Below are 71,437 nucleotides of genomic sequence, written 5' to 3' on the forward strand. Positions count from 1 at the left end.
GTATACTGTTGATAGTGTTTGATTTTTTTTTTTTTTTTTTTTTTTTTTTACCATATGAATGTATTAACTATTAAAAATAGCTGGGTTGGCCGGGCGCGGTGGCTCAAGCCTGTAATCCCAGCACTTTGGGAGGCCGAGACGGGCGGATCACAAGCTCAGGAGATCGAGACCATCCTGGCTAACACGGTGAAACCCCGTCTCTACTAAAAAAATACAAAAAAAAAACTAGCCGGGCGAGGTGGCGGGCGCCTGTAGTCCCAGCTACTCGGGAGGCTGAGGCAGGAGAATGGCGTAAACCCAGGAGGCGGAGCTTGCAGTGAGCTGAGATCCGGCCACTGCACTCCAGCCTGGGCGACAGAGCGAGACTCCGTCTCAAAAAAAAAAAAAAAAAATAGCTGGGTGCGGTGGCTCATGCCTGTAATTCCAGCACTTAGGGAGGCTGAGGTGGCGGATCACTTGAGGCCAGGAATTTGAGACCAGCGTGGTCAACATGGCAAAACCCTGACTCTACTAAAAATACAAAAATTAGATAGGTGTGGTGACGCATGCCTGTAATCCCAGCTACTATAACCTCTGCCTCCCGGGTTCAAGTGACTCTCCTGCTTCAGCCTCCCGAATAGCTGGGATTACAGGTGCCGGGCACTAAGCCTGGCTAATTTTTGTATTTTTAGTAGAGATGAGGTCTTGTCATGTTGGTCAGGTTCGTCTCGAACTCCTGACCTCAGGTGATCCGCCCAACTTGGGCTCCCAAAGTACTGGGTTTACAGGTATAAGCCACTGCCCCTGACCTTAGACTTTCTTGAAGCTTAGTCTCTGGATGTGTTTTGAGTTTCCCAATCAGATACATGCCTAAGGGGCTCGATCTGGAACTAAGCTAAAGTAGGGAATAAAAGGAAGTCGCATGGGGGGATTCAGTAAGTCACAGCTCTGGTACCAACAGCTCTGGCAGTGGCTTCCTGTTCCCCAGCTCCTGGGGTACTGTGTTCCTGGAGCCAACAGTTGGAACAATGGCTTCCTAATGTCCCAGTTTTCCGATGTGGCACAGGCAACAGTTTTCTTGGTAAGAATTTATGTCTATCTTAAACCAACCTTCATTCAATAATCCCAACTAAGTATAGATTGTTAAAATGTGTAAGCCTTGTTTGCAGTAGGCTTTATGAGATACACTGGCACTAATCCAAAATTAATGTCCCTTACAGGGGTGGTCTTGACGGTTATGGGTGTGGGGACACGACATGTATGCTGGGTCCATAGCACTCTAACCCTCTTTCCTTCCTTTAGGAAATTTCATCAGGTGATGAGTCAGAGATGCAGGGCCTACCATCCCCTACAGAAGCTGAAAGTGCTAGGTACTCTTTTTCCACCTGCCTTGCAGCTAGAGCACTGGCATGTGGACTGGGCTCTGCCAGTCAGCCACATCTGCCTCGAAGCTTGCTAGAAAAGTTGGTTTCAGGAGGATCACTTCCTGGAAAAGCAGTGACTGCGGAGTAGTGATCAGTCCAGTATCTGATGGTCATGGGATCATTGGCACAAGCAGCATATCTGGAGCTCTTCAATCATGGCAGTAGTGCCTTGTCATCAGACCAGTTCTGCAATTTGGTTTTGACTCTTTCTCATTATGTAGCTCAGAATGTGGTTCTTTAGCCCACCCGTTTATTTTATAGGCTACATAATATCCCCTCTTGTTGTTTTTTTGAGATAGGGTCTTGCTCTGTTGTTAGGATTATACTACATACAACTTAAAGCACATTCACATCGAAAATTACCTCTAGTTACTGCATCCAGCTCTGAGTACAGAATCTCTAGGGGATGCCCAATATTTCCAATCGCTCCAGATCTTAAAACCCATGGCTAAAATTATATATTTACTAGCAACATATTCTTAGTCCATTTTGTGTTGCTGTAACAGAACACCACTGACTGGGTAGTTTCAAAGAAAAGAAATATATTTTTCACAGTTCTGGAGGCAGATGAGTCCAATATCTAGGTGCTGGTGTCTGTTGAAGGCCTTCTTGCTGAGTTGTTCATGGTGGAATGTGGAAGGGCAAGAGAGTATGGGACAGTAAGAAATTGAATTCAAAACCTCAAGTCTTTTCATGAACCCAGTCACTGAGCCACTGATGAGGACTCAGCAACTTTCACTTTGAGCCCCCTTGCTTCCTGATGCTCCATACCCTACCTTTGCCCACTTCCCCCCACTTCTTCCACTGCTACCTCTGTAGGCAGTTTCTGCTGAGGAAAACTAATTGTATAGTATGTTTACTATTCAGAACCGCTACTCTTTTAACCTCTTTGCTAGATGCAACTAAGGGCGATAACCTGCTTCCTGCTGGCACCGAGGATTATATCCATATAAGAATTTAACAAAGAAATGGCAGGAAGACCCTTACTACTGTCCAAGGAATTGCTGATGACTACCATAAAAAAAAAAAAACTGTGTTAGCCAGGATGGTCTCGATCTCCTGACCTCGTGATCCGCCCGTCTCGGCCTCCCAAAGTGCTGGGATTACAGGCTTGAGCCACCGCGCCCGGCCGCAATGAGTAGAATTTCCCTTCTGTCTTTGTCACAAGTTTAAAAACCCCACAGTGTGTATGAAGTAACTATTTGGGGTCTGCTCTTAGCTTGGACTAGTGTAACTCCTTCATGTAATAAACTGAAAAGAGCCACACAGACAAAAAAGAAAAGTCCTTTCACACCTGTAATCCCAGCACTTTGGGAGGCCGAGGCAGGTGGATCATTTGAGGTCAGGAGTTCAAGACCAACCTGGCTAACATGGTGAAACTCCGTCTCCACTAAAAATACAAAAATTAGCCGGGTGTGGCAGCACACGCCTGTAATCCCAGGTACTCGGGAGGCTAAGGCAGGAGAATTACTTGAATCCGGGAGGTGTTTGCAGTGAGCCAAGATCACACCACTGCACTCCAGCCTGGGCAACAAAGTGAGTCTCCATCTCAAAAAAAAAGTGATTATGTGAATCTGAAACTGCTGATGGTCACAGATCCACCTTCATGATGAAGTCAGATTTATCCTCCAAAGCAATTTCACTAGGTATAAATAAGCTTTTCTAACAGCTTGTTGACATATAATTCACATACTAGGAAGAAAGGCCAATCAAATTCTTTTTTATATAACACATAGGATTCATCCTTTTGCCATATAAGGTAATATTCACAGGTTTCAAGGATAGGAAGTAGATCTCTTTGGGGCCCATTATTTAGCCTACCACTTAGGATGATAATGGAACATACCCCATCGGGCTATTGTGAGCATTAGATGAATTAACACATGTAAAACTTGTATATAGGCCGGGTGCGGTGGCTCACGCCAGTAATCCCAGCACTTTGGGAGGCCAAGGCAGGCTTCTCACAAGGTCAGATGTTCAAGACCAGACTGACCAATATGGTGAAACCCCGTCTCTACTAAAAATATAAAAATTAGCCGGGCATGGCAGCATGCGTCTGTAATCCCAACTACTTGGGAGGCTGAGGCAGGAGAATTGCTTGAACCCAGGAGGCGTAGGTTGCAGCGAGTCAAGATCATGCCACTCCACTCCAGCCTGGGCGACAGAGCAAGGCTCCGTCTCAAAAAAAAAAGAAAAAAAACAAAAAACCTTCTATATAGATAGCCCTCGATAAATATTGGCTATTGTTTTTATTATTCATTTCTATAATGCATCTTGTTTTTAGCCATCTCATGTCGGAGCACCCTTCTTTCTTTGGGGAAGGCCCTATTATACGGATCTCAACAGGATGTAGAAGCCCCGTTTGAATTACTCAAGTGTAATTACTAAAGTTGAAGAGAGAATGTATTTCCTTCTGTCCCCTCTCATGTAGGCCATGAGCCAATGAACAGGTGTTGGTCAATAAATTGCTCATGCCTGGGACACTGGAGTCTTATTGGACTCAGTGTGAGATTATTAAGGACTGTAACAATGATGTCAAGAGTTTGACAGCAACAAATGTCTACTGGAGGTGTCGTGATCATACTTTTCTTGTGGTGAGGTGTGATCAAGGAAGGCTATCTAGCTTCTTTTGGCCAGAAAAATTGCTTTCAATTCATTTCCCAAGGCTGCCTTTCCTGTTTTTCCCTTCCTTTCTGTGAGTTACATAATCTTCTTCTGATAAATTCCTTTCTACCTTAGTTATCCACTTTTGGCTTCTAATGCTGCAGCCAACAATCCTGGTTGGCATTCTATTGGGATTCTATTGGTCTGCTGTTTGTAGCCATTAATTAACTATTACTGTTTGACTTTTGGATGATGTGTCCTGAAAGTAAGACTTCGTGGACTTGATTAGAACAATTTCATGCCATTGAAAAATGCAAGAAAGAGTTAAATTATTATGTCACTTACAGTAAGAAACCAAAAATTCCGGTTTAGATTTTCCAGTTCAAAGCAAATTTTAAAATTGAGAACTATTGTGAAATGTGGCAGAAAGCCATTCTGCCTGTATCCAGCAACCTGGCACTGTAGAACACCAGATTCAGACATGTATTAATTTCAACAAACGGTGCAGGGACAACTGGATAGCCACACATAAAAGAATGAAGTTAGGGCCGGGCGCGGTGGCTCACGCCTGTAATCCCAGCACTTTGGGAGGCCGAGGCAGGTGGATAACGAGGTCAAGAGATCAAGACCATCCTGGCTAACACGGTGAAACCCCATCTCTACTAAAAAAATACAAAATAAAATTAGCCAGGTGTGGTGGCAGGTGCCTGTAGACCCAGCTACTTGGGAGGCTGAGGCAGGAGAATGGCGTGACCCTGGGAGGCGGAGCTTGCAGTAAGCCGAGATAGTGCCACTGCACTCCAGCCTGGGAGACAGAGTGAGACTCCGTCTCAAAAAAAAAAAAAAAGAAGAAGAAGAAGAAGAAGAAGGAAGTTGGACCTCCAGGCCAGACACAGTGTCTCATGCTTGTAATTCCAGCATCCTGGGAGGCCACGGTGGGTGGATCACCTAAGGTCAGAAGTTAGAGACCAACCTGGCCAACATGGCAAAACCCTGTCTCTACAAAAATACAAAAAAAAAAAAAAAAAAATTAGGCATGGTGGCATGGGCCTGTAGTCCCAGCTATTCGGGAGGCTGAGGCATGAGACTCTCTTGAACCTGGAAGGCCAAGGTTGCAATGAACCAAAATCGTGCCACTGCACTCCAGCCTGGGCGATAGAGTGAGACTTTGTCTATTCTACCTTACATCATACACGAAAATTAACTCAAAATGGATAACAGACCTGGATGTAAAACTAAAACTACAAAACTCCTAGAAGAAAACATAGGTAGCCTAGGCAACATAATGAGATCCCTTCTCTGCAAAAATTTAAAAGGAATCTGAGTGTGGTGGCCCACATCTGTAGTTCCAGCTACTTGGGAGGCTGAGGTGGGAGAATGACTTGAGGCCAGGAGGTTGAAGCTGCAGTGAGCCATGATCACAACACTGCACTTCAGCCTGTGTAACAGAGCAAGATTTTGTCTAAAAAAAAAGGGCGGTGGCAGGGCAGAAAAGAAAAAAAAAGAAAAAGTAAGTAAGTTGGGGTGTCTCACAATTAACAATTTTTTGCTATACATGATACCACAAGAAAGCAAAAAGAAGAAAACTCACCAAATGGGAGATAATAGTTGCAAAATCATATATCCAAGAATGGACTTGTTCAGAATACGGAAAGTACTTTTAAAACACAATGATAAAAAGACATATAGCTCAATTAAAAATTGGAGAAGGGCTTTGGGAGGCCAAGGTGGGAGGATTGCTTGAGTCCAGGAGTTTGAGACGAGCCTGGGCAACATAGCAAGACCTCATCTCTACAAAAAATTTAAAAATTAGCTAGACATGGTGACATGTGCCCCTAGCCTTAGCTAGTTGGGAAGCTGAAACAGGAGGATACCTTGAGCCCAGGAGTTCAAAGTTACTGCGGGCTATGATCACGCTGCTACACTGCAGCCTGGGTAACACAATGAGACTGTATCTCTAAAAAAAAAAAATGGCCGGGCAGGTGGCTCACGTCTATAATCCCAGCACTTTGGGAGGTTGAGGCAGGTGGATCATCTGATGTCAGGAGTTCAAGACCAACCTGGCCAAAAAGGAAAAACCCTGTCTCCACTAAAAATACAAAAAAATTAGCCGGGTGTGGTGGTGCATGCCGGTAATCCCAGCTACTTGGGAGGCTGAGGTGGGAGAATCGCTTGAACCCAGGAGGCAGAGGTTGCAGTGAGCCAAGTTTGGGCCATTGCACTCCATCCTGGGAAACAGAGCAAGAGGCCGTCTCAAAAAAAAAAAAAAAAGGCAAAGAATTTGAACAGACATTTGTACAAAGAAAATATGTCAATGGCCAATAAGCACATGAAAAGATGTTCAACATCATTCATCATTGGTTATTAGAGAAATGCAAATCAAAACCACAATGAGATGCCACTTCACACCACTGACTTCTGGGGAAGGAAGAGGGTATAGGACATTGAGTTCAACCAATGATTGATACCCAGCCAACAGCCAATGATTCAATCAATCATGCTTACATAATGAAGCCCCAGTAAAAACTCTGGACAGGCTGGGCATGGTGGCTCATGCCTGTAACTCCAGCACTTTGGGAGGCCGAGGGGGGCAGATCACGAGGTCAGGAGATTGAGACCATCCTGGCCAGCATGGTGAAACCCTGTCTCTACTAAAACAAAAAAATTAAAAAAAAAAAAATAGCCAGGTGTGGTGGCAAGCGCCTGTAGTCCCAGCTACTCGGAAAGCTGAGGCAGGGGAATCACTTGAACCCAGGAGGTGGAGGTTGCAGTGAGCCAAGATTGCACCACTGCACTGCAGCCTGGTGACAGAGCAAGACTGTCTCAAAAAAAACACAAAAAAACGAAAACACACACACACACAAAAAACTCTGGACAATAAACCATGGTGGAATTTCCTGGTTGGTAAACAGATCAATGTGTCACGAGGCTGATATTCCCTGATTCCACAGGGAGAAGGCATTCCTCGAAGTTCTGCTCTTGAAACTCTCCCAGATCTTACCTTGTCTCCTCATTTGGCTAGTCCTGACTTGTATTCTTTATAATAAAGCTGTGATTGTAAGTATATCACTTTCCTGAGTTCTGTGAGTCATTCTAGTGAATTATCAAACCTGAGTGGGTCTAAGAACCCCCAGATTTGTAGCCAGTTGGTCAGAAATGTGGGTGGCCTGGGGATGCCTGATGTGTGCCTGGCATTCAAAATGAGGGCAGTCTTACTGGGGACCCTGACCTACAATTTGTGGGTTCTGTGCTAACTTCAAGTGGTTAGTGATAGAATTCTACTGTAGTACACCAGTTGGTATAAGAATATTAACTTCTGTGGCAAAAGATGTAATTTAGTTAAGGATCTTGAGATGGAGAGTTCATCCTGAATTATCTGAGTGAGTCTTAAATACAATCAAAATTTGCTTATAAGGGAGGCAGAGGGAGATTTGATACAGACAGAGGAGGAAGAGGCAACGTGATCACAGAGGCACTGAGAAAGAGGCAACGTGACTACCATCTGTGGCTGAACAACTAAGTTGTGTGGAACTCAATGCTGGATCCTTGCCAATCAGGATAGAGTAACAGCTCTAGTGTCTGAATAGCAATTGCTATCATCATTCCCCACCCCCACCCATAGTTGCTTATCCATTACTCCCTGCCAAAACCACTCCTTCGGCATCCTGACACAGTTCATCTCTGTCCTTTCCTCTACTTTTTCCTCTTGCATCTACTGGTAGCTTCTCTCTCTATTCTCCTTGTAAATTCCTCTTGATCTCTTCTTTCATCTAGATGCAACTATCGCACAGCTTCTGCTTACTACCTTTTCTTTCTGTGTCTCTACTGCTATTTCATTCACAGTCAATACCTTAAAAATGTTTAGTTTGGTCAAGCACTTTCTTTTGTTTTTTGAGATGAGGTCTCACTCCGTCACCCAGGCTGGAGTGCAGAGTCGCAATCACAATTCACTGCAACCTCTGCCTCCTGGGCTCTTGGTGGAGCCATGTTGCCCAGGCTGGTCTTGAACTCCTGGGCCCAAGCGACCCGCCCACCTCAGCCTCCCAAAGTGCTGGGATTGTGGTCGTGAGCCACCACACCCAGCCTCTCAAGTACTTTCTGATATGGTGTCCTTGTTGGTTAGAGCACTCATTCTAGACCACCTTATGGTGTTTAGATTCCCTTTAATGAATTCAAAAGAGTTATGTAATAGTTACTTATTTTAAAATGTTGATGTTTACAATATGCTGGAAATTCCATCCTTTGTAATATTTAATCTTAAGGTTGAAAAATTTAAATGTCGGCCGGGCGCGGTGGCTCACACCTGTAATCGCAGCACTTTGGGAAGCCGAGGCGGGCGGATCACGCGGTCAGGAGATCGAGACCATCCTGGCTAACATGGTGAAACCCCGTCTCTACTGAAAATACAAAAAATTTAAAAATTAGCCAGGCGTGGTGGCAGGTACCTGTAGTCCCAGCTACTTGGGAGGCTGAGGCAGGAGAACGGCGTGAACCCGGGAGACAGAGCTTGCAGTGAGCCGAGATTGCCCCACTGCACTCCAGCCTGAGCGACAGAGTGAGACTCTGTCTCAAAAAAACAAAAAACAAACAAAAAAAAGAAAAAGAAAAATTTAAATGTCAACTTAAAAATATGCAAGGGAGTACACAATTTTTCAGAATTGTTTTAGGGGATATGCAACTAAAACAGTTGGCTCCTGGCCCAACCTCTTTCTTTGCTAGAGTGAAAAATGAGGAGCAGGCCAGGTGCAGTGGCGCACACCTGTAATCCCAGCACTTTTTGGGGCCGAGGCGGGTGGATCACTTGAGATCAGGAGTTCATGAAGAGCCTGGCCAACATGGCGAAACCCTGTCTCTACTAAAAATACAAAAACTGGTTGGGCACGGTGGCTCCCGCCTGTAATCCCAGGACTTTGAGAGGCCGAGGCGGGCAGATCATGAGGTCAGGAGATCGAGACCATCCTGGCTACTCGGTGAAACCTCGTCTCTACTAAAAAATACAAAAAATTAGCCGGGCGTGGTGGTGAGCACCTGTAGTCCCAGCTACTCAGGAGGCTGAGGCAGGAGAATAGCATGAACCTGGGAGGCGGAGCTTGCAGTGAGCCAAGATCGCGCCACTGTACTCCAGCCTGGGCGACAGAGCAAGACTCTGTCTCAAAAAAAATTAAAATAAAATAAAAAATAAATAAATAAAAATAAAAAAACAGATTAGCCAAGTGTGGTGGTGCATGCCTATAATCTCAGCTACTTGGGAGGCTGAGGCAGGAGAATTGCTTGAACCCCGTAGGTAGAGGTTGCAGTGAGCCAAGATTGTGCCACTCACTGCACTCCAGCCTGGGTGACAGAGCAAGACTCCGTCTCAAAAAAAAAAAAAAAATGAGGAGCAAATATTACAGCAAATAATGGGGACAGAAATACTTTGAGCTGCAAAGCAAAATAAAACTAGCCTGGGTGAGGTGGCTCACGCCTGTAATTCCAGCACTTTCGGAGGCTGAGGTGGGTGGGTCACCTGAGGTCAGGAGTTCAAGACCAGCTTGGCCAACATGGCAAAACCCCAACTCTACTAAAAATACAAAAATTAGCTGGGTGTGGTGGTACGTGCCTGTAATCCCAGCTACTTGGGAGGCTAAGGCAGGAGAATCGCTTGAACCTGGGAGGCAGAGGTTGCAGTGAGTCGAGATTGCACCATTGCACTCCAGTCTGGGTGACAGAGTGAGTGAGACTCCATCTCAAAAACAAAAAAAAAAGGTAAAGGAAAACTAACTGAATACAAGCACCAGCACTGGGGGAAACATTCTGACTTTATTCATAATAAGAGTTATGCTAAACATTTGAAATGCAGTATCTTGGTTAATTCTGACAACCTGTGATGCAGGTTCATTTTACAGGTGAGGAAACTGAGGCTTAGAGAGGTTGTGACTAGACTAGGGTTATACAATGTTGGCCATAACAGAGCTGGAATTTGAACCTGCATCTGCCTGATCCCATGTCTGTGTTTTAACTGTATCATTGTGCTGTTTGGCAGACAGAAGAGAGGCCTCCCTGTCTCTCATCTCTGGGACTGGCAGTGACCGCACCAGTGGCAGCCAGCAGCGGCAGCAGGCAGATCCACACCAGCAGAGAGCAGGCTGAGCAATAGCTCTGGAGTGATGGCAAGAAGACCCAAGGCACTGTGGTACCTGTTGTCAACACTCAGATTCTGTAACCTGTATCAGAGGAAGATGGAGTGACCTCTGGTGGCCTAAGAAAAGCCACCATGCCCGTACCATGTGGAGAGCTAGGAAGGGAGGTCTCTACTGTCTTGTCCTGTCTTAGTGGGTACAATCGTGGATTGTCAGGAAAAGGTGGCTGGCAGGGGGAACAGTTGCTACTACCTCATTGTTCTGCCTTTGCTCTGTGATCCTTTGACACTCATGGCATTCAGCTATACCTCTCTTTTCCTACCTTTAATTTGTCATCCTCTGCCAACTTTCTATTCACTCTTCCTCAAAAGTAACACAGTATATTGGCTAAGTTCATGGACTCCAAACTTGGACTTTTTTTTTTTTTTTTTTTTTTTTGAAACAGAGTCTCACTCTGTCACCTAACCTGGAGTGCAATAGCGCAATCTCGGCTCACTGCAACCTCCCTCCACCTCCCGGGTTCAAACGATTCTCCTGCTTCAGCCTCCCTAGTACCTGGGACTACAGGCACGCGCCACCACACCCGGTTAATTTTTTATTTTTAGTAGAGACGGGGTTTCACCATATTGGCCAAGCTGGTCTTGAACTCCTGACCTCCCGTGATCCGTCCACCTTGGCCTCCCAAAGTGCTGGGATTACAGGCGTGAGCCACCGTGCCCGGCCCAAACTTGGACTTTTTGAATCCTCACCCCATTCCTTACTACTGTATAGTCTTGGATGAATTACAGAAACTCCGTATTCCTTAGTTTCCTCTTTTAAATTCTACATGCAAATCTGCATGACTCCGATCCATTCTTTTTAATAGCTGCATAAAATATACCATAATTCATGAAATCACTACTTGAATAATGAATATTCTCTTTAATCTCAGTGTTTAGCTTCCGCGAACGATAGCTAATAAACATGCTTATAGATATATTCCAGTGCTTTTCTTTTATAGGATGCCTGCCCTGAAGTGGGATTCGTAGATGAAAGGATATATTTTTATTTTTACTAACTGATGCTGGAATGTACTCCCAAAAGGCTGTAACAGTTTACAGCAATATATAATAACATCTCTTTTTGTGCAATTTCACCAGCAATAAATGTTATCTGAACTTTTAAACTTTCACAGGCTGATAAGTAAAAGCGATGTTTCATTGTTACTTTAACTTGCATTTAGTCCCCTTCTTGTCAGTTTGTAGGCATTCCTTCTGTGATAAATGTTAACAGTCTGTTCTCTCTATTGCTATTTTTTTTTTTTTTTTTTTTTTTTTGAGATGGAGTCTCGCTCTGTCATCAGGCTGGAGTACAGTGGCGCGATCTTGGATCACTGCAACCTCTGCCTCCTGGGTTCAGGGGATTCTTGTTCCTCAGCCTCCTGAGTAGCTGGGATTACAGGCACCTGCCACTGCACCCAGCTAATTTTTGTATTTTTAGTGGAGATGAGGTTTCACCATGTTGGCCAGGATGGTCTCGATCTCCCGACCTCGTGATCCGCCTGCCTCAAGCCTCCCAAAGTGCTGGGATTACAAGCGTGAGCCACCGGGCCTGGCCTCTATTGCATTTTTCCTCGGATATGTTGTTTGTTTACAAACTTATTTAAAAGGTTTTATTTCATCAAGTACAGTTGGTGCTTAAAAAACAAGAACATTAGGAGTGCCAATCCCCCATGCAGTTGAAAATCCACATTTAACTTCTGACTGTCCAAAGCCTTAACTGCTATTAGCCTACAGTTGATGGAAGCCTTACCAATATCTTAAATGCTGATTAATACATATTAATACATATTTTGTATGTTATATGTATACTGCATTCTTTTTTTTCTTTTCTGAGATGGAGTTCCACTCTTGTTGCCCAGGCTAGAGTGCAATGGCGCAATCTCTGGCTCACTGCAACCTCCACCTCCGGGGTTCAAGCGATTCGCCTGCCGCAGCCTCCTGAGTAGCTGGGATTCCAGGTGTGCACCACTACGTCTGGCTAATTTTTGTATTTTTAATAGAGATGGGGTTTCACCATGTTGGTCAGGCTGGTCTCAAACTCCTGACCTTGTGATCCGCCCACCTTGGCCTCCCAAAGTGCTGGGATTACAGGCATGAGCCACCACGCCTGGCCTATCTACTGTATTCTTACAATAAAGTAAGCTAGAGAAAAGAAAATGTTATTAAGAAAATTATGGGCCAGGCTCAGTGGCTCAGGCCTATAATCCCAGCACTTTGGGAGGCCGAGGCAGGCGGATCACCTGAGGTCAGGAGTTTGAGACCAGCCTGACCAACATGCAGAAACCCTGTCTCTACTAAAAATACAAAAATTAGCCAGGCATGGTGGCACATGCCTGTAATCCCAGCCACTCAGTAGGCTGAGGCAGGAGAATCGCTGGAATCCAGGAAGCACGGGTTTTGGTGAGCTGAGATCATGCCATTGCACTCCAGCCTGGGCAACAAGAGCGAAACTCCATGAAAGAAAAAGAGAGAGAGAGGGAGGGAGGGAGGGAGAGAGGGAGAGAGGGAGAGAGGGAGGGAGGGAGGGAGGCAGGGAGGGAGGAAGGAAGGAAGGAAGGAAGGAAGGAAGGAAGGAAGGAAGGAAGGAGGGAGGGAGGGAGGGAGGGAGGGAGGGAGGAAGAAAAGAAAGAAGGAAAGTAAGAGAAAATTATGGACAGGAGCAGTGGTTCGCACTGCTTACAAGCCCAGCACTTTGGGAGGCCGAGGCAGGCGGATCGCCTGAGGTCGGGAGTTTGAGACCAGCCTGACCAACATGCAAAAACCCCATCTCTACTAAAAATACAAAATTAGCCAGGCGTGGTGGTGCATGCCTGTAATCCCAGCTGCTCAGGAGGCTGAGGCAGGAGAATCACTTGAACCTGGGAGGTGGAGGTTCTCGTGAGCCAAGATCGTGTCACTGCACTCTAACCTGGGCAACAAGAGCAAAACTCCATCTCAAAAAAAAAAAAAAAAAAAGAAAAGAAAGGAAAAGGAAATAATGAGGAAAAAATACATTTACTATACATTAAGTGGAAGTGGATCATCATAAAGATTTTCATCTTCATCATTTTCATGTTGACAGGCTGAACTGAAGAGAAAGAGGAGGAGTTGGTATTACTATTCAAGGGTGGCAGAGGGAGAAGAGATGGAGGAGGTAGAAGGGGAGGCAGGAGATGCAAGCGCACCCATTGTAACTTTCTGGAAATACATTTTAATATATGTCTGTCTTAGTTTTTTGCTTTTCATTTCTCTGACATTGTTTCTATATGATACCAACTTTTTTTCCACCATTTGCTTTCATTTCAGTGACCATATTATGGAAGAGTCCATGTCATAAAAGTTCTAGCTATTCAGGAGGCTGGGGCCAGAGAATCCCTTCAGGAGGCCAGGAGTTTGAGATTGCAGTGAGCTCTGATTGTGCCACTGCACTCCATGATAGAGTAAGGTCCTGTTTCTAAAAGTAAAAAAAAATACATACACACAGAAACAAACAAACCCAGAAGCCAAAGGCAGTCTCCCTTCTTCCAGACTGTCTAATGTCAACTTGTTTTCTGCTATTATTGCTTTTTTTTGTTTTTTGAGATGGAGATTCACTCTTATTGCCCAGGCTGGAGTACAATGGCATGATCTCAGCTCACTGCAACCTCCACCTTCTGGGTTCAAGTGATTCTCCTGCCTCAACCTCCCGAGTAGCTGGGATTACAGGCGCCCACCACCACGCCTGGCTAATTTTTGTATTTTTAGTAGAGATGGGTTTTCACCATGTTGGTCAGGCTGGTCTCGAATTCCTGACCTCAGGTGATCTGCCCTCCTCGGCCTCCCAAAGTGCTGGGATTACAGGTGTGAGTCACCATGCCCGGCCCTGGAATTACTTCTTCTATGTCTTCTTCTTTTTTTTTTTATTTTTATTTTGAGATGGAGTCTCGCTCTGTTGCTCAGGCTGGAGTGCAGTGGTGCGATCTCGGCTCACTGCAACCTCCGCTTCCCAGGTTTAAGTGATTCTCCTGCCTCAGCCTCCTGAGTAGCTGGGACTACAGGCACCCACCACCACACCCAGCTAATTTTTGGGTTTCTTTTGTTTGTTTGTTTGTTTTTTGGTAAAGCCGGGGTTTCACCATATTGACCAGGCTAGTCTCCAACTCCTGACCTTGTGATCCACCTGCCTCGGCCTCCCGAAGTGCTGGGGTTACAGGCATGAGCCACTGTGCCTGGCCTTCTTTGTCTTCTTTCTCATTATCTAGCACTGGTTCAGAAGCACTCATCTCCATCAATTCTCCTGTTAATTCCTCTGGTATGGTGTCTATTAGCTTTTGAATTTCTCCAAGATCTATATCTTGAAATCCTTTACCTTTCACCTTTTATTGCCATATGCACAATTTCTTTCATTATTTCCTTGATTGTTTCTGTTATAAATCCCGTAAAGTCAAGTAGAACATCTTGAGACAGTTCTTTTCCAGCAGGAATTTGTTGTTTCATGATGACTTCCATGTTTTATTCTGTAATAACGATGGTATCTTCAATGGTGGGATCCTTCCAGACTTTCATGATGTTCTCTCTAGCCGTGTTCTCTTCCACAGCATTGGCAATGCTTTCCATAGAGTACTACTCGTAATGAGCCCTCAGGGTCCTCATGACCCCCTGATCTAAAAGCTGAATTACAGACATTATGCTTTAGGGTAAGTAGACCGCCTGGACCCCTTTGATGTTGAACTCATGGGATTCTGGGTGGCCATGAGCATTGTCCAACATGAAAAGAATTTTAAAAGGCAGTCCCTTGCTGGTAAATTACTTCCTGACTTCAGGGACAAAGCATCAATGGAATCAATCTAGAAAAAGTGTTCTTGTATAACCAAAAGACCGGCAGCTGGTGTTTACTTTTTCCCTTCAAGGCATGGGGATTAGCAGCTTTATAGATAAGGGCGGTCCTGATTATAAACCCAGAAGTGTTTGCACAAAACAGTAGAGTTAGCCTATCTCTTCCTGCCTTAAATCAGACAGGCACAGTGGCTTACACCTGTAATCCCAACACTTTGGGAGGCCGAGGTGGAAGGATCGCTTGAGCCCAGGAGTTCAAGACCAGCCTAGGCAACACAGGGGGACTTTGTCTCTATACATTTTTATTTATTTATTTTTTTTTTTTTGAGACGGAGCCTTGCTCTGTCACCCAGGCTGGAGTGCAGTGGCATGATCTCGGCTCACTGCAAGCTCCGCCTCCCAGGTTCACGCCATTCTCCTGCCTCAGCCTCCCCAGCAGCTGGGACTACAGGTGCAGCCGCCATGCCAGGCTAATTTTTTTGTATTTTTTAGTAGAGATGGGGTTTCACCATGTTAGCCAGGATGGTCTCGATTTCCTGACCTCATGATCTGCCCGCCTCGGCCTCTCAAAGTGCTGGGATTACAGGCGTGAGCCACTGCTCCCGGCTGCCTCTATAAAATTTTTAAAATAAATTTTTTAAAAAAAGATATTTCACAAAAAGTATAAGGGGCTGTGCGTGGTGGCTCACACCTATAATCCCAGCACTTTGGGAGACCAAAGTGGGCAGATCACCTGAAGTCAGGAGTTTGAGACCAGCCTGGCTAGCACAGTGAAATGTAGTCTCTACTAACAATACAAAAATTAGCTGGGCGTGGTGTCACGTACCTGTAGTCCCAGCTACTGGGGAAGCTGAGGCAGGAGAATCACTTGAAGCTGGGGTCTGAGGTTGCAGTGAACTAGATCGCGCCACCGCACTCCAGCCTGGGCAACAGAGCGAGACTCTGTCTCAAAAAAAAAAAAAGGAAAAAAAGAAAACAAAACAAAACAAAAAGGAGGCCGGGCACGGTGGCTCACGACTGTAATCCCAGCACTTTGGGAAGCCAAGGCAGGCGGATCACGAGGTCAGGAGATCGACACCATCCTGGCTAACACGGTGAAACCCTGTCTCTACTAAAAATACAAAAAATTAGCCGGGCATGGTGGCGGGCACCTGTAGTCCCAGCTACCAGGAGGCTGAGGCAGGAGAATGGTGTGAACCTGGGAGGTGGAGCTTGCAATGAACCAAGACCGCACCACTGCACTCCAGCCTGGGTGACAGAGCGAGACTCTATCTAAAAAAAAAAAAGAAAGAAAAAGGAAAAGAAAGAAAAGTATAAGGTTTTGCCCTTGCTGGCAGAGTGGCAGCAATAGTTTCCCAAATTTCCTTTTCTTTTCTTTTTTTAACAATCATCCTCACACTGGATTCATTTATCTTGAGGTGGTTACCAACTACATCTGCAGGTGTGGTTGGTACATTGAGGTTGGTACTCAATCTGTGGTACCTATCAAGCAATTCAACTTTTTGTTGTAATGTCCTGACTTTTCTCTGCTTCCTGGGAGCACTTCCAGCATTACAAGTCACACTTAATGTGATTCTGATGGTGTTACTCGTTTATACTTTCATGTTAGCACCATGAAAAATACATGAGAACTACGTGTTCTCGTTCAGTTAAAAAAAAAAAAAAAAAAGGCCAGTGAGGTGGCTCACACCTGTAAGCCCAGCACTTTGGGAGACCAAGGCAGGTGAATCACCTGAGGTTGGGAGTTTGAGACCAGCCTGACCAACATGGAGAAACACCGTCTCTACTAAAAATACAAAATTAGCCAGGCATAGTGGTGCATGCCTGTAATCCTAGCTACTTGGGAGGCTGAGGCAGGAGAATTGCTTGAACCTGGGAGGCACAGGTTGCAGTAAGCTGAGATCGCGCCATTGCACTCCAGCCTGGGCAACAAGAGTGAAACTCCGTCTCAAAAAAATAAAATAAATAAGAATAAAAAATAAAAGTAAATTAAAAAGACATCCCTTTTTAAAAACTATTATTTTAATAGAGAGAGAAATGGGGTCTCACTATGTTGCCCATGCTGGCTCCAACTCCTGGCCTCAAGCAATCCTCCCACCTCAGCCTCCCAAAGTGCTGGGATTACAGGCGTGAGCCACCACAACAGAGATCACTTTTTACTGTGATATGCCATCTACTGAAGAGATGAACTGCTCATGCGGAGATGATTAGTACCACACAGCATTTTTTTTTCTTTTTTCTTTTTTCTTTTTTTTTTTTTTGAGATGGAGTCTCTCTCTGTCGCCCAGGCTGGAATGGAATGGCGTGATCTCGGCTCACTACAAGCTCTGCCTCCCGGGTTCACGCCATTCTCCTGCCTCAGTCTCCCGAGTAGCTGGGACTACAGGCATCTGCCACCACGCCCGGCTAATTTTTTTGTATTTTTAATAGAGACGGTGTTTCACTGATCACACAGCATTTTAAATAGACACTTGCAACACTTAAGCAAGGTGGCTATGAAATTATTACCATAGTACAGTATTACTACAGTTAATTTTATGAAGTTATGATTTAATGCTGCATCTTTACATTTTTTACATTTCTCTCCACTGTGAATGGCACCATGTATGGTCTGTGTTTGTGATATGTTAATGCTGGGAAGGGAAGAGCGTGGTCCCTTTAAATGATACAGAAATAAGGGAGGGCGTGGTCCCTGACTAGGGCTCCACTCCCACAGACCTAGGTGAGAGCAGGCACTCCTAGCTTTGCGCCCAAATATTGCATTTCCGAAGACCACCCTGGCCCGCCACACCCGCATCCTGTGCCTATAAAATCCGGAGACCCAAGCTGGGCGCAGTGGCTCATGCCTGTAATCCCAGCACTCTGGGAGGCCGAGGCGGGTGGATCACTAGAGGTCAGGAGTTCAAGACCAGCCTGGCTGTAATTTTTGCCCTGCTAAAATTACAAAAATTAGCTGGGCGTAGTGGCACTCGCCAGTAGTCCCAGCTACTCGGGAGGCTGAGGCAGGAGAATTGCTTGAACCCAAGAGGCAGAGGTTGCAGTGAACTGAGATCGCACCACTGCACTCCAGCCTGGGCAACAGAGCGAGATTCCATCTCAAAAAAAAAAAAAAAACCAAGACCCCCAGCAAGGCACAGAAGGTGCTGGACATTGAGAGGAGCACATCGGTGTAGGAATACACAGGCATCCAGACTTCGAGAGGAACGCACTGGCACTAACATGCCGGCAGGCCACTGACCGGTGGAACATTGTGGAGTTTGGCTGGGGCAGTCAGAGGAGAGCCCGGGACGAGTGGCCCCACTCCAGGGGAAACCCAATCACCCTTCTGGCTCCCACATCTGTTAAGAGCTAGTTCCACTCAGTAAAACCTTGCACTCGTTCTCTAAGCCCATGTGTGATCTGATTCCTTTGGTACACAAAGGCAACAAACTCTGGGATACAGAAAGCCCTCTGTCCTTGCAACCAAGTAGAGGGTCTAATTGAGCTGGTTAGCACAAGCCACCTATAGACTAAAAGACTAAAAGAGCACCCTGTAACACAAGCCCACTGGGGCTTCAGCTGTAAACATTCACCCCTAGACACCGCGGTGGGGTCGGAGCTCCGCAGCCTCCCCATCTGTATGCTCCCCTAGAGGTCTGAACAGCCGGGCATTGAAGAAGTGAGCCACACCCCCATCACACGCCCTATGAAACGGGACAAGGGAAGTTTCCCGATTAATTTGTATCTGTAAGTTTTGATACACTTTAACTTTTTATAATAGATTTTTGTATATTTTATGATAGTAAATGAAAACATAGGCTAGTTTTGACACATTTTATGCATTCATGACATACTCAACGTTTTCTTTTTTTTTTTTTGGTATTTCTAAACTTGTTCATCTGTAAGTTTTCTCAAATTGTCACAAATGTCTAAAAATTTTTCCAATATGTTTATTTTTTAAAAATCTCAAATAAGTTGATCCATGCAGTTGAAACCTGTGTTGCTCAAGAGTTAACTGAAGTTCTTTCTTTTCTTTTTTTTTTTTTTCTTGAGGCGGAGTCTCGCTCTGTTACCCAGGCTGGAGGGCAGTGTCATGATCTCAGCTCACCACAACCTCCACCTCCTGGGTTCAAGCCATTCTCGGTCCTCAGCCTCCCGAGTAGCTGGGAGTACAGGCACGCACCACCATTCCGGGCTAATCTTTGTAATTTTAGTAGAGACGGGGTTTCCTCATGTTGGCCAGGCTGGTCTCAAACTCCTGACCAAAGGTAATCTACTGACCTCAGCCTCCCAAAGTGCTGGGATTATAGGCTTGAGCCACCACTACTGGCCCTGAGGTTCTTTCTTTTATAACAGCTGGGTTTGCTGCTGCAGTTAGGAAGGTCTACTTCATACCTACATTGTACATGTGGTCTCTTCTATTTTATTCTAATATTTTTGTTCTTTAATTTTATGTTTTCATTTAAATGTAAACGTTTAAACCATCTTTTTTTATTGTTTTGAAACTGAGTCTCCCTCTGTTGCCCAGGCCGGAGTGCAATGGCATGATCTCACTCACTGCAACCTCCATCTCCCGGTTCAAGCCATTCTCGGTCCTCAGCCTCCCAAGTAGCTGGAACTATAGGTGTGCGCCACCATATCCAGCTAATTTTTGTATTTTTATTAGAGACGGGATTTCACCATGTTGGTCAGGCTGGTCTCGAGCTCCTGACCTCAGGTAATCTGCCCACCTTGGCCTCCCAAAGTGCTGGGATTACAAGCATTAGTCACCGCACCCGGCCTAAACCATCTTTTGAAATGGTATGACATAGGGGTCAAATTATCTTTCACAATTATTTTTCTTTCGTATGGAGAAACAGTTCAATATCATTTACTAAATGAACCACTTTTTCGCCTGGCTTATAACAAATAACACTATTGTCACATGCTGAACTTTCTTCCATACCAGGATCTAGTTCTAGATTTTCTTTTCTTTTCTTTTTTTTTTTGAGACAGGGTCTCATTCTGTTGCCCGGGCTGGAGTTCAGTGGCACGATCTCGGCTCACTGAAACCTCTGCCTCCCAGATTCAAGGGATTCTTCTGCCTCAGCCTCCCAAGTAGCTGGGACTACAGACATGCCACCACGCCCGGCTAATTTTTGTATTTTTTGGTAGAGACAGCGTTTCACCCTGTTGGCCAGGCTGGTCTCAAACTCCTGATCTCAAGTGATCTGCCTGCCTTAGCCTCCCAAAGTGCTGGGATTACAGGCATGAGCCACTGTGCCCAGCCTCTCGATTTTCTATTATTTTTCCAATATTCTATTCCTATGCCAATGTTATACTAATTTGATTAGAGTAGGTTTATGAATGTTCTGATATCTGGTTAAGCAAGTAGCTCCCCTTCACTGTACTCCATGTTCATACTTACCTAGTTTATTCTAGGATATAAATTCTTCCATATGAATTTAAGATTATTTTAACGATTTCTTAAAAACTGCCTGCCTGGCCAGGTGCCATGACTCACGCCTGTAATCCCAGCACTTTGGTAAGCCAAGGCATGTGAATCACTTGAGGTCAGGAGTTCAAGGTCAGGAGCTCGAGACTAGCCTGGCCAACATGGAGAAACCCCATCTCTACTAAAAATACAAAAATTAGCCTGCCATGGTGGTAGATGCCTGCAATCCCAGCTACTTGGGAGGCTGAGGCAGGAGAATTGCTTGAACAGAGGCAGAGGTTGCCGTGAGCTGAGATTGCAACACTGCACTCCAGCCTAGGTGACAAAGCAAGACTCCGTCTCAAACAAACAAACAAAAAACCTGCCTGCCGGAATTCTCATTGGAATTGCATTAAATATAAATATTTTTAAATACTTTTGTTGTTACAACATTAAGTTTTCTTATCTAAAAACAAATAACTTTCTACTTGTCTAGCTTTGAACTTTATGTTGTTCAGTAACATTTTTATTTTATTCTTCATATACATCCTGTGACTTTGTTCAGCTCATTTATAGGTATTTGAAAAAAACTGTTCACCAGGCATGGTGGCTAACACTTGTAATCCCAGGACTTTGGGGGCTGCTGAGGCAAGAGGATTGCTTGAGGTCAGGAGCTGGAGACCAGCCTGGGCAACATAGCCAGATCCTGTCTCTACAGTTTTATCTTTATTTATTTATTTATTTATCTTTTTTTTTTTTTTTTTTTTTTTTGCTCTGGCGCCCAGGCTGGAATGCAGTCGCGAGATCTCGGCTTGCTGCAATCTGCCTCTGGGGCTCAAGTGATCCTCCCACCTAAGCCTCCCAAGTAGCTAGCACTATAGGTGCATGCCACCACACCTGGCTTATTTTTGTATTTTTTATAGAGATGAAGTTTCACCATGTTGCCCAAGTTTTGCCATGTTGCCCAGGCCGGTCATGAACTCCTAGGCTCAAGTGATTTGCCCACCTTGGCCTCCCAAAGTGTTGGAATTACAGCAAACAAACAAACAAAAAAAAAATTGCTTTAATTAGCCAGTCATGGTGACACTCGCCTGTAGTCTCAGCTACTCAGGAGGCTGAAGTGGGAGGAAAACTTGAGCTCTGCAGTTTAAGGCTTCAGGGAGTCCAGATTGCACCACAGCACTTCAGCCTGGGTGAGAGAGGGAGGTCCTGTCTCTACCAAAAAAAAAATTTTTTTTTTGAGACTGAGTCTCACTCTAGGCTGGAGTGCAGTGGCACAATTTCAGCTCACTGCAACCTCCGCCTCCTGGGTTCAAGTGATTCTCCTGTCTCAGCCTCCTGAATAGCTGGGACTACCGGCACGCCCCACCACGCCCAGCTAATTTTTGTATTTTTAGTAGAGACAGGGTTTCACCATGTTGGCCAGGATGGTCTCGGTTTCTTGACCGCATGATCCACCCACCTCCGCCTCCCAAAGTGCTGGGATTACAGGCATGAGCCACTGTGCTTGGCCTACAAAAAAATTTTTAGGATAAAAAATGTAAAGATCTTTTTTTAGAGACAGAGTCTCACTGTGTTACCCAGGCTGGCCTTGAACTTCTATGCTCAAACAATCCTGCATCTGCTTCCTAAGTAGCTAGGACTACAGGAAGTCCCACCACACCGGGCCCTGGGTATTTTATATTATTGAGAATGATTTTTTTTTTTTTTTTTTAGAGACAGGTGTGTCTGGAATTGGTTCCTTCCAGTGGGTTCATGGTCTTGCTGACTTCAGGATTGAAGCCACAGATCTTCGCAGTGAGTGTTACAGCCCTTAAAGGTGGTGCGGACCCAAACAGTGAGCAGCGCAAGATTTACTGTGAAGAGTGAAAGAACAAAGCTTCCACAGCATGGAAGGAGACCCCAGTGGGTTGCCCCTGCTGGCTTGGGTGGCCAGCTTTTAGTCCCTTACTTAGCCCCACCCATATCCTGCTGATTGGTCCATTTTACAGAGCATTGATTGGTCTATTTTACAGAGTGCTGATTGGCCTGTTTTTACAGAGTGCTGATTGGTGCATTTACAAACCTTTAGCTAGACACAGAGCGCTGATTGGTGTGTTTACAATCCTCTAGCTAGACAGAAAAGTTCTCCAAGTCCCTACCCAACCCAGAAGCCCAGTTGGCTTCACCTCTCAATCCCCCACCTCTAAAGAGGACACCCCAGCTGCTGTTGGGAATTGGGTGATGACTGTTCTAGCTACTTCCTGCTGGATAAGGGTGAAGAAGGGGCCCTGCAGTTATAGTGTCCTCCAGAGGGGAACGCTTTAGGCCAAAGGGCCAGTGGGTCAGTCCAGGGGTCCTCGATAGAAGTTGTTTGTTGAGCTCATTTGAGGTTCTCTTTATAAGACCATCTGTAGCTTGATGGCCTCGATCCTAGAGGAAACAAATTTGACAAAGAGGTTAAAAATACAGGGCCCAAAGATGGGTAATAGCAAAATGGCTGTCATGGGACCTAGAAAGGGGAGTAGCCAGGTTGCCCAACTCCAGAGGTTGGTATAAGAGTTTGAAAGGGGTTGTCTGATTTCAGAAACCTTTTCCTGTAAATGCTGGGTGGCATCTAGTACTATCCCTGACTGGTTAGTGTAAAAGCAACACTCTTCCCCTAAGAAGGTGCAAAGTCATCCTTTCTCAGTAGTGAGGAGGTCTAGGCCTCGGCAGTTTTGGAGAGTCACTGCTGCCAAAGAGTCTATTTTGGATTGTAGTTACTATCCTTGCTGGATAGATTTTGTTATTTCTTGCAAACTGTCTGAGAAATCCTTTGAGAGTATGTGGTAGTAGGATAATGCATGTTACACTGTTAACTTTTAGCAAACTTTACTTTAGTTGAAAACCTTGTAAGTTTGGTTTTAATTTTTCTTTGCTAGTAATAAAAACCTCGTTCAGTCCATATTAACTTAGAGTTGGTATAGATGGCTCCTTCCTGATTCTGTAAGTACTTTAAGATTTGGCTGAGTGCAAACAACTCACACGTTTGAGCAGACCAATTATTAGGAAATTTTCCTAACTGCTTCTGTAAGAGTTCCCTTATGCTTACTGAATACCCATTGTGTCTTTTTTTTTTTTTTTTTTCCCTTAATCCCCTGGGAGGAACCATCTCTCCTCCTGTCCTGAAGGGAGTTCTTCCTAGATCTGGTCAGACCTTTGTATGGTAATTAATTAACATTTAGATCCCCCGTTAGGAAACCTGCTGGGTTAAGGATTTTTGATAGGAAGGCTATAGGTTGTCAGTGGCCTCAGTGCTTTCGGGTTATGCCCTTGTTTGCACTGACAACAAGGTGGTATTGGAGTATTACAGGGTCTCAGAGAAGACCTTCAATTATCAATTATAGGTTTTAAATTTAGCCTGGCTTTTAAAGGAATAGAGTACACAGTTTTTTCTTTACTACTTCCATCTCTCTTTCTTTCTCTTTGAATTCTTTGTCTCTCTCTTTCTGACTCCCTCTTTGTCTGTCTCTTCCTCTCTCTGTTTGACTCCCTCTTTGTCTCTGTCTCTTGGGGTCTCCCTATGTTGCCCAGGCTGGCGTCAAACTCCTGGGCTCAGGCCAGGAGTGGTGGCTCAAACCTGTAATCCCAGCACTTTGGGAGGCCGAGGTGGGCGGATCACGAGATCAGGAGATCGAGACCATCCTGGCTAACATGGTGAAACCCTGTCTCTACTAAAAACACAAAAAATTAGCCGGGCTTGGTGGTGGGCGCCTGTAGTCCCAGCTACTTGGGAGGCTGAGGCAGGAGAATGGTGTGAACCTGGGAGGCAGAGCTTGCAGTGAGCTGAGATCAGTGCCACTGCACTCTAGCCTGGGCCACAGAGCAAGACTCCATCTAAAAAAACAAAAACAAAACAAAACAAAAAACTCCTGGGCTCAAGTGATCCTCCTGCCTTGACCTCCCAAAAGTGCCGGGATTACAGGTATGAACCACTGCACCCCACTTCTCTTACTTTCTTTTTTTTGGGGGGGGGATAGAGTGTTGCCCAGGCTGGAGAGGAGCAGCTGGTGCCATCTTCGATCGCTGCAACCTCCACCTCCTGATTCAAGTGATTCTCCTGCCTCAGCCTCCTGAATAGATGGGACTACAGACACGCACCACTACACCTGGCTAATGTTTGAATTTTTAGTAGAGACAGGGTTTGGCCATATTGGACAGGCTGGTCTAAAACTCCTGACATCAGGTGATCTGCCCGCTTTGGTCTCCCAAAGTGCTGGGATTACAGGTGTCAGCCACCACACCTGCCCTTAATTTTTTAACATTAAATTTTTTTTTTCTTTTCATTATATTTTTTCATAACTGTGGTTCTCAAGTACATTAGAGGACTTGAATTTGCCTGTTCCCCTAAATAATAGGGTAAACGTGCTTTTGACATGTGATTAAACTGAACATTCTTAAGACTGGTACAGCTGGGTGCAGTGGCTCACATCTGGAATCTCAATGCTTTGGGAGGCTGAGGTGGGACAATCCCTTGAGGCCAGGAGTTTGAGACCAGCCTGGGAAATATAGCGAGACTGTCTCTATAAAAATACTTTTTTTTTTTTTTAATTAGCCAGGCTTAGCTCCTGTAGTCCCAGCTACTCATGAGGCCGAGGAGGGAGAATCACTTGAGCCCAGGAGTTAGAGGCTGCCATGAGCTACGATTCTACCATTGCAGTCCAGCCTGGCAATAGAGAAGACCCGATCCCTGAAAAAAACAGAAAAAGACAAAGAAGAGGAAAGGCTACTGAAGCCTTTTCAGCATCTATTGATACAATCTTAAGGTTTTTCTTCTTTAATTCACGGAATGTATTTATTCATTTATTTATTTTTGAGGCAGAGTTTCGTTCTTGTTGCCCAGACTGGAGTGCAATGGCACGATCTTGCCTGATTGCAACCTCCACCTCCCAGGTTCAAGCGATTCTCCTGCCTCAGCCTCCCAAGTAGCTGGGATTACAGGCACCCACCACCATGCCTGACTAATTTTTGTATTTTTAGTAGAGATGGGGTTTCACCATGTTGGACAGGCTGGTCTTGAACTCTTGACCTCAGGCGATCCACCCTCCTTGGCCTCCCAAAGTGCTGGGATTACAGCGCCCAGCCAATTCAAGGAATTTATGAATTATGTTGATATGCTTCTTGATAGTCTAGCCACCCTCATACATTTGGAATGAGCTAGTTTGGTCACCCTGTGGACTTGAATCTGCCTGGGCCCCTAAATGATATGGTAAGCTGGTGTGACTCTAAAACCAACCCAATAGTCCCATAGACAGTTGTTTTTGGATAAACATAGACATTAACCCTTCTGATCCTAAAGCTTGAAACTTACATTTGTTTTATCTGAGTTCCTTCCTCAAGAAAGGATCTCCAGGCCAGGCGCGGTGGCTCAAGCCTGTAATCCCAGCACTTTAGGAGGCCGAGATGGGCGGATCACAAGGTCAGGAGATCGAGACCATCCTGGCTAACACGGTGAAACCTTGTCTCTACTAAAAATACAAAAAAAAAAAAAGCAAAACTAGCCAGGCAAGGTGGCGGGCGCCTGTAGTCCCAGCTACTCAGGAGGCTGAGGCAGGAGAATGGCATAAACCCAGGAGGCGGAGCTTGCAGTGAGCTGAGATCCGGCCACTGTATGTACTCCAGCCTGGGCAGCAGAGTGAGACTCTGTCTCAAAAAAAAAAAAAAAAGAAAGAAAGAAAAGATCTCCAGTCCTCTCAAAATGTGTCAAAGAACTGAAACTCGCCAGATCATCTCGTCCAGACAATGAGACTCCAGGCCCCTCATTCATCATGATTGCTTCCTTATCCTTCTGAGCTTCTGCTTTCTCATACATAGTTACATTTCTTCCCCGTTATAAAAATCCCAGATTTTAGCTGGTCAGGGAGAAGGATTTGAGACCAAGCTGCTGTCTCCTTAGCTGCAGCACCCGATTAAAGCCTTCTTCTAGCAATACTCATAGCCTCCGTCATTGGCTTTCTGTGCTGCCAACAGTAGCACCTAGACCGAACTCCTGGTGTTTCGGGAACAACTCTTGTGTACTGGATTCCAATTGCTAATATTTTATTTGGAATGTTTGCCTCTGTTCATTAGTAAAGTTGGTCTATAGTTCTTTCTTGGTACTATATTTTTCAAGGTTTGGTTTTAAAATGATGTCAGCAGCATAAAATGAATTGGGGAGCGTCTCAATTTTCGATTGGATTAAATAACTGTAATAGGTCAAATAACTGTAGACCTGTGTGTTCTTTAAAGGTTAAAAGGTTGGAAAGCTATTAGGTTCTGTTCTTTTTGTTATCTAAAAGTGGATCTTTAATCACCTTTCAGATCTCTTTTGTGATGTGTTCATTCTCACATTGCTATAAAGAAATACCTGAGATCGGCTAATTTAAACAGAAAAGAGGTTTGGGCCGGGCGCAGTGGTTCACACCTGTAATCCCAGCACTTTGGGAGGCCGAGGTGGGTGGATCACCTGAGGTCAGGAGTTCAAGACCAGCCTGGCCAACATGGCGAAATCCCATCTCTACTAAAAATACAAAAATTAGCCAGGTGTGGTGGCATGCCCCGGTAGTCCCAGCTACTTGGGAGGCTGAGGCAGGAGGATCGCTTAAACCCGGGAGGTGGAGGTTGCAGTGAGCCGAGATCACGCCACTGCACTCCAGCCTGTGTGACAAAGCGGGACTCTGTTCCCTGCCTCTCCTCACCAAAAAAAAAAAAGAAAAGAAAAAAGAAAAGAGGTTTGGCTGGCCACGGTGGCTCATGCCTATAATCAGAACACTTTGGGAGGCCAAGGCAGGTGGATCATTTGAGGCCAGGAGTTCAAGACCAGCCAGGCTAACATGGTGAAACCCCATCTCTACTAAAAATAAAAAAGTTAGCCAGGCATAGTGGTGTGTGCCTATAATCTCAGTTACTTGGGAGGCTGAGGCACAAGAATAACTTGAGCCCAGGAAGCAGTGCTTGAAGTGAGCCAAGATCACATCACTGTACTCCAGATTGGGTGACAGAGTGAGACTGTCTCAAAAGAAGTAAAATAAAAAATGTGTTGCCATCAAGTTGTACACAGTATTCTCTTATAATTCTTTTTCATTTCTAATTTATTTATGATTGGCTCCTTTCTTATTCCCAAGCTTAAACACTTTTTTCCTGTCTCCTTAGTGAGATTTTTAAGGAGTTTATTATCCTTTTAAAAAAAACTAATTTTCGCCGGGCGCGGTGTCTCAAGCCTGTAATCTCAGCACTTTGGGAGGCTGAGACGGGCGGATCACGAGGTCAGGAGATCGAGACCATCCTGGCAAACACGGTGAAACCCCGTCTCTACTAAAAAAACACACAAAAAAACTAGCCGGGCGAGGCGACAGGCGCCTGTGGTCCCAGCTACTCAGGAGGCTGAGGCAGGAGAATGGCGCGAACCCGGGAGGTGGAGCTTGCAGTGAGCCGAGATCACGCCACTGTACTCCAGCCTGGGCGACAGAGGGAGACTCTGTCTCAAAAGAAAAAAAAAAAAACAACTAACGTTCAGATTTATTCATCCTTTTTACTATTTTTATGTCCTAGTTTACTAATTTCAGCTTTATCTCTTTTAGCTATCTTTTATTTTATTATTTTTTTAATTTCTTAAGATGAGTTTTAGGTCATGTATTTATATATTTTTTTTTCTTTTTTTTTTTTTTTGAGACACGGCCTCACTCTGTCACCCAGGCTGTAGTCCAGTCACGTGATCTCAGCTCACTGCAGCCTCTGCCTCCTGCAGGTGAATCTTCCCACCTCAGCTTTCCAAGTGGCTAAGACTACAGGTGTACGCCACCATGCCCAGCTAATTTTTGTAGTTTTTGTACAGATGGGGTCTCACCATGTCGCCCAGGCTGGTCTTGAATTTCTGAGCTCAAGTGATCTTCCTGCCTCAGCCTCCCAAAGTGCTAGGAATACTGGCGTGAGCCACCGTGCCTGGCCTAATGTTTCATTTTTAATAATAAAGGCATTAAAGCGACAACATTCTAATTGAATATAGTTTTTGTTTTGTCCTATAGGTTTCAATCTGAAGTGTTCTGTTTTTCATTGCTTTCTAGATAGTTTACAACTTCAGTTTTTATTTCATCTTTGATCTCAATGTTATCTAGGAGTATGTTTATTAATTTACAGGCATTCATAGGTTTTCTTGTCACCTTTTCACTACATTTTTCTAGTTTTATTAAATTATGATCAGAGCATGTGTTTTGTAAACTTGCTTTTTTTTTTTTTTTTTGAGATGGAATCTTGCTCTGTCACCCATGATGGGGTGCAATGGGGCAATCGTGGCTCATTGAAACCTCTGACTCCCAGGTCAAGCGATTCTCAAGGCTCAGTCTCCTGAGTAGTTGAAATTACACCCAGCTAATTTTTGTATTTTTAGTAAAGACAGAGTTTCTGCCATGTTGGCCAGGCTGGTCTTGAACTCCTGGCCTCAAGTGATCCGCCTGCCTTGGCATCCCAAAGTAATAGGATTACAGGTGTGAACCACAATGCCCTGCCTAAACTTGCCTTTTTTTTTTTTTTTTTTGAAACAGAGTCTCACTCTGTTGCCAGGCTGGAGTGCAGAGGCGCGATCTCAACTCACTGCAACTTCTGCCTACGGGTTCAAGCGATTCTCGTGCCTCAGCCTCCCGAGTAGCTGGGATTACAGGCATGTGCCAACACACCCAGCTAATTGTTTGTATTTTTAGTAGAGACGAGGTTTCACCATGTTGGCCAGGATGGTCTCGAACTCCTGACCTCGTGATCCACCTGCCTCGGCCTCCCAAAGTGCTGGGATTACAGGCGTGAGCCACCGCGCCTGGCCCTAAACTTGCTTTTTAAAACATGTGTTGACCAGGTAAGTGGCTAACACCTGTAATCCCAGTGCTTCGGGAGGCCAAGGCTGGTGGATCACTTGAGCCCAGGAGTTTGAGGTTACGGTGGGTGCCCAGATGTCTCTTCCATTTCAATTTTTTTTAACCTTTTTATTGTGTATCTCCAGATAGTCTATCAACATCCAATGAGAAATATATGTATTTCCATAGTCTATCAGTATACAATAGATATCCAATGGATTTTTGTTTGTTTGTTTGTTTGAGACAGAGTCTCGCTCTGTCACCCAGGCTGCAGTGCAGTGGTGCAATCTCAGCTCACTGCAACCTCTGCCTCCCGGGTTCAAGCGATTCTCCTGCCTCAGCCTCTGGAGTAGCTGGGATTACAGGCGCGCGCCACCACACCAGGCTAATTTTTGTATTTTTAGTAGAGATGGGGTTTCACCATGTTGGCCAGGCTGATCTCAAACTCCGACTTCAGGTGATCTGCCCACCTTGGCCTCCCAAACTGCTGGGATTACAGGCATGAGCCACTGAACTCGGCCTCCAATGGATATTAATGGACTATCTCAAATTTGTTATATATAACATATATTAATACATAAATATATAATTATATAAGCATAAAATATATAAATGAATATATAGACACATATATTGTATTATAGCTGTGTTCCTCTGTAATCATATGTATTTTATTTTATGCACTTAAAAACATTCAGATAAGGGGTGTACGACACACAAGGAAAAGCTAAGAACTCCTACCTTTAACAATCCCACCTGCCCCTACAACTTCAGTAACCATTTTTCCACCAATTACTCACCTGAATTGTTTTCTCCAATTCAGATCTTTCTTGAATTCTAGACCCACATATTTACATACAAATACCTCCACTGGACGCCCAAGTGAGGCTTTAAAGGAACCTCTAACACAACATGTCCAAAACAAAACTCATTTTTCTCCTCAGTCTGATCATTTTCCAATGAAAACTTTCTCAGAATATGGTGCTGGGAAAGCCAGTAGCCTAGTCCATCTCCCTCACCTTCATATCTAATCCTCACCAAGGTCTGTTGATTTAATCTCCTAAACTTTGTTCATTTCCGTCTACTTTCCTCGTAGTGTGGAGGTGGAGGTTACTGTGACCTTACTTGTTTTAGTGGAATGGGAAGGGCACAGGTCAGATAGACATGGGTTAATGAGTAGTGAGTAGGAAGCACAAAAAAGGAGGACATAAATACAGACAATTCCTTTAGAAACTTTGGACAAAGAATCCTAGAAGATTTTGGAAGATGGTATCTTTCATTCCTTCAATCCAAACAACACTGTTCCCTGGCACCAGTAAATAGGCAGAGCCTCAGATCTCTTGCTAGGCTTTACAAGGTAAACCAGCATAAAAACACCCCCTCCGCTCTGTGAGGATATGAAAGAATTTGTGTGTGCTTGGAGGTGGGAGGTACCTGTAATATTACAAAAGGAGGCCGGGCGCGGTGGCTCAAGCCTGTAATCCCAGCACTTTGGGAGGCCGAGACGGGCGGATCACGAGGTCAGGAGATCGAGACCATCCTGGCTAACATGGTGAAACCCCGTCTCTATTAAGAAATACAAAAAACTAGCCGGGCGAGGTGGCGGGCGTCTGTAGTCCCAGCTACTCGGGAGGCTGAGGCCGGAGAATGGCGTGAACCCGGGAGGCGGAGCTTGCAGTGAGCTGAGATCCGGCCACTGCACTCCAGCCCGGGCGACAGAGCGAGACTCCGTCTCAAAAAAAAAAAAAAAATATTACAAAAGGAATACTGCAAGACGTGCATCTGGACAGATACAGTAACCTCTTTATTGATTTCCTTCATCCATCCCTGCTCTCCTCCAAACTGTTTTCCACGGGGCAGCCATGAACTTCAAATGTAATTTCTGATCATATTTAAATTCCTTCCTTTGCTTTCCTCACTAGTTTTTTCTCCCTGACTCCAGATTCATACTCTGGACCACAGTCACTAGAGACGTATTTGGATTCCTCACACTATGTTCTCTTCTATCACAGGCCTTCATATGTGCTGTCCCCTCTGCTGTCTCCACCCTTTCGTTGTTTGATTAACTCTGACTGATTCATCAGCTTTTAGCTCAAATGTCATTTCTTCAGGGAAGTTTTCATTGCCCTTCAGGACAGGCTAGGACTCCTGACTTTAATCACATCCTGTCCTGTTCCTTCATAGTACTTGTCATAGTTTGCAGTTACATATTTGTTGTGATTATTTCATTAACATCTGTCATTTCTAACAGCTGGGACCCCTGTGAAGGGGGAAAGAGCCTCTTTTCATACCATGGTATCCTCAACCATGACATTAAGTTAGTATAAAGCCTAGCACACTGAAGATACTCAATAATGTGTGCGTATGTGTATACTGGCCAAGGGCCTGGATATGCAAAGCAAAGCAAACATGGACTGTGGTGATCTTATAAGGAGACACTAAACTGAGTGGCTATTTCAGGGCTCCCTGAAGAACATCTCTATGGTTAGGCCTTTGTCATCGGCAGCATATAATAGGATATACCATCTACTTGTTTGGTTTCTGAATCCACCCACACTCAGCAATGTGAACTCTCAGCTTTCAGAGAGAGACCAACCTTGAGATAATTGCCATTTCTTTCTTTTCTTTTTCTTTTTTTGAGACAGAGCCTTGCTCTGTCACCCAAGCTGGAGTGCAGCAGTGTAATCTTGGCTCACTACAAACTCCACATCCTGGATTCAATCGATTCTCATGCCTCAGCCTCCCGAGTAGCTGGGATTACGTACGTGCACCACCAGGCCTGCTAATTTTTGTATTTTTAGTAGAGACGGGTTTTCACCATGTTAGCCGGGATGGTCTTGAACTCCTGGCCTCGTGATTCACCTGCCTCGACCTCCCAAAGTGCTGGGATTACAGGTGTGAGCCACCATGCCCAGCCCCATTTCTTCATTTGACCAATATTTATTCTGAACCTATCCCTACTGTATTCAAACACTGTATTGGGGGTGGAAAAACACAGATGAATGAGGCCTGGCTATTATTCTCAAGGAATTTATAGTTTGGAAGCATAGTCAGATACACAAATTATAACTTCCTCTCTTATTTATTTATTTATTTATTTATTTATTTATTTGGAGATGGAGTCTTGCTCTGTTACCCAGGCTGGAGTGCAGTGGCACGATCTCAGCTCACTGCAACCTCTGCCTCCTCGGGTCAAGCGATTCTCCTACCTCAGCCTCCTGAGTAGCTGCGACTACAGGTGTGTGCCACCACACCCAGCTGATTTTTGTATTTTTAGTAGAGACGGGGTTTCACCATGTTGGCCAGGATGGTTTCAATCTCCTGACCTCATGTGATCAGCCTGCCTTGGACTCCCAAAGTGCTGTGATTACAGGCATGAGCCACCATGCCCAGTCCATACTCAAAAGTTTTAAAGAATCTCAGAGAAGACAGTGACTATCAAAGCATTTCGTAAAACCCTAGCTTAGCCGGATGTGGTGGCTCACACCTGTAATCCCAGCACTTTGGGAGGCCAAGGAGGTGGATTATGAGGTCAGGAGATTGAGACCATCCTGGCTAACACGGTGAAACCCCTCCTCTACTAAAAATACAAAAACAAAAAATTAGCCAGGCATGGTGGCATGTGCCTGTAATCCCAGCTACTCAGGAGACTGAGGCGGGAGAATGGGAGGTTTCAGTAAGACGAGATCACGCCATTGCATTCTAGCCCGGGTGACAGAGCAAGACTCCGTCTCAAAAAAACAAAACAAAACCGCCATTGCACTCTAGCCCGGGTGACAGAGCAAGACTCCGTCTCAAAAAAACAAAACAAAACCACAAAAAAAAAATCCCTAGCTTATAGAAGTCTTGGTCGAGGTGGTTCATGCCTGTAATCCCAGGAGGCCAGGAGGTTGAGACCAGCATGGGCAATAATATAGTGAGACCTCTGTCTCTACAACAAATTTAGCAAATTTAAATTTAAGTTTAAAAATTAGCCAGGTGGGGCCGGGTGCGGTGGCTCACGCCTGTAATCCCAGCACTTTGGGAGGCTGAGGCAGGCAGATCACCTGAGGTCGGGAGTTCGAGACCAGCCTGACCAACATGGAGAAACCCCATCTCTACTAAAAATACAAAATTAGCCAGGCGTGGTGGCACATGCCTGTAATCCCAGATACTCAGGAGGCTGAGGCAGGAGAATTGCTTGAACCTGGGAGGCAGAGGTTGCAGTGAGCCAAGATTGCACCATTGCACTCCAGCCTGGGCAACAAGAGCAAAATTTCGTCTCAAAAAAAAAAAAAAAAAAAAAAAGCCTGGTGTGGTGCTGCACACCTATAGTCCTAACTACTTGGGAGGCTAAGCCCAGGAGTTTTCGGGGCTGCAGTGAGCTATGATTACACCACTACACTCCAGCCTGGATGACAGAGTAAGACCCTGTCTGTAAAAGAGAAAAAAAAAAGTGCTATTTAGAATAACTACCCAAGGTGGCATACTTTTCAAACCTTCTAAGCTCTCACTTTGGACCTGTTTACACCATAAGAATGCAATTTACTTGGCCCACATTAGACAACAAGCCCCTTAAAAAATAACCATCACTATGCTGGACGCAGTGGCTCACGCCTGTAATCCCAGCACTTTGGGAGGCCAAGGCGGGGATCACTTGAGGTCAGGAATTTGAGATCAGCAGTTTGAGAAACCCGTCTGTAGTAAAAATACAAAAATTAACCGGGAATGGTGGCACGCGCCTGTAGTCCCAGCTACTGGGGAGGCTGAGGCAGTAGAATTGTTTGAACCCGGGATGTGGAGGTTGCAGTCAGCTGAGATTACACCACTGCACTTCAGCCTGGATGACAGAGCAAAACTCTGTCTCAAAACAAACAAACAAGCAAACCATCACTAGGTAGGTTTTTTTTTTTGATACGGAGTCTCGCTCTGTCGCCCGGGCTGGACTGCAGTGGCCGGATCTCAGCTCACTGCAAGCTCCGCCTCCCGGGTTTATGCCATTCTCCTGCCTCAGCCTCCCAACTAGCTGGGACTACAGGCGCCCGCCACCTCGCCCAGCTAGTTTTGTCTATTTTTTAGTAGAGACGGGGTTTCACTGTGTTAGCCAGGATGGTCTCAATCTCCTGACCTCGTGATCCGCACGTCTCGGCCTCCCAAAGTGCTGGGATTACAGGCTTGAGTAACCGCGCCCGGCCACTAGGTTGCTTTTTATGTCCTTGGCTTTCATTAGACATAACAAAAAGTATCCATGTCAATTTTGCTTTAGCATTTGTTGTTAAAATCTTCTTGATTGCTTTATTAAATCATTAACTGTTTCCTAATAAAATCACATGAGAAACTACCTTTAGAATTTGGTTATACAGGAAAAAAAAATCTGTGATGTCTCCTATGATTAATTCATTCCTTTCAGATAACAAAATAAATTCAACATGTACTGTGTTTTCATTTTTACCCTAGCATCCAGGAAACTCAGAACTACATTCTTCCTTCCTTCCTCCCTCCCTCCCTCCCTTCCTCTCTCTCTCTCCTTCCCTCCCTCTCTTTTTCTCTCTTTCTCTCCCTCCCTCTCTCTCTCTTTCTTTCTTTTTCTTTTTTGAGACAGGGTCTCACTCTGTCTCCCAGGCTGGAGCGCAGTGGCACAATCTCAAGGTGGCGAGTCCAAGCAATTCTCCCACCTCAAACTCCCCAGTGGCTGAGATTAAAAGTGTGCACCACTACGCCTGCCTAGTTTTTGTATTTTTAGTAGAGACAGAGACAGGGTTTTACCATGTTGTCCAGACTGGTCTCGAACTCCTATCTTCAAGTGATCCACCCGCGTCAGCCTCCAAAGTGCTGAGATTACAGGCATGAGCCACCGCACCCAGCCAAGAACTACATTTCAAATTCAGTTACAGTCTTGTTTAAAACTATGATGATTGTGATCTCCTTTTTCTCTGGCCCTAATATTCTATTTCTAGTTTTCTAGCCTATTGTAAAGTCCCTTTATGCTCTTTTGGACAAGAGAGGAGATAAAATTAACATTTGGTATGCTGATTTTAGAATTATTTCTGCAGTTTTACAAAGATAAATGCAAAAATACATGTCCTATGTTATGATATTTAAAGAATGTGTAGAGGTTACTCCGGGCACATTGCCTATGGGGTAGCCCTGTTCACAAGGAGCAGGGGGAAAAAAAAAAAAAAGAATTTGTAGTAACTGAAGATGATCCAGAGGAAAGCAACGGAAAAAGAACAATGAATGGGGACTGGGATAGTATGCCCATATTCTCCAACTCAAATATTGTGGCACATTGATGTAGCATATGGGCTAATAGAAGTGAATATCTGAAATTCGGACTGTCCTGAAAAATCCTGGAGATATGTTGAAGACAGATCCCAGGAGTCATGGTCATTATTCAGCATATACAAGAAGTTACAGAAAGGCTTCATCCTTTCTTTGGATCACAGATTCCTTTGATGATCTGTTGAAAACATCGGAACTGCTCCCCAGAAAAATACAGAAGCGTAGAGTTTCAGAAAGCAGAACCCTCCTGTTACCTATTTATTTTTCCAGAATATCAAAAGCACTTTACAGTTGGTATTGCTGTAAAGAATTCAGAAAGACGAGGAAGAACCTGAGCTGCCAAGTCAGATGGGAAGAATGGCAAATCAGCTACTAGCTGAAGTTCTTAACACTCTGAAGCCATTCTAACACGGTTTAAGCCAGTGGGTGCTTTTTGTGTATTCTCAACTTTTTAAAGTAACATATCCCTTCGGTGAGGTGCTTAAGGTATGGGTCAGCTATCTCAAAAATACTCCCACAAACACCCCCACCCTCGCTCCCACCCCACAAATCTGCAAATAATTTCATGGGGTTCATGGACTTGCTAAAGCCCATCCTCCAATACTCGTTTCTGTTTAAGTGCAGACTTCCCAGGACTCAGCGGAATGCCCTTGATGACCTTTAACAATCACCCTTTTATCATGGGGACGAGAGCGGCCTAGAACGTTGTTTTTGGAGTCACCAGACCCCCATGGCCCCTCACCAGACCCCTTCAAGCTCTCCCCTCCCCCACGCCCGCGCAGCGCAGGTGCGAAAACCTTAGGGGCCACCCGGGCGCTACAGCCCCAAAGCGGGGGGGGGATGGGACCCTGGGAGGGGCGGGGGTGGGGGTGGGGGCCTTCCCGGTGTTGCTTGGTGACCACGCTCTCCGCCCAGACCGTTCCATTTCTTCAACAGGGGGTGCCCCGGGCCGGGCCGGCGCTGACCAGCCTCGCAGAGCCACCCTCTTCCGGCCTGCCCCCCTCTGTCGGGCGATGGCGTGCGCCCGTGACGTCACAGAAGGCGGGGCCAGCGCCGCTGCCGGGTGCTGGAGGCGCCATTGGAGCCGGCTTGGCTGGCGAGCCCCGCTGAGGAGCCGGAGCTTGGGCCGCAGTTACCGCCGCGTCCGCTCCCGGTTCCTGGTCCCTCAGCAGCATGGCGTGCGGGGCGACGCTGAAGCGGCCCATGGAGTTCGAGGCGGCGCTGCTGAGCCCCGGCTCCCCGAAGCGGCGGCGCTGCGCCCCTCTGCCCGGCCCCACTCCGGGCCTCAGGCCCCCGGACGCCGAGCCGCCGCCGCCGCCGTTTCAGACGCAGACCCCACCGCAGAGTCTGCAGCAGCCCGCCCCGCCCGGCAGCGAGCGGCGCCTTCCAACTCCGGGTAACCTGCGCTGCTGCGGGCTTGGCAGGAAGCCAGGCCCAGGCATTTTTTTGGGGGCGTTGGGGGAGGGTTGGGAATACCAGGCCAGTTTACCCAGGGACCCCTTCTTTGCCTTGAGAAAAGGGAACTGGGATGCCGCTGGGTCTGGTTGCTTCCGGGGATGGGAGGCATCCGGGAGGGGTTGTGGGGCCACAGGGTCGGTTTTCGGTTTTCTGGAGCAGGAGAGCCTGGAGGGGTGGACACCAAAGAGGAAGATGGGAATATCTCTGGCCGCTCAGGGCCCTCCTTGTCGCTGAAGCCCCTCCTGCCTCCGCTGGCCGGGTCTACACCGAGCCATCCTGCAGATCCACTGGGCCATGGAGAATTGGATTCTGCTCACGAACCTGGCCTAGAGGGCGGGGGTGGGTTGGGGGCGGGTTACCGGGAAGGGGCGCGAGTGCGTGCTGTTTAGCGCTGTACTGTGTAGCTTGTAGGGAGACATGATTTCCAGAAGTCTTTAGGGACTCAGAGGCCGCCGGAAGAGTCACGGAATCCAATTTCAACCTGATCATTTCTAAGGGACTGGCCACGTTCTTTTATTATGTGGCTATTGCCTTGCACCATATATGGCTTGAAATCGGTAGATCATTAGTTAGAATTTGAGAATCCTACGACGTACGGAGGTTCTACAGAACTAAGAATGTAACTGTCCTTAACAGGGACTCTCCAGTAATGCATTCCACTTTGTCCAAGGAAAAGGAAGGACTGGCATTACAGTAGACACCTCATAGCGCAGGAGTAGAGGGGAGGGTGCTTCAGCATTAATATTCTGCGATTTTAAAGGACTTCCGGAAATGAGGGGGACGTCTCAATAATGGATTAGGGCAAGTCGTTTTTTTGTGTCTTCTTCTATTCCTCAAGCTTAAGCAAAACCTTAGGCTCACCCTAAAATCATCCTTTCTTCACCCCTTTTCAGTAGCAGTGCCTTCAGGTTTCATTTCCTCCTTTCTCTGCATATCGATCCGCAATGCAAATTGCAGGCCTTCTGCCTCACGCCAAGATTCCTGCACCCCGCTAAAGCTCTCCCAGACTTCATATCCTTAAGTCGAGTTCACTTTTTTATTCTAGAATTCCAAGTACTTATGCACTGTGACCATATCTTACCTAGTCAGTCTCTTACGCATTTTTTTCAAACTGTGCCTCTGCTCTTTCCTCCAGACCCACCGGTCTGTGCCCTTATCATGTTTTTCCCTTCTGTTTGCTAATCCCAAAAGAGTAATTACTTCGTCTCTTATCCATTACCTGACTAACCTGCCCATAAAAACGCTGTTCTACTTTAAATTCCCTGGCCATTCATTGTTGTATAACCTTATGTACAGAATGAGATAATGTTTGCGAAAGTCCATTTTAAAGAACCCTCAAAGACAGGCGCCACAGATGGCCACTTGCAGGGATGTTTTGTTCTTCCTTGGCTCCTGCAGATACCTAAAGATAGTCCATAATCTTTTTGGGTCTCACTTCTGCAAATTGGAGTTAATATTTGCCCTATCTTTTGTTGAAGAACCCTCAAGATAGTTGCAGAAAATATTTTGAAAAGTATAAAGTGATGGGTTTAATGTAAATGTTTTATTTTTTCAATACTACCCTCTAGACTAACTCGGTTGTAGTTCACATTACAGTAGCTGCTTCGTAAGTGATTTTTGGGCCAGGCGAGGTGGCTTACGCCTGTAATCCCAGCACTTTGGGAGGCCATGGCGGGTGACATCCTGGCCAACATGGTGAAACCCCGTTTCTACTAAAAATAGCCGGTCGTGGTGGCGGGCGCCGTCCCAGCTACGCAGGAGGCTGAGGCAAGAGATCACTCAAACTCGGCGGGCGGAGGTTGCATTGAGCCAAGCTCATGCCACTGCACTCCAGCCTGGCGACAGAGCGAGACTCCATCTTAAAAAAAGTGGTTTTTGTTGTGGGGGGAGTGGTGGCGTGGGCCTGTAATCCCAGCTACTAGGGAAGCTGAGGCAGGAGAATCCTTTGAACTCGGGAGGCAGAGGTTGCTGTGAGCGGAGATCACACTATTGCACTCCAGCCTTGGGCAACAAGAGCAAAACTCCATCTCAAAAAAAAAAAGTGGGCAGGGTGTGGTGGCTCACACTTGCAATCCCTGCACTTTGGGAGGCTAAGGCAGGCGGATTGCTTGAGCCCAGGAGTTCCAGACAAGTCTATGCAACATAATGAGACCTTGTTTCCACAAAAGAATTCTAAGGCCGGGCACAGTGGCTCACTCCTGTAATCCCAGCACTTTGGGAGGCAGAGGCAGGCGGATTACTTGAGGTCGGGAGTCTGAGACCACCCTGACCAACATGGAGAAATCCCGGCTCTACTAAAAATACAAAATTAGCCGGGAGTGGTGGTGCATGCCTGTAATCCCAGCTACTTGGAAGGTTGAGGCAGGAGACTCCTTTGAACCTGGGAGGCGGAGATTGTGGTGAGCCGAGATGGCGCCATTGCACTCCAGCCTGGGCAACAAGAGCAAAACTCCATCTCAAAAATAAAACAACTCAAAAATTAGCTGGGTAATTTTTCTGGAATCCAAAATGCTGCAAAGTCTGAACTGTTCCAAAAACTGAGTGTCAATATGACACTTAAAGGAAATACTTATTCATTGGAGTTTTTCTGATTTGGGGTAAGGGATGTTCAATTGGTAAGTATAATGGAACTATTCCGCAATCCAAAACTTCTGTCTCAGGCATGTTGGATGAGGGATGCTCAATCTGTATGGTACTTTTTGTGGAAAGGTCCTGTAGAACTAAGGCTTTTATTGCTTAAATCTTTATTGAGTGGTAGGTGGATTCCAGGCATGGAGGAAGGGGTTGCTGACCACAGTAGCGTTTTAGCTGAGTCTTTTTTTTTTTTTTTTGAGACAGAGTCACTCTGTTGCCCAGGCTCTGTTACCCAGGCTGGAGTGTAGTGGCGCAATCTCGGCTCACTGCCACCCCCGTTGCCTGTGTTAAAGCGATTCTCCTGCCTCAGCCTCCCCAGTAGCTGGGATTACAGGCATGCGTCACCACGCTTGGCTAATTTTTTTTTTTTTTTTGAGATGGCATTTCATTCTTGTTTCCCAGACTGGAGTGCAGTAGTGTGATCTCGGCTCACTGCAACCTCCACCTCCCAGGTTCAAGCGATTCTTCTGCCTCAACCTCCCAAATCGCTGGGATTAGAGGAGCATACCACCATGCCCAGCTAATTTTTGTATTTTTAATAGAAATGGGGTTTCATCATATTGGTCAGGCTGGTCTCAAACACCTGACCTCAGGTGATCTGCCCGCCTCAGCCTCCCAAAGTCCTGGGGTTACAGGCATGAGCCACTGCACCCAGCCTGCTAATTTTTGTATTTTTAATCGAGACAGGGTTTCACTATGTTGGCCAAGCTGGTCTCGAATTCCTGACCTCAAGTGATCTGCCCACCTCGGGCTCCCAAAGTGCTGGGATTACAGGCGTGGGCCACGGCGCCCGGCTAGCTGAGTCTTGATAAAGTTTGAGCAATAGTCCCATTTCGAGCACAGGGAAACTGTGAGAGCAAAGTCCAAAAACTCCACAATTTAAGGAAAGAATAATGTAAATGAATTGTAGTGGAATCCAGATGGAACCAGGAAAATAAATTGAGGCCAGATCTTGGAAAGTGTTGACTGCCATGTTCAAGAGTTTGATTTTTGGTTTGCAGCAGGTAGGAATACTGTAGAGTGTGGAGGATGGGCTTAGACCTGAAAGAATCTGGCAGCACCATCTCAAGTAATGGAGGCAAGGATTAAAATTATCCACTGTTAAAATGAAATTTGGGTTTTTCTTTTAAAAAAAAATTTTGTGTTTTATATGGCCTTCAGAAGAAAATCATATCTACTTTCTTATTTTTCTCCCATGGATACCGTGTTTAGATTTCTGGACTTCTTAGTCCTACCACCCTCAAAATAGTATCTTTCCATTTGTTAACATTGCCATACAGGAGGCAGAGGTTTATCAAAGACCTTCTGTTCTCTTGAGCATTTTCCTCTTACTTGTCCTTTCTTGTTTCAAGTATTTCTAGTTCTTATCCTTGTATTGGCTCTGGCTTGAGGAATAAGACATTTTAAAATGAAGCGGGCAGCGGTGGCTCTCGCCTGTATTCCCAGCACTTTGGGAGGCTGAGGCGGGTGGATCAGCTGAGATCAGGAGTTTGAGACCAGTCTGGCCAACATGGCGAAACCCTGTCTCTACTAAAAATACAAAAATTTAGCTGGGTATGGTGGCGGGTACCTGTAATCTCAACTACTCTGGAGGCTGAGGCAGGAGAATCACTTGAACCTGGGAGGTAGAGGTTGCAGTGAGCTGAGATTGTGCTATTTGCACTACAGCCTGAACAACAGAGTAAGACTCTCTCAAAAAATAAAATGAAGTGAAAACTTAATAAATTCAGGAATCTAAAATATGAGCTTCATAGCACTGTCTTCCTCTTCCTTTTTTTTTTTTTTTGAGGCAGAGTCTTACTCTGTCATCCAGACTGGAGTCCAAAAGCGTGATCTCAGCTCGCTGCAACCTCCGCCTCCCGGGTTGAAGCAATTCTCCTGCCTCAGCCTCCCAAGTAGCTGGGATTACAGGTGCATGCCAGCATGCCCAGCTAATTTTTGTGTTTTTAGTAGAGACAATTTTGCCATGTTGGCCAGGCTGGTCTCTAACTCCTGATCTTAGGTGATCCGCCTGCCTAGGCCTCCCAAAGGGCTGGGATTACAGGCGTGAGCCACCATGCGCAGCCTTTTTTTTTTTTTTTTTTTTTTTTTGATACTGGGTCTTGTTATGTTGCCCAGGCTGGCCTCAAGTGATCCTCCCATCTAGGCCTTCCAAAGTGCTAGATTGCAGGCTTGAGCCACTGCACTCTTTTTGTTTGTTTGTTTGTTTGTTTGTTTTTTGAGACAGAGTCTCATTGTGTTTCCCAGGGTGGAGTGCAGTGGCGCAATCTCTGCTCAATGCAACCTCCGCCTCCCGGGTTCAAGTAATTCTCCTGCCTCAGCTTCCTGAGTAGCTGGGACTACAGGCACCCGCCACCACGCCCGGCTAATTTTTTGTATTTTTAGTAGAGACAGTGTTTTACCATGTTAGCCAAGATAGTGTCGATCTCATGACCTCGTGATCTGCCTGCCTCAGCCTCCCAAAGTGCTGGGATTACAGGCGTGAGCCACCATACCCAGCCGGCCCATAGCACTCTTAAAGCATCTCCTACATTGTTCCAGTATTTAGGCTGAACAATTCCAGTATTTAGGCTGAACATTGTTCCAGTATTTAGGGAGTGTGACTATGTGTGGAACCACTTGAATTCATGTCAGTTCCTGGACTGTACTGTCACTTGTTATGACATTATTGTTATCTTTGGTTTTTATTTTTATCACCTTATCAGGTAGGTATTTGATGTTTATATTGAAGAAGTAAAGATCTTGAATAACTTCTCAAGGTTATAGTCACACAGCTAGTAAGAAGCAAAGTGGCATTGTTAATACCTCCTTTAAAAAAAAGGTGGTTATATAGCAAAGTATACACTAGAATAATTTGAGTTGTTTGAGATGGGTACAGTTATCTATTTTTTTTAAATTAGTAGGTACAAACAAAGAACTTGAAAACCACATCCTTTCAGATTCTTTGTTGTTTCTAGGAGTGTATTTCAAGGTGGTTAGTAATTTGTGTTTCCTGGGCTCCCTTTAATAGTGTTAGCAAATTTGCTTTGTGATTACCTTGACTTAGAATCTCCCCACACACTGCGTTGCCTCTTAGGATCAGAAAATTATTTTCTAAGCCCTGGCCATCACTTCTAGACATTAAATCTCAGTTATTTCCTTGGTCAGTGTCCACACTGCAAACATAATGGTTTCTGCTGCCCTCTTTCCCAAAGTTTGTTTTGATTTGTTTTTTAGATAAATCATCCAGGCTCCCCTGTGGTTTTTTGTTGAGATGAGATTTTGCTGTGTTGTTCAGGCTAGTCTCCTGGGCTCAAGGGATCCTCCCGCCTCAGCCTGCAGAGTAGCTGGGATTACACCCAGCTTTGGAGCCACCACTTCCAGTTCCAAAGATGCTTTTTTAAAGTCCCATACGGGACAAGAGCTTCCTTGTTAGAAGGCCTTGGGCAGTATGAGACTCACCCCTTAATACCCTAGTTTGTGAAACTGTAAAATTTAAAGGAGATTAAAAAATAGTCCCTGTTAGGTAAACAGAGGTTTCTTTTACTGTAGATTGTACTAGTTAACCATCCAGCTAACTGCAGATCTTGTGTTCACTGCCACAGGAGAACGAGTAAAGGGAACTCTGGCTGGTTTATGCCAAAGTAGCTGTTCTTTTATGCATTGTTGAAATAGTGGCAATAAGAACATACTGTCTTTGAAGACACTGGGGACTGCTTTGTACAGTATCAACATTTTGCTTGTTTATGTGGGGAGAGGGAAAGATTGAGACCTACATGCCAAAGGGAGTATCTGAAGTCTAGTCAGAAGATCTTTGTCTCTTCCCACTTCTGAAGAAAGTTTGAAGAAACGAGACAATAAAGTGAAAGCTCAAGTTTGTTTCTTTTTTGTTAGAGCAAATTTTTCAGAACATAAAACAAGAATATAGTCGTTATCAGAGGTGGAGACATTTAGAAGTTGTTCTTAATCAGAGTGAAGCTTGTGCTTCGGAAAGTCAACCTCACTCCTCAGCACTCACAGCACCTAGCTCTCCAGGTAAGCCCGCTTTGATCTGCAAAATCCACGTAAGAGTTTGTAAATGGTGCTTATAATGATGAATCCAGAATTGGCCTCTAATGTAATACAGTTGCTAAAATGGGTATATTAATACTTAAAGATGTTTTTAAAACTATACAGTCATGAAATTGGAAGAAACCTCACATTGATTTGATGTGCTTCCATCCACCCAATCAATGCAAGACTATCTTCCTGTGTAACTGCAATGTGTAATGTTGTAGCCAGTATGTAATAAATAGCCACATACGGGCTATTTAATTTTAAACTAATTAAAATTAGATAAAATTTTGGCTGGGCGAGGTGGCTCATGCCTATAATCCTAGCACTTTGGGAGACTGAGGCAGGCGGATCTCCTGAGGGCAAGAGTTCAAGACCAGCCTGGCCAACATGGCAAAACCTCGTCTCTACTAAAAATACAAAAAAATTAGCCAGGCATGGTGGCTCGCACCTGTAATCCCAGCTACTCAGGAGGCTGAGGTTACAGTGAGCTGAGGTCACACCACTGTACTCCAGTCTGGGTGACAGAGTGAGTCTCTGTCTCAAAAAAAGAAAAAGTTTTTTTTTTCAGTAGTCACATTTCAGGTACTTGGTAGCCACATATGGTTGTTGTATTGTACATACAATTACAAGATATTTCCATAATTGCAAAAAGCTCTGTTCAACAGGGACTGCTCATTATTGACAAGTGGTCAAAGAGGATGTGCTAAAAAATAGAATCTCAAGGTTGGAGACGATCTTTATGGTCATGTAGTGACTCAGTTTTGCCTGCCATATTGCCTCTTGTTGGAGTTCAACAGCCCAGTGTTTGACCATCTCCAGTGGTGGTGAAATCTGTCTCCTTTAACAGCAGAAGAGTCTATTTCCTCATAAAGTATTCTACTTAACAGTTCTAAAGGTTAAAAGTTACCTTGATTAAAAATTGTCTCCTTACAAAATATGAACTGGGGTTTGGCTGGAATTAGGGTTAGGGGAGAATGAGATACTGCTTGATGGGTAAGGGGTTTTAGTTTTTGTAGTGATGGAAGTGTTCTGGAACTAGAAGTGGTGGTAGTAGCGCAACATTTTGATTATGCTAAATGCCACTGTCTTGTTTGCTTTAAAGTGATTGCTTCTATGTTATGTGACGTTTACCTTAACAAATTATTATTTTTTTAAATCCAGAGTTCCTGGCTCTGGAACTGCACCCTTTCTAATTGCTCTTGCACATACATGATAAACCTGTCAGTGGTTACAACAAGCACTATTCTCTTGAGATTTCAGTAATATAATTTTAAAGTAATAGGATATGTTATGGTTAACAAAACAATTACAAATAATGACTAGTGAGATGTTTTGGTTAAATTTTATTTGTAGAGAAAAAATATATCCTTTAGTTAGTTTAAGCAAACAGTTATTTGTTCCAGGGTGTTAAATGGCTTACAGGCTAACAAATGGCCAAAGAAACAGATTTTAGCCTGAGCTTTGAAGAAAAACTCAGAACTGGGCTGCCCCCACCCCCGCCCCCCTGCTTTTTTTGTTTGTTTGTTTTTTGTTTTTTGAGATGGAATCTTTCTCTGTCGCCCAGGATGGAGAGCGGTGGCATGATCTCAGCTCGCTGGAACCTTCACCTCCTAGGTTCAAGCAATTCTGCTGTCTCAGCCTCCTGAGTAGCTGGGACTACAGGCGCCCACCAGCACGCCCGGCTATTTTTTGTATTTTTAGTAGACACGGGGTTTCACCATGTTGGCCAGGCTGGTCTCAAACTCCTGACCTCAAGTGATCCACCTGTCTTGGCCTCCAAAGTGCTGGAATTACAGGTGAGAGCCACCATGCCTGGCCAGGGCTGCTGCTTTTATCATGATCAGAAAGCCACTTGTGGGATCTGTTCACTTGCCAGCTCCAGAACCAGGCTAGTAGAAGCTTATCCCTGTGACTTATCTCTGTACTGAATTCAAATCTTCTGTGAGTGAACCTGATTAGGACAACGTTTTTTTCTTTTTTCTTTTTTTTGAGACAGAGTTTCACTCTTGTTACCAGTTTGGAGTGCAGTGGTGTGATCTCAGCTCACTGCAACCTCTGCCTCTCAGGTTCAAGCGATTCTCCTATCTCAGCCTCCCGAGTAGCTGGGATTACAGGTGCCCGCCACCTTGCCCAGCTAATTTTTTGGTATTTTTAGTAGAGATGGGGGTTTCTTCATGTTGGTCAGGCTGGTCTCGAACTCCTGACCTCAGGTGATCCGCCCACCTCGACCTCCAAAAGTGCTGGGATTATAGGCATGGCCACTGCGCCCGGCCTTTTTTTTTTTTTTTTTTTTTTTTTTTGAGATGGCGTTTTACTGTTGCCCAGTCTGGAGTGCAGTGACACAATCTCAACTCACTGCAACCTCCACCTCAAGCAATTCTCCTGGCTCAGCCTCCTGAGTAGCTGGGATTATGTGCATGCCCCACCACGCCTGGCTAATTTTGTATTTTTAGTAGGGACAGGGTGTCTCCACGTTGGTCAGTCTGGTCTCGAACTCTCCACCTCAGATGATCCGCCTGCCTTGGCCTCCTAAAGTGCTGGGATTATAGGTGTGAACCACCGCACCTGACCCATACTCACGTTTTCTTTTGGCCAGGTTCCTCATGGATGAAGAAGGACCAGCCCACCTTTACCCTCCGACAAGTTGGAATAATATGTGAGCGTCTCTTAAAAGACTATGAAGATAAAATTCGGGAGGAGTATGAGCAAATCCTCAATACCAAACTAGCAGGTAGGCCGAGGCAGTAACTATGCCATTGTCCTTAACAGGGTTCAGTTAAGAATTAACGCCAGTTAAATAACTTAGAAAAAGAGAGTAGGACTTCATGCAAGGGAGTTTATTGAGTTGAGGGTATTGAAGTTACTCTTTGGTAGTTGCAAACACGTCATTTATACATTATATGGAAGGACTTTGTTGTTTTGTTTGTTTGTGTTTTGAGATGGAGTTTCGCTGTTGTTGCCCAGGCTGGAGTGCAATGGTGCGATCTCGGCTCGCCACAACCTCCGCCTCCCAGGTTCAAGCAATTCTCCTGCCTCAGCCTCCTGAGTAGCTGGGATTACATGCGCCACCATGCCTAGCTAATTTTTTTTGTATTTTTAGTGGAGACGGGGTGTCTGCATGTTGGTCAGGCTGGTCTGGAACTCCTAACCTCAGGTGATCCGCCCACCTTGGCCTCCCAAACTGCTGGGATTACAGGTGTGAGCCACTGCGCCCGGCCAGGACTTTGTTTTTTAAATAGAGACAAGGTTTTGCTATGAGCCCAGCTCCAGGAGTCTCCAGCTCTAGGCCTCAAGAAATACTCCACCTCAGCTTCCCAGAGTGCTGGCATTACAGGAGTGCTACACTTTGTCCAGTGGAAGGGATTTTTCATTTGCATTTCTAAAAAGAAACAAACCAAGCTCTTGCAATAATTTTGTGTGTCAGTAAAGGCATTGAGTAGGCCATTTGGGCTAGCTGGCTGGTAAACAGATGGTTGTGATACTGTACTAAACTCTCAACAGGTGTTATGGAAGAGTGCAGTATTGTCAACATAGTCAAACTTCCTAGTAGAAGTCATAGTTATGGATGTGGAGAGTTGGGTGTGATTTGGGAGGAACAGTAGAGTGAAAGCAAGGCTAGGGCAGGCTCTGGGTTCTAAGAGGAAGGGTGGAGAATTCATATTGGGAAGCTATTTGTCATCCTGACACTTGATTCTTAAAAATTGAGGGAGAGTTGCTGAGGATAAGTATGTACCGTCTTCTCACAGAACAATATGAATCTTTTGTGAAATTCACACATGATCAGATTATGCGACGGTATGGGACAAGGCCAACAAGCTGTAAGTATTGCTACATTTTCTTTGAATTTTCTGTTTCAAGAGCAAAATTTCTACACTGACTCTTAACTCCTGAGAGTAAAAAGTCCCTGTGAAATAAAATGTGCCTGCCAGTGTGCTAAGCGCATTAAATCCACACCAAAGCTTATATAATCCTCACAGTGACCCTATGAGGGAGTACTATTATTAGCTGCATTTTACCGGTAAAGATAGCACTTACAGAGGTTAAATAATTTGCCCAAGCTTATATAGCTAGTGGTTCAGCTAGGATTAAAATCTAGGTAGTCTGACTCAAGCACCAATTTGTTACCTGTCTTTTCTCCAGAAAGATAGTTTCAGTTGTTAATTTATGAAAGTTGATTCCTTAAGTTAGTTTATCAAGTGTGGTCAGGATTTCTTATCCTAAATAATTTGCAACTACCAGATAGTCAAAGCATAAAATATAAACAGCTGTATATCTAACTGAATTTGAGTGAGGTTCCTTAAATTCTTGATTTTTAGTATCTTTTAAGTGGTGACTCATCGTTCATGCTATTTCTCACGTTTACTATTAGTGAAAATTTTTAAAGCATGACACTCCAATTTTTAGTATTCTTACCTTTTTGTTTTTTATTCCTAATTTACAGATGTGTCCTGAAGCTTTGTCACATATCTGGGTACCAGGTTTGACCTCAAGAGATGGCTGCTGTACACTTTTTGCAACTGGTTTGATATCACATTTCAGCTCCAACTTTGCATCCTGAGAACACTTAAACGTTTCTGCAGGTCCATTTTATACAACTTGAAAGACCGTAAAACTTTCTGGTTGCCACAAGCATATCTTTCTTTTCTGCTCATCCAATAAACAGCTGTGCCCTACTGTGATAGATTTTCCAAACAAAAATACCTGGAGCAGCAGTTTAGCAAAATATGCCTTCAGTGGCACTCAACAAATGGAGTTTCCCCAAGCACAGTTCTGTAAGAAGTGCGTGTGAGAGTGTGTGTATATGTGTGTATGTGTATTTTAAGTTATTATTTGTATTGTGCAAAAAAAAAATTTTTTATCTTGGGGATTCTGGCTGTGAATTTGGTGCACGACAATTATGGTAAAAAAACATTTGCTTGGTCTACAGGAGATCATTAATGTTTTGTGACCATATAAGTTGTAACAGTGGATTGTTTTTATGTGTAGGTATTGTTAAATACAGGGACTGTTTCCAGGCACAGAACATGAATCGTAAGTTAGGATGGACATTAGATGTGATTATGATGATAAAGCGAAGGTCTGCGGTCCTACATCTACAGATGCGTGGTGAGAAATTAGAACAAACTGGAGATGGGCCATTGACACATGGACTCTGCCTGGGCATGTTAGGAAAATACTTTGACTCCAAGCCTTAAAATACTCACATGGAGTCGGCGCTCACCTCATTCACACAATCATAGAGCTCCCTGGACACTGAACCTCTAAAGGGAAGAGGTCTACCCTGGAGCCAGGAGTATCAGGGTTTGCTTGGGAGCATGAGAGGTGAGCTCAGGGCTAGGCCTGGGCCAGGCCCCGGCAGCACTGCTACTTGGGAGGAGCCACTTCACCTTTGTATTAGTTATTAAAAATATAATTTGGGCTGGACGCAGTGGCTCACGCCTATAATCCCAGCACTTTGGGAGTCGGAGGCATGCGGATCACTTGAGGTCAGGAGTTTGAGACCACCCTGGCCAATACGGTGAAACCTCGTCTCTACTAAAAATACAACAAAATAAGCTGGGCGTGGTGGCAGGCGCCTGTAATCCCAGCTGCTTGGGAGGCTGAGGCAGGAGAATCGCTTGAACCTTGGAGGTGGAGGTTGCAGTGAGCACAGATCGCCCCACTGCACTCCAACCTGGGTGACAAAACGAGACTTCGTCTCAAAAAAACCATAGAATTTGGATCCTTTGGTCAGATTCTCCCAAATTCTTTTGAGGTGTCCATGGTCAACTGCTTCAGCTTTGTTTTGGCAACCCCCTGCCCAAAGTCGCACATAGGCTGTTCTTCACCTTGTTTCCAAGGCTGAGGAACAGAAAGTAGCCTCTGTTTTGAGGAGGTGGAAGTTAAGTATACATTTATTTTTTACTGTGACTTGTTCAGGACCACATTTTACAAAATGCCTTGTTTCCTTTATTGTTTCTGGAAAGGAAAGTTCTATTAATATTGTTTTACTTTGAATATAGAATAGTTTTTTTAATTAGGGCTTATTTTGAAAAATTCTGAGTTTAATTCAAATGTATGCCAATACCTTCCAAAGTAAGGTAATATTCAGAGACAGTTGTTCTGATCAGATGGCTTAGAGAAATTTCTGGAATATTCAGATTCGAAGATTCCTTATTAATGAATGTCTTTGACTTAAATCTAACCAAAAACTGCAACATTATTCTTTGTACATTTTCATTATATAGTGTTAACAAGCTTAGTTGCAAACAAATAAAATACTTAAGCTATTTGTTTACCTTGCCTTCTTAATACTGTGATAATGTTTATTAATTCACATAACTTATGTGAGAGCTGCTATAACCATTTCCCCAGTTAAACATTGCATTGAAGATTTATGGACCTTTAAAAAAAAAGCCCAACAGTGATTTTTTTTTTTTTTAGTAATTAAAGAATGATTTTACTTTGTATTTGAAGGGGATTTGTTTCATCTCTTCTTTTTTCAGGGTAGTCACTTGTTCCTAAAAGAGGAACATAGCAGTGGCTGTAATGGGAATGACTCTGTAGTGGTTAAGTCACACCAAAATAAGGAAAGAGCAGCTGTGGGGGCCATCAAAAGCTGTGGAGGCTGGACCAGTAATGGGGAATGCTGCCCCACTGAAGTCTTACTGGAGATCAGTGTGATGTGCTCACTTAACTATAGAGTGTCAGCCCCCATTCCAACTAAGTGACTCCTGGCTGGGAAGTAGAGTAGGTTTCTCTAAGGAAAATGACACCTGCTCACCCCACCCTCTCACTATACCCGTTGTTGTTAGGCTATCGTATAATGATAAGGTTGCCCTCTGAGGCCACAAGGTAAGACCAAACCGCCAGGGCTGGGCTTTGGGATCCGCTCTAAATAGACCACACATGTTTGTTTAGTGTTTATAATCTAGAGAAAAGAATTCCTGGGACAGAAAATGGGGGCCTGGAAAGTGGATCTTAGACTGGTGAATGAAATAATTTTTCTCTAGACCTTGATTTCCAGAGCTTGAATTTAAGGGCATTCCTAGGTAGAGAAATGTCTTTGTCACATGGAAATTATAGACCAAGGAAGACATCAACCTACAAAAACCTGTAAGGGTCTCTCAGGACCAGTGTTTTCAGAATATCTGGTGAGCTACTTAATTTTTTTCTCTATTTTAATTCCAGTTATTATCCTCTTGATAAAGTCTTAAGCGTAAGGGGAAAAAAAGGAGTAAGTGTCCATCCTTGGGTCAGAAGTTAAAAGGAAGATCAGAACTCCTAAGGCAGTGATAATTGTTAAGATCTTCCAAAGGGGAAGACCATCAGGGAGTACAATAATTTAAGCCAGTGGAGCGCAGTGGCACACACCTGTAATCCCGGCAGTTTGGAAGGCTGAGGTGGGCGGATCACCTGAGGTCAGGCGTTCGAGACCAGCCTGACCAACATGGTGAAACCCCATCTCTATTAAAATACAAAAATTAGCCGGGCAGGTGGCGGCACCTGTAATCTCAGCTACTTGGGAGGCTGAGGCGGGAGAATTGCCTGAAACCAGGAGGCAGAGGTTGCAGTGAGCCAAGATCGTGCCATTGCACTCCAGCCTGGCAACAGAGCAAGACTCTATCACAAAAAAAAAAAAAAAAAAAAAAATTTAAGCCAACCTTTCAGACCTGGTGAATCTTCTGCTTACCATGGAGGATTGGTTGGCTAGCGTAGTAGTTAAAGGACTGACTGGGTGTTTGTAGCTCTGTAGTTTAGTTTCTTCTCTGCCACTAATTTGCCTATGTCAGCCTTGCCAGGTTAATACACTTGCTGAACCATGGCTTCCTTACCTGTAAAATTGAGGTTATAGTAGGTACATACTGGGTTTTGTTTTCAAATGCAAGAAATAATCCACGTAAAGAAAGTATTATAGCACAGCTTAGGACATAGACTGTGCACTTTAAAATGTTAGAGCAGGTTTCTTTATAGTAGTCTTTGTCAGACCTGGAGACCCAAACTTCAGTGTCCCAAGTAGTGATTCTCAGCTTTCCAATATGAATAGCTCCTTGTTAACATAAAGATCTCACTTTTTCTTATTAGAATTTGTACCTTTAAGTGTTTGGTTAAGGAAATAAAAGATGAATGACAACTGAATTTGGTAATGCCTTCCTGTGACTCTGTATTCACTATGTATGTTTTGTATGTTAATATAGCAGGGTCATACAAAAACTGGCCTATTTTTGTAAAGTTTTGTAGAAAAACTGCTGCACCTATTCATTTCTCTGTGGCAGCTTTCACACTGCAACTCGACTTGAGTAGGTGCTACAAAGACCGAAGCGTGGGCCACAGAGCTGAAAATACTTACTCTATGTCCTTTTACAGAAAAGTGTGCTGGCCTTTGCACTACAGCATGAAGAAACATTTGGGAGAAAGCATACAGGCTGGGCACAGTGGCTCACGCCTGTAATCCCAGCACTTTGGGAGGCCAAGGCGGGCAGATTACTTGAGGATGGAAGTTCAAGACCAGCCTGGCCAACATGGAGAAATCCCGTCTCTACTAAAAATGGAAAATTAGCCAGGCGTGGTGGTGCATACCTATTAGTAATCCCAGCTGCTAGGAAGGCTGAGGCAGGAGAATTGCTTGAACCTGGGAGGTGGAAGTTGAGGTGAGCCAAGATCGTACCATTGCACACCCGCCTGGGCAACAAGAGCAAAATTTTGTCTCAATTTTAAAAAAAGAAAAAGCAACAAACAAGGCAAAGTTACTTCATTTATAATCCTTGTTGCATCATGAGTTGGTGAACACTTCCCCTAATATGTCATTCTTAATTATGTTACACCTTAAGTTGAGGTGTGATGAAAATATCCTTTTTGCTTAGAAATAAAAACTGATTGCCAAAGTAAGTATGTTACAGAAAAAGCTACTGAACAACTGTTTGGAGCACTGATTCTCAAGGATGGGGACAGGAAGCAATACTATTTGGGGAGGGGAAAAGATTTGAAATGACCAATTTTATTTCAAGCATTTTTAATTTTGGAATTTTAGGTACAAAAATGGATGTGAATTTTGTTTAATAGAAGATAGCACAGCTCTAAAGATTGTAAAATACTGTTCTTAAGAAACAGAGTTGGCCGGGCGCGGTGGCTCACGCCTGTAATCCCAGCACTTTGGGAGGCCGAGGCGGGCGGATCACAAGGTCAGGAGATCGAGACCACAGTGAAACCCCATCTCTACTAAAAATACAAAAAATTAGCCGGGCGCGGTGGCGGGCGCCTGTAGTCCCAGCTACTCAGGAGGCTGAGGCAGGAGAATGGCGTGAACCCGGGAGGCGGAGCTTGCAGTGAGCCGAGATCGCGCCACTGCACTCCAGCCTGGGCGACAGCGCGAGACTCCGTCTCAAAAAAAAAAAAAAAAAAAAAAAGAAACAGAGTTTAATAGTGCCCATGGGCTATTAAAAAAGAACAGAAACTTCTCTGCTACTCTGGAGTCCTTTGTTAAAAACAGATTGAGGGAGTGCTGTAGTCTTCCAGAGCTACAGTTAAACTGGATGAGGTTGGACACTTGGAAAAAAGCGTACGTTTACCCACCCTAAACCACACCTTTTTTTCCTTCTTTTTTTTGAGATGGAGTTTCGTTCCTGTTTCCCAGGCTGGAGTGCATTGGTGCGATCTTGGCTCACTGCAACTTCTCTCTCCCGGGTTCAAGCAATTCTCCTGCCTCAGCCTTCTGAGTAACTGGGATTACAGGCATGCACCACCACGCCCAGCTAATTTTGTATTTTTAGTAGAGACAGGGTTTCACCATGTTGGTCGGGTGGGTCTCGAACTCCTCACCTTGTGATCTACCCGTCTTAGCCTCCCAAAGTGCTGGGATTACAGGTGTGAGCCACCGCACCTGGCCACCAAACCATACTTTCAAGTAAGTAAGTAGCATTTTCTTGTACTGAAGGTGTGGTATTTTGAGAATTTAAAGTTCTGGTCTTCATGGGTCTTTGTTTACTGCTATATCTAATATCTCCTTTTTTTTTTTTTTTCCTTTTTTGAGACAGTTTCAGTCTGTCACCCAGGCTGGAGTGCAGTGGCGCCATCTTGGCTTACTGCATCCTCCGCCTCCCAGGTTCAAGCGATTCTTCTGCCTCAGTCTCTTGAATAGCTTGGATTACAGGTGCCTGCCGCCACACCTGGCTAATTTTTGTATTTTTCAATAGAGACCGGGTTTCATCATATTGACTAGACTGGTCTCGAACTTCTGACCTCGTGATTCGCCCGCCTCAGCCTCTGAAAGTGCTGGGATTACAAGCATGAGCCACCGCGCCCTTCATAGTACCTCATTTTGTGCCTGGTTATCTGTGAGCTGGACAGTATATTTGAAAAATTATGGCTGGGCATGGTGGCTCAGGCTGTGTGCGCTAGCTCACGCCTGTAATCCCAGCACTTTCGGAGGCTGAGGCGGGTGGATCACAAGGTCAGAAGTTTGAGACCAGCCTGGCCTATATAATGAAACCTCATCTCTACTAAAAATACAAAAAATTAGCCAGGCGTGGTAGCGGGTGCCTGTAATCCCAGCTACTAGGGAGGCTGAGCTGGGAGAATCACTTGAACCCAGGAGGCTGAGGTTGCAGTGATCCGAGATCGCATACCATTGCACTCCAGCCTAGGCAACGAGCAAAACTCTGTCTCAAAAAAAAAAAAAAAAAATTATTTGCAGGAGTAAACAGGACAAGAGTGAGGGTATCTACCTCTAAGAAGGATTTATGTTTCCTGTGGCTGGGAATACTACCAAATCATCTGATGCAGGTTTCAGAAGACTGAAAGTACCTCAAGTCATCCAGATGAAATATAACCTGGTGGCAAATCCACTTGAGAACTGGTTTACTTTTTTTGTTTGTTTGTGGTGGTGGTGTTTTTTGAGACAGAGTCTCGCTCTGTCACCCAGGCAGGAGTACAGTGGCACAATCTCGGTTCACTACAATCTCTGCCTCCCGGGTTCAAGGGATTCCCCTGCCTCGGCCTCCTGAATAGCTAGGAGTACAGGCACATACCACCAAGCACAGCTAATTTTGTGTTTTTAGTAGAGACAGGGTTTCACCATGTTGGCCAGGCTGGTCTTGAACTCCTGGCATCAGATCACGTGCCCACCTTGGCCTCCCAAAATACTAAGATTATAGGTGTAAGCCACCACGCCTGGCCAAGAAATGGTTTACTTTCTATTCACCTTTATCTTAAAGGTGTAATTCTTTGGGATCCCAAATTAAGGTGTCTGTGGTGAGAATTCCCACCATTATCTAGCCTTAGGTTTTGACTTTTGTGCAGTCCTCAAGGCTGCTGAAAGACTTCTAAAAGCGCAGCTCAGGCGTCCAAGAACTTACAGATTGGCAAATGCCTTAAAGGAAAAAGCAGCTCTGACTGCTAGGCCTAGCTCTGTTTTCTCCTCGCTTAGACTTTGGTTCAGTTATTCCTTATTACCTGGTTAGCTTTTTGATGCTTTTAAGAGAATGACGGGCTGGGCGTGGTGGCTCATGCCTGTAATCCCAGCACTTTGGGAGGCTGAGGTGGGAGGATCATTTGAGACCAGCCGGGGCAACTTAAGGAGAACCTGTCTCTGCAAAAAATAAACTAAAAAAATTAGCCAGGTATGGTGGCACACACCTGTGGTCTCAGCTTCTTTGGAGGCTGAGGTGGAAGAATCACGAGCCTGGGAGGTTTAAGCTGCTGTGAGCCATGATTGTGCCATAGCAGTCCAGCTTGGGTGCCAGAGCAAGACTCTGTCTCAAAAAACTATATACATATAATTTTTTTTTAACTGCTTATTTTTTGAGGTGGAGTTTTGCTGCTGTCGCCCAGGCTGGAGTGCAGTGGCATGATCTCTGCTCATTGCAAACTCTGCCTCCCCAGTTCAAGTGATTCTCCTGCCTCAGCCTCCCCAAATAGCTGGGATTACAGGCATCTGCCACCATACCTGGCTAATTTTTGTATTTTTTAGTAGAGACGAGGTTTCACCATGTTGGCCAGGCTGGTCTCGAACTTATGACCTCAGGTGATCCCCCTGCCTTGGCTCCCCAAAGTGCTGGGATTACAGGTGTGAGCCACTGCGCCCAGCCATTTTCATTGCTTTTTAGTTGGCTTTGTCAGTAGGTTTTTCAATTTATTTTTTAGAGATGGTCTCGCTCTGTTGCCCTTGTTGGAGTGCAGTGGTGCAGTCATAGCTCACTGCAGCTCAAGCGATCCCCCCACCCTCGGCCTCCCAAAGAGCTGAGATTACAGGTATGATCTCCCATATTTTCTTTTTTTAAATTTAGGGTGACCATCGCCCATGGCATAGCCTTCAAGAGGTCATGTGCCCCAGGTGGATCCAGATTTTCTAATGCTCCATTTCTTTTTTTTTTTTTTTTTTGAGACGGAGTCTCGCTCTGCCGCCCAGGCTGGAGTGCAGTGGCCGGATCTCAGCTCACTGCAAGCTCCGCCTCCCGGGTTCCCGCCATTCTCCTGCCTCAGCCTCCCGAGTAGCTGGGACTACAGGCGCCCGCCACTGCGCCCGGCTAGTTTTTTGTATTTTTTAGTAGAGACGGGGTTTCACCGTGTTAGCCAGGATGGTCTCGATCTCCTGACCTCGTGATCCGCCCGTCTCGGCCTCCCAAAGTGCTGGGATTACAGGCTTGAGCCACCGCGCCCGGCCCTAATGCTCCATTTCTAGGAGTGAAAGTACCTATGTATTTCTTGTCTCATCAGAGCTTTGATTAGTTGATGAAGGCTATTAACCTGCCTTGCTACACAACATGCCTTCTTGTTAGTTAAACGTAAGGAAAATACATGTTTATTTGGCTTTGAGTGTTAATCATTCAGCAAATATTACTGCTGTCTTCTGTGTTCTTTATTTATGGAGGAATGATATTTGAGTTTTTAAAGCCTGTCAAGTTCTATAAATGGCCCTAGCCTTTCTGTCTTACAACCCTGGTACCCAATTTAGAGTTTAACATAAATAAATAGTCAACTGAATCTAGTGAGAAAGGACTCAGTCTAGCAAGAGATAATAAGCAGGCAAGGTAAAAGTTGGCAAGTGTTGTGTGACTGGTACAGGTAGTAGACTGAGGAGAGGGCGGTTCTGATCAGGGAAAGCTTCATTGGAGGAGGTAGGGTTGAAACAAGGTTCAAAGAATGAATGGTGGTATGCAGAGAGGACGTTCTTCTTAGCCAGAGTACAAAACTGTTGTGCATCCCAGGAAAAGTCTGGAGCTAGGTAGTAGGGGCTAGATAATAGAGGGCTTTGACTAATAGGAGTTTGGCCCTTATCCTGTGGAAATCTGAAGGGTTTTGGGAAAATGAATTCAGGGCTAGGTGTAAGACAGAAGGGCAAATACCAGACTAAGACAGCCACTAAGAGCCTTTTTTTGTATGTGTATGTGTCCAGTCAGAAGTTATGAGGCTTATATATTTATTATAAAGGATGATTAACCATGGCTGTAGCTTCACCTAAGAGGAACGTGGCTCTTGGGCCGGGCACAGTGGCTCATGCCTGTAATCCCAGCACTTTGGGAGGTCAAGGTGGGCAGATCACCTGAGGTCAGGAGTTCGAGACCAGCCTGACCAACATGGAGAAACCCCGTCTCTACTAAAAATACAAAACTAGCCGGGCATGATGGTGCATGGCTGTAATCCCAGTTACTCGGGAGACTGAGGCAGGAGAATCGCTTGAACCTGGGAGGCAGAGGTTGCAGTGAGCCGAGATCACGCCATTGCACTCCAGCCTGGGCAACAAGAGCAAAACTCTGTCTCAAAAAAAAAAAAAAAGAGGAATGTGGCTCTTGAATCTTTCTAGTCTCATCTTCCCTGTCTCCTTAGACACACCTTCAAAGATCCTTTTTATTTTGCTTTGGCTTGTCTTTCCCCCTAACTTTACTTAATCCAGCCCAATTCCATAGCTGCTACTGGTTCCTTTAACAGCGGAGGGGAGTGGGGTGACATAGATTCTCTTAAACCTACCTATTTAAAGGCATTAATTAGCTTTTACATGCACTACTTTAAAATTTTCCTCTCAATTGTTTTGAGTCCAGGAGTTCAGGGTTACGGTGAACTATGATTTCGCCATGCAGTCCAGCCGAGACGACAGAGCGAGACCCTGTCTTCTTAAAAACAACAACAACAACAACTTTTTCCTCTCAAACTCTGTCCCTAGCATTGACTCAACCCATAATTTTTTTTTTTTTTTTCTTGAGATGGAGTTTCAAGAAAAAACTCCAGGCTGGAGGCAGTGGCACGGTCTCAGCTCACTGCAACCTCTGCCTCCCAGGTTCGAGCGATTCTCCTGTCTCAGCCTCCCAGATAGCTGGGATTATGCCACCACACCCAGCTAATTTGTATTTTTAGCAGAGACAGGGGTTCTCCATGTTAGCCAAGCTGATCTGGAACTCTTGACCTCAAGTGATCTACCCGCCTTGGCCTCCCAAAGTACAGGGATTACAGGCATGAGCCACCGTGCCCGGCCTTGACCTATTATATCTATTAATATGTTAATATTATATATATAATATATAGTATATGTATCTATTAATATGTTATTAATATCTATTATGTCTTTTAAATAGTGAGTGACTTCACAGCTCAGTCTCTTTGTTCTGCACGTCCATTCTGAGTCGAAGCCCAGGTACACCTTAGGAAGGGCTGGATCCCCTTATCCTGTCCCTGAACACCAACTACCAAGACAGCTGATGAGGCTGGCTTGGTGTGTGACATAGGCCCCCCAGAGTCAGCAGAGCCAAGCATACAGCGCACATCAGGCAGAGCAGGCCAGGGGCAGAGAAGACGCTGGGGCAGGGCCAGTGGGCACATCCGGACCACCTGCAAGGACTCTGCAGGGAACCGTGACTACGGGCCAGTTGTGAGTAGTCCCCTGCAGAGGCTGCCCACCCAAGGTTTGGTTGGGGTGGAATGTGATGACAGCATATACACTGAGAAGGTGGGAACCGGGGGCTGGGCATGGTGGCTCATGCCTGTAATCCTAGCACTGGGAGGCCGAGGCGAGTGGATCACCTGAGGTCAGGAGTTCGAGACCAGCCTGGGTAATGTCATGACACCCCGTGTCTACTTAAAATTCGATTTAAATAAAACAGTGGGGGCTGGGCGTGGTGGCTCACGTCTGTAATCCCAGCACTTTGGGAGGTCGAGGCGGGTGGATCACGAGGTCAAGAGATTGAGACCATCGTGGTCAACACGGTGAAACCCTGTCTCTACTAAAAATACAAAAACTTGCTGGACTTGGTGGTGGGCACCTGTAGTCCCAGCTACTTGGGAGGCTGAGGCAGGAGAATCGCTTGAACCCAGTAGGTGGAGATCGCGGTGAGCAGAGATAACGCCACCGTACTTCAGCCTGGTGACAGAGTGAGACTCTGTCTCAAAAAACAAAACACTGGGAACAGGGTTGTCACCTACTTAACAGGGCTCTGAGAGAGCCAGGCAGGCCCAAAGTGGCTTAGAAGGTAAAGGAAAAATCCTGGCCTGCGCTCAGGGTCACAGAGCGGGGCCCGGGGGAGTTCCTGCTGAGGGCAGGGCCTTGCCAGGCTTCAGTCTCCATCCAGTGCCAAAGGTGGGAGCTCCCAGGCTGTCAGCATCTCCAGATGAGGGCAGAAGGGAGAGGTTTAAACCCAAGTCACATGTCCAGCAATGGAGTCCCACTGCCGCAAAGTCTGGGAAGTGAGGAGCGCCTCTGCCCGGCCACCACCCCGTCTGGGAAGTGAAGTGAGGAGCGCCTCTGCCCAGCTGCCACCCCATCTGGGAAGTGAGGAGCGCCTCTGCCCGGCTGCTGTGCAACCCTCCAAGTGTGAAGTGACAGCCTTGTGTGTGATCTTTCTGCCCTCCCCAAGTTTGCATTTTCGACATTAAAGTTTACTTTTTAATTAAAAGTTCTAAATTGGAGAATTTAAAAAAAAATAGTAACTAATGAATTATGTGGCTACTCTTCCTCTTCCCCAGTTTTCAGTATTCTACTGAAACTCTTGACTGTTAACTCCCAGATCAAATAAATTTAAACCTTCTGTAGGCTGTCTCTCTGCAGCCAAAATCAGTGATTCAGCAGTCCTCATCGTAGAGAAGCTCACAATCTAGTGGGCAGAGAACTCTTTACTTTGGCAAGTGTTCTTTAGGTCTGGACAGAGAAAGAGCAGGGTGTTTCCTGGGGAAGGTTATTCAGCTGCTCTGGCAGGTTCCCTCCAGGTAGTGTAATTACCCTCATCTGTGTTCAGGAATGCTGACTCACTAATAAAGCTATGTTAGTCTATAAAACCAGACTCCAGTGTGTTAATTTATGATGAGAATATATGTCAGGTAGACTGGTCCTTTGGCCATACTAGTTTGTTTTCTTCGTGTAATCATGCTACTTGGGAAGTCTAGTTAAAGTTAAGAGGCAGCTCTATAAATCAAAATGAGAGAAGTTAGTTGTTCTAGGGATGGGATATTTACCAAAATCAAGTTGCCCCTCCCACCATGAGCCTGGCACAATCTCTCCCCGATTCATTTTGCCTCAGTGATTCCGGATTGTTTCACCTGTTCAACTTGATACTTCCTACACCCCCAAATGGCACAGTCTTAGATGTCACTTAGATGATCGCTCTGGTTTCCATTATATTCCAGCCCTTAGGACCCGTTTGTTTTTCACATTACTTTGCTTCTCTGCTCTGTTGTGTCTGTCCTACAGCCGAATTACCAGGTTAGGAGTAGGGAGACTTTCCAAACACCGTCTTCCCCAAATGTGCTACCCAGCTTATTCAAATCTATGTGGCAGTGGTACCAGGATACAGACCTCAATAAAGTTCCCAATGTGCTACATTATAGATGGCCTATCCGTAGAAGGGTACTGTGAGAGCTTTTCTCAGGTTATGACTAGGAGGTGTGTAAACATGAGGGAACCTTACAGGTCAAGGACAGAAATCCCGTGAATGCAGACCCAGGGATCCTATAGACGGCTCTGCCTACAACCTTACAGACACCCTGTGCAGCTGAGGCTTGTTCAGAGGGGTGGGACTGAGGGCCTTGCATTAGGACTTCCAGCCCCACTTTGTTACGCTGGGAGCAAAGCTATGTTGGGAAGAATACCTAGTCCTATTCCACTGGGTGTCGGGGCGGCGGGGATCCATGAAACGGAAAACAGTAATAGCCTTGGCTTGCCTCTCTATGCATGAAGGCCTCCTTTTTTTCAGCATAAAAACACCCGTGAAGCAATGGATATGCAGATCAGGCAAAGAAAAGGTAAAGGTGGGGAAGCGGGGAGTGGACAGCAATATTACCTCGCTTGTGACGTAGGGAGCAACAAAATGCAGGCAACCGCCAGTGGCAACACACAGGCTCAGTTCTGGCAGAGGGTACTCTGGGAGTTGTAGTTTCTTAGCCTTTGCGGCCAAGGAAGACTGACACCTACATCCTTGCACCCCTGTCATGCATACAGCAAGACTGTATGCATGGCCCAGTGGAGGAGGCTGGGGCATCATCATTTAACAATATCTATAATAGATGTTTACAGGGCTGGTGGGATCTCAAAAAGGCCTAGTAAATGCCTGAGGAATTCAGGAAGTTTTCACCAGAAAATGACATGATAAACCATATCTGGATGGATTAGGTATTCACCAGGGAGACAGTGGGAAGGTGGTGGCAAGTGGGCGGGATCATTCCAGGCGAATAAACTGCTCCTATGAGCTTGGAATGTGAAAGCAATTGTGGATGGCTGAGAACACGAGTTTGAGTGGGGGCAGTAAGCAATGGGATCTGAGGATTTAGAAATGGGTGAATAATCTTGAATGCCAAACCCAAGAATTTTTACCTTTTCTTGAAGCATTGACACCTCACACAGCCGGAGCAGAATGAACGGCTCCCTCTGTTGTGTTTCATTCATCTTTCTGTAACAGAAGATCACTGGCTACAACATTTTGACTGTTTCTTCATCCCAAGAACCCAAGGGCCATGAAAGTGTTGTTGTTTTCATAAGTTATTAGGGTACGGGTGGTATTTGGTTACATGAGTAAGTTCTTTAGTGGTGATCTGTGAGATTTTGATGCACCTATCACCCAAGCAGTATACACCAGACCCTATTTGTAGTCTTTTATCCCTCACCCCCCTCCCGCCCTTTTCCCCAAGTCCCCAAAGTCCACTGTATTACCCTTAAGTCTTTGCATCCTCATAGCTTAACTCCCACATGTCAGTCAGAACATACGATTTTTGATTTTCCATTCCTGAGTTACTTCACTTAGAATATTAGTCTCCAATCTCATCCAGGTCGCTGCAAATGCCATTAATTCATTCCTTTTTATGGCTGAGTAGTATTCCATCGTATATATATATACACTACAGTTTCTTTTTTTTTTTTTTTTGAGACGGAGTCTTGCTCTGTTGCCCAGGCTGGAGTGCAGTGGTGCGAACTCAGCTCACTGCAACCTCCGCCTCCTGGATTGAAGCGATTCTCCTACCTCAGCCTCCTGAGTAGCTGGGACTACAGGCACGTGCCACCACGCTCGGCTAATTTTTTGTATTTTTAGTAGAGACGGGATTTCACCGTGTTAGCCAGGATGGTCTCCATCTCCTGACCTCATGATCCGCCCACCTTGGCTTCCCAAAGTGCTGGGATTACAGGCATGAGCCACTGCGCCCAGCCCACAATTTCTTTATCCACTCGTTGATTGATGGGCATTTGGGTTGGTTCCACATTTTTGCAACTGTGAATTGTGCTGCTATAAACGTGTGTGCAAGTATCTTTTTCATATAATGACTTCTTTTCCTCTGGATAGATACCCAGTAGTGAGATTGCTGGATCAAATTGTAGTTCTACTTTTAATTCTTTAAGGAATCTCCACACAGTTTTCCATAGTGGTTGTACTAGTTTACATTCCCACCAGCAGTGTAGAAGTGTTCCCTAATCACCGCATCCATGCCAACATCTACTGCTTTTTATTTTGTTTTATTTCATTTCATTTCATTTCATTTCATTTCATTTTTTAGAGACAAGAGTCTTGCACTATCCCCCAGGCTGGAGTGCAGTGGTGTGATCTCAGCTGACTACAACCTCTGACTCCCAGGTTTAAGCGATTCTCATGCTTTAGCTTCCCGAGTAGCTGGGATTACAGGCGCCTGTCACCATGCACAGCTAATTTTTGTACTTTTAGTAGAGACAGGCTTTCACCATGTTGGCCAGCCTGGTCTCAAACTCCTGGCCTCAGGTGATCTACCTGCTTTGGCCTCCCAAAGTGCTAAGATTACAGGCATGAGCCGCCATGCCTGGTTTTTGAATTTTTTTTATTACGGCCATTCTTGCAGGAGTGTGTTGGTATCACATTATGGTTTTGATTTGCATTTCCCTGATTATTAGTGATGTTGAGCTTTTTTTCATATGTTTGTCGGTCATTTGTGTATCTTCTTTTGATAATTGTCTATTCATGTCCTTAGCCCACTTTTTGATGGGATTTGTTTTTTCTTACTGATTTGTTTGAGTTTGTTGTAGATTCTCGATATTAATCCTTTGTCAGATATAGATTGTGAAGATTTTCTCCCACTCTGTGGGTTGTCTGTTTACTCTGCTGGCTGTTCCTTTTGCCATGCAAAATCTCTTTAGTTTAATTAAGTCCCAACTATTTGTCTTTGTTTTTATTGCATTTGCTTTTGGGTTCTTGGTCATGAAATTCTTGCCTCAGCCAATGTCTAAGTTATTTTCTAGACTTTTTATAGTTTCAGGTCTTAGATTTAAGTCCTTAATCCATCTTGAGTTGATTTTTATATAAGGTGAGAGATAAGGATCCAGTTTCATTCTCCTAAACGTGGCTAGCCAATTGTCTAGGCACTATTTGTTGAAAAGGTATTATTTCCTCACTTTATGTTTTTGTTTGCTTTGTCAAACATTAGTTGCGTGTAAATATTTGGGTTTATTTCTGGGTTCTCTATTCTGTTCCATTGGTCTCTGTGCCTATTTTTATTATTATTATTATTATTATTTTCTTTTTGAGATGGAGTCTCGCTCCCGTCGAGCAGGCTGGAGTGCAGTGGTGCAATCTTGGCTCGCTGCAACCTCCACCTTCCAGGTTCAAGCAATTCTCCTTCCTCACCTCCTGAGTAGCTGGGATTACAGGCGTGTGCCACCACGCTGGGCTAATTTTTGTATTTTTAGTAGAGATGGGATTTGGCCATATTGGCCAGGCTGGTGTCAAACTCCTGACCTCAGGTGATCCACCTGTCTCGGCCTCCCAAAGTGGTAGAATTACAGGTGTGAGCCACCACACCCGGCCTACATGCCTATTTTTATACCAGTACCATGCTGTTTTGTGACTATAGCCTTATAGTATAGTTTAAAATCAGGTAATGTGATGCCTCCAGATTTGTTCTTTCTGCTTAGTCTTGCTTTGGCTATGCAAGCTCTTTTTGGGTTCCATATAAATTTTATAATTTTTTTTTTTAGAATTGTTTTTTCTAATTCTGTGAAAAATGGCAGTGGTATTTTGATGGGAATTGCACTGAATTTATAGATTGCTTTTGGCCAGTATGGTCATTTTCACAATATTGATTCTACCCATCCATGAACATGGGATGTGTTTCCATTTGTTTGTGTCATCTATCATTTCTTTCAGCAGTGTTTTGTAGTTTTCCTTGTAGAGGTCTTTTGCCTCCTTGGTTAGGTATATTCCTAAATATTTTATTATTATTTTTTGCAGCTATTGTAAAAGGGGCTGAGTTTTTTTGTGTTTGTTTGTTTGTTTGTTTTGAGACAGAGTCCCACTCCATTACCCAGACTGGAGTGCAGTGGTGCGATCTTGGCTCACTGCAACTTCCGCCTCCCAGGTTCAAGTGATTCTCCTGCCTCAACCTCCAGAGTAGCTAGGATTACAGGCACCCGCTACCATGCCCACCTGATTTTTATTTTTTTTTTAGTAGAGACAGGGTTTTACCATGTTGGTCAGGCTGGTCTCAAACTCCTGACCTTGTGATCTGCCCTTCTCAGCCTCCCAAAGTGCAGGGATTACAGGTATGAGCTGCTGCACCCAGTCAAATTTTTATATTTTTAGCAGAGACAGGGCTTCACCAAGTTGGCCAGGTTGGTCTCAAACTCTTGACCTTAGGTGATCCACCGGCCTTGGCTTCCCAAAGTGCTGGGATTACAGGTGTGAGGCACCATGCCCAGCAGGGTTGAATTCTTCATTTGATTCTCCGCTTGGTCGCTGTTGGTGTATAGAAGAGCTACTGATCTGTGTACATTAATCTTGTATCCAGAAACTTTGTTGAATTCTTTTATCAGTTCGAGGAGCTTTCTGGAGGAGTCTTTAGGGTTTTCAAAGTAAGCAATCATATCGTCAGCAAACAGTGACAGTTTGACTTCCTCTTTACCAGTTTGGGTGCCCTTTATTTCTTTATCTTGTCTGATTGCTCTGGCTAGGACTTCCAGTACTATGTTGAGAAGGAGTGGTGAGAGTGGGCAATCTGTCTTGTTCCCATTCTCAGAGGGAATGCTTTCAACTTTTCCCCATTCAGTATTATGTTGGCTGTGGGTTTGCCATAGATGGCTTTTATTACATTGAGGTATGTCCCTGTCCCTTGTATGCCAATTTTGCTGACAGGTTTTTTTTTTCTTCTTCTGAGACAGAGTCTCACTCTGTCACCTGGGCTGGAGTGCAGTAGTGCAATCTTGGCTCACTGCAACCTCTGCCTCCCTGGTTCAAGTGATTCTCCTGCCCCAGCCTCCTGAGTAGCTGGGATTACAGGCGCATGTCACCACACCTGGCTAATTTTTGTATTTTTAGTAGAGACGGGGTTTCATCATGTTGGTCAGGCTGGTCTCAAACTCCTGATCTCGGGATCCGCCCACCTCAGCCTCCCAAAGTGCTGGGATTACAGGCATGAGCCACCGTGCCCGACCCAATTTTGCTGAGAGTTTTAATCATAAAGTGATGCTGGATTTTATTGAATGCTTTTTCTGCATCTATTGAGATGATCATGCGATTTTTGTTTTTAATTCTTGTTTATGTGGTATGTCACATTTATTGACTTGCGTACGTTAAACCATCCCTGCATCTTTGGATCTTTGGCGTGAAACCCACTTGATTATGGTGGATTATCTTTTTGATATGTAATTGGATTCAGTCAGTTAGTATTTTGTTAAGGATTTTAGAATCTGTGTTCATCGAGGATATTGGTCTGTAGTTTTCTTTTTTGGTTATGTCCTTCCCTGGTTTTGGCATTAGGGTGATGCTGGCTTCATATAATGAATTAGGGAGGGTTCCTTCTTTATCTTGTGGAATAGTGTCAAAAGGATTGGTACCAATTCTTCTTTGAATGTCTGGTAGAATTCTGCTGTGAATCCATCTGGTCCTGGACTTTTTTTGTTGGTAATTTTTAAATTACCATTTCAATCTCACTGCTTGTTATTGTTCTGTTCAGGATATCCAATTTAAGTTAGGAGGGTTGTATTTTTCCAGGAATTTATCCGTCTCTTTTAGGTTTTCTAGTTTATGTGCGTAAAGGTGTTCATAGTAGCCTTGAATGATCTTTTATATTTCAGTGATGTCAGTTGTAGTGTCTCCTATTTCATTTCTTTTTATTTATTTTTGAGATGGAATTTCACTCTTGTTGCCCAGGCTGGAATGCAATGGCATGGTGTGCAACCTCTGCCTCCTGGGTTCAAGCGATTCTCCTGCCTCAGCCTCCCAAGTAGCTAGGATTACAGGCATGAGCCACCACACCTGGCCAATTTTGTATTTTTAGTAGAGACAGAGTTTCTCCATGTTGGTCATGCTGGTCTCGAACTCCCAACCTCAGGTGATCTGCCCACCTTGACCTCCCAAAGTGCTGGGATTACAGGTGCTAGCCACCGTGCTCGGACTGTTTTGTTTCTTAATGAGGTTGTTTGGATTTTCTCTCTTCTTTTCTTGGTTAATCTTGCTAATGGTCTATCAATTTTATTTATCTTTCAAAGAACCAGCTTTTTGTTTCATTTATCTTTTGTATTTTGTTTGTTTTAGTTTCATTTAGTTCTGCTCTGACCTTGGTTATTTCCTTTCTCCTGCTGGGTTTGGGTTTGGTCTGTTCTTGTTTCTCTAGTTCCTTGAGGTGTGACCTTAGAATGTCAATTTGTGCTCTTTCCATCTTTTCGATGTAGGCATTTAGGGCTATGAACTTTCCTCTTAGTAGCGCTTTTGCTGTATCCCAGAGATTTTGGTAGGTTGTGTCATTATTGTTGTTAGAAGTGTTTTTGAATGATCAGATTTGAGTTTTAAAAAAGTAGCCAGCAACAATAGGGGAGTGAGTAAGAAAGGAGCAAGACTGTGTACAAAAAGCCATCAGAGTTTCAATTCCTTTGCCTGCCTCCATTTTACCGGAATCTAAGGGTTGGCATCTGGCAGCTCAAAGGCCACTTCTAATCAGGGTTCTGTTTGGCCAGCACACACACACACACACACACACACAAAAATTAGTCACCTCACATTTTAAAGTGGGAGGGTTCACATTTAAACAATAACAACAGATTTCTAGCTTCTCTTGAAAAATCTTCAGATTTGACAGTCTGGGGCCCCAATTCTCTTATAATAACAATAAGATGGACCTGAGTAGATGCTGCTGCCTTTAGGCAGAACATACGCTCTCCAGTTTGTCACATTTCCCACCACTCCCAGCCCTCAAACTGAGGCTATCTGTTGCCATTTATCCTGATGTAGTTGTCATTTCCTGATAGTGAGCCCTTGGAGGCATTGGAGTTGCCCATCTTCATACTAATCCTGCATGGTCTTCTTCCCTCCCTCCCTACTTTCCTCCCTCCCTCCCTCCCCCTCCCCCTCCCCCTCCCTTCTTCCCTCTCTCCTTCCTTCCCTTTCCTTTTTCCTTCCTTTCTCTTCTCTCCCTCTCTCTCTCCCTCTCTCCCTTTCTCTCCTTCTCTCCCTCTCTCTGTCTCTGTCTCTCTCTCTCTCTCTCTCTTTTTTTTTTTTGAGACAGAGTCTCACTCTGTCGCCCAGACTGGAGTACAGTGGCACCATCTCGGCTCACTGCAAGCTCCACCTCCCGGGTTCATGCCATTCTCCTGCCTCAGCCTACGGAGTAGCTGGGACTACAGGCGCCCGCCACCACACCCGGCTAATTTTTTGTATTTTTAGTAGAGACGGGGTTTCACCATGTTAGTCAGGATGGTCTCGATCTCCTGACCTCATGATCCGCCCACCTTGGCCTCCCAAAGTGCTGGGATTACAGGCGTGAGCCACTGCGCCCATCTCTCTCTCTCTTTTTGACAGGGTCTTGCTCTGTCACCCAGACTGGAGTTCAGTAACTCAATCATAGCTCACTGCAGCCTCAACCTTTTGGGCTCAAGTGATCCTCCTGCCTCACCCTCCTGAGTAGCTGGCACTACAAGCAACACATCACCATGCCCAGCTAATTTTTTTTTTATTTTTATTTTTATATAGACGAGGTCTCACTATGTTGCTCAGGCTGGTCTTGAACTCCTGGGCTCAAGCAATCCACTTCGGCCTCCTAAAGTGCTGGGATTACAGACATGAGCCATCATGTCCAACCCTGCATGGTATTTCTGAGGAATGATATGATGAGATCTGTGTTTTAGGATGATCAGTCATGCAGAACAGATTGAAGTGAGGAGTTGGGAGACAAGAAGGAAGAGATAAATTAGCAATTTGTTGAAGGAATATTTGACAGAAATTGTGCTGTAATTAAATACTGGATGAAAGAAAAGGAAAAGGCAGAATACAACTCCAGGGTTTGCTGCCTAAGTGGCTGGGAAGATGTCACCATCAACAAACAAGAAAGGGGACAGGGGACTGGAAAATGTAGTGATAACTTGCCACTAGCACTTCGTGAGCAAAGGCCATGAGCTACCAGTTATATAGTCCTGCAGTATTCAGCTGGACATACAAGAGGTCTTCACAAAGTTTATGAAAAATGTGTATTATGAAAAAACTATGCATAGATTTCAAAAACTTTTTGCACCACAATAAATTTGTACTAACTTGTTATAACATGTCTGAGCAGGATCTACTTTGAGGCACTATGAAGGATAAGACATTAGTTTGAAACAAGCCCCTGTAAGAGCAACATGAATTCTGCTAAAATTGAAGCAAGAATAAATATCAAGTTTATGGTTAAGCTTGGGTGGAAGAATGGTGAGATCATTGATGCTTTATGAAAAGCTTATGGGGACAATGCCTCAAAGAAATCAGCAGTTTACAAATAGATAACTTGAGGTCTCAGGTGATCCACCCGCCTCGGCCTCCCAAAGTGCTAGGATTACAGTCATGAGCCACTGCACCCAGCTACGCCTGGCTAATTTTTGTATTTTTAGTAGAGACGGGGTTTTGCCATGTTGGACAGGCTGATTTTGAACTCCTGACCTCAGGTGATACACCTGCTCGGCCTCTCAAAGTGCTGGGATTACAAGCATGAGCCACCGCACCCGGCCAGATAATTTTTTTTAAGAAGGGATGAGATTAGGCTGGACTGTCGCTCTACTACAGACTGATAGTATTTATTTTCTTTAAGAATACTTGGCCAGGTGTGGTGGCTCATGCCTGTAATCTCAGCACTTTGAGATACCGAGGCAGGTGAATCACCGGAGGTCAGGAGTTCAAGACCAGCCTGGCCAACATGGCGAAACCCCATCTCTACTAAAAATACAAAAATTAGCTGGGCATGGTGGTGGGCGCCTATAATCCCAGCTACCCAGGAAGGCTGAGGCAGGAGAATTGTTTGAACCCGAGAGGCAGAGGTTGCAGTGAGCCAAGACCATGCCATTGCACTCCAGCCTGGGCAACAAAGCAAGATTCCATCTCAAAAAAGAAACAAAATAAAGAAGGGATGAAATGATGTTGAAGATGAAAACCACAGTGGCAGACCATCCACATCAATTTATGAGAAAAATATGTGTCCTAACTGAAGTGGGTTGACACCAGCAGAATAATAACCAACACGATAGGCATCTCACTTGGTTTGGCTTACATGATTCTGACTGAAAAACTAAAGTTGAGCAAACATTCCACTTGGTAGGTGCCAAACCATCATGCCCAGATCAGCTGCAGAGCTTTCAATGGGAATTTTAAATAAGCAGGATGAAAATCCTGAAGCATTTCATTGAAGAATTGTAACAGGAGATGAAACATGGCTTTACCAGTACAATCCTAAAGACAATGCACAACCAAAGCAATGGCTACCAAGAGGTGGAAGTGTCTGGTCAAAGCAAAAGTGGACCAGTCAAGAGCAAAGGTCATGACATTCGTTTTTTTGAATGTTCAAGGCATTTTGTTTATTGGCTTTCTGGAGGGCCAAAGAACAATAACATCTGCTTGTTGTGAGAGTGTTTTGAGAAAGCTAGCAAAAGTTTTAGGAGAAAAATGCCTGGGACAGCTTCACCAGAGAGTCATTCTCCACTATGACAATGTTCCTGCTCATTCCTCTCAGCAAACAAGGGCAATTTTGCAAGAGTTTTGATGGGAAATCATTAGGCATCCACCTTACAGTACTGATTTGGCTCCTTCTGACTTCCTTGTGTTTTCTTTCTTCTTCTTCTTCTTTTTTTTTTTTTTTTTTTTTTTTGAGACAGAGTTTCGGTCTTCTTGCCCAGGCTGGTGTGCAATGGTGCGATCTCGGTTCACTGCAACCTCTGCCTTTTGGGTTCAAGCGATGCTCCTGCCTCAGCCTCCTAAGTAGCTTGGATTACAGGTGCCCGCCACCATATCTGGCTAATTTTTTTGTATTTTTAGTAGAGACAGGGTATCACCATATTGGCCAGGCTTGTCTTGAACTCCTGAACTCAGGTGATCTGCCTGCCTCAACCTCCCAAAATGCTGGGATTACAGGCATTAGCCACTGTACCTGGCCCTTGTTTTCTAATCTTAAAAAACTCTTTCAAGGGCACCCCATTTTTTCTTAGGTTAATAATGTATAAAAGAGGCTGTCTCATCCTTACAAGCAGCCTGCCCTCAACTCTCTCTCAGGTTGTTAAAAAAAAAATGTATAAAAGAGCCAGGCATGGTGGCTCATGCCTGTAATCTCAGCACATTGGGAGGCCCAGGCAGGATGATCACTTGAGCCCGGGAGGTGGAGACCAGCCTGGGAAACATAGAGAGATCCTCATCTCCACAAAAAAAATTTTTTAAATAATTATCTTGGCTGGGCGCAGTGGCTCACGCCTGTAATCCCAGCACTTTGGGAGGCCAAGGCGGGCAGATCATGAGGTCAAGAGATTGAGACCATCCTGGCCAATATGGTGAAACCTCGTCTCTACTAAAAAAAATACAAAAATTAGCTGGGCATGGTGGCCCACACCTATAGTCCCAGCTATTCGGGAAGCTGAGGCAGGAGAATCACTTGAACCTGGGAGGTGGAGGTTGCAGTGAGCTAAGATCGCGCCACTGCACTCCAGCCTGGTGACAGAGCGAAACTCTGTCTCAAAAAAAAAAAAAAAAGAATTAGCTGGGCACAGTGGTATGTCTGTAGTCCCAGCTACTTGGGAGGCTGAGGCAGGAAGACTGCTTGAGCCCTGGAGTTTGAGGCTGCAGTGAGCTATGATAGCACTACTGCACTCCAGCCTGGGTGATGGAGTGAAACCTTATCTCAAATAAGATGACAATAATAATAAAGACTGCCAGGCGCGTGGTGGCGTGCACATGTGGTCCCAGCTATTTGGGAGGCTGAGGTGGGAGGATCACCAGAGCTCGAGGAGGTTGAGGCTGCAGTGAACTGTGATTGTACCACTGCACTCCAGCGGGGCAATGAGAGTGAGACCCTGTCTCAACAATAATAATTATATATACACATATATGTTCTAGTATTTTCCTCCCATACCTCCAATGTATAATATCTCATGCACCCTGTGGTCCACCCCCCAAAGACATATACACAGCACTTTAGAGTCTCTGATGTAGTCAAAGGGAGT

At 44.9% G+C, this 71,437-nt stretch overlaps 1 protein-coding gene across 3 annotated transcripts; it reads left to right on the forward strand.

Moving 5' to 3' along the window:
• Positions 1-36,469: 36,469 nt before the first annotated feature.
• Positions 36,470-49,861, forward strand: AKIRIN1 (akirin 1). 3 transcript variants are annotated; one of them, XM_025392062.1, is made up of 5 exons: positions 36,470-36,853; positions 43,423-43,563; positions 46,181-46,315; positions 47,331-47,402; positions 48,026-49,861. In XM_025392062.1, the coding sequence occupies exons 1-5, from the start codon at positions 36,631-36,633 to the stop codon at positions 48,034-48,036; spliced, it is 582 nt and encodes a 193-aa protein (XP_025247847.1). In that variant the 5' UTR covers positions 36,470-36,630; the 3' UTR covers positions 48,037-49,861. The 3 variants fall into 3 exon arrangements, with proteins under 3 accessions (XP_025247847.1, XP_025247854.1, XP_025247862.1); XM_025392069.1 differs by lacking the exon at positions 46,181-46,315 and having other exon boundaries at positions 36,491-36,853; XM_025392077.1 differs by lacking the exon at positions 43,423-43,563 and having other exon boundaries at positions 36,498-36,853.
• The last annotated feature ends 21,576 nt before the right edge of the window (positions 49,862-71,437 follow it).

This window comes from Theropithecus gelada, chromosome 1, assembly GCF_003255815.1.
Source record: "Theropithecus gelada isolate Dixy chromosome 1, Tgel_1.0, whole genome shotgun sequence".
NCBI lineage: Eukaryota > Metazoa > Chordata > Mammalia > Primates > Cercopithecidae > Theropithecus > Theropithecus gelada.

Coding starts and splice junctions, on each gene's coding strand:
- AKIRIN1 (XM_025392062.1), top strand. CDS start 36,631: ATGGCGTGCGGGGCGACGCTGAAGCGGCCCATGGAGTTCGAGGCGGCG. Junction 36,854..43,422: donor GCGGCGCCTTCCAACTCCGG/GTAACCTGCGCT, acceptor CTTTTTTGTTAG/AGCAAATTTTTCAGAACATA. Junction 43,564..46,180: donor CACAGCACCTAGCTCTCCAG/GTAAGCCCGCTT, acceptor TCTTTTGGCCAG/GTTCCTCATGGATGAAGAAG.